A 72,089-nucleotide genomic window follows, 5' to 3' on the forward strand; every position below is an offset into this window, starting at 1 on the left:
CTGGCAACATTTCATGGAAGAACGCAATGTCGATGAATACTATCTTAGAGCTGGAACTACTTGACGTATGGGGGATTGATTTCATGGGACCATTCCCTCCTTCAAATAGTAAGCATTATATTCTATTAGCCGTAGAATATGTCTCCAAGTGGGTAGAGGCAATTGCATGCTCCGCAAGTGATGCGACAGTAGTCTCCTAGTTCCTGAAGAAAAATATTTTCACCCGTTTTTGCACCTCGTGCCATCATAAGTGATGAAGGATCACACTTTGTCGACCACAATATAAAAGAGCTACTGTGCAAGTACAACATCCTCCACAAAGTGGCCACTGCATACCATCCGCAAACAAATGGCCAAGACGATGTGTCCAATCGTGAAATTAAATTGATACTTGAGAAGGTAGTCAAACCTTCGTGGAAGGATTGGGCAATGAAGCTTGATGATGCGTTATGGGCATACCGGACCGCATTCAAAACACCTATAGGTATGTCCCCCTATGCGTTGGTATTCAGCAAAGCGTGTTACTTGCCTTTGGAGCTGGAATATAAAGCATTGTGGGCGGTCAAGAAACTAAATTTCGATTTAAAGAAAACAGGGGAAGCGCAGAAAATGCAATTGGTCGAGCTGGAAGAATAGAGGAACAATGCATATGAAAACGTGAAAATTTATAAAGAGCGTACCAAGCGCTGGCATGATCAACGCATATGCAATAAGAACCTCCAAGTTGGGTAGAAAGTCTTGCTTTTAAATTCACGTCTACGACTCTTCCCGGGAAAGCTAAAGTCTCGTTGGTCCGAACCGTTCATAATTCGACAAGTGCTTCCGCATGGCGCGGTGGAATTATCAAATGACGACGGAACCAACATATTCAAAGTCAATGGGCAGCAAGTAAAGGCATATCATGGAAAAAACTGCCATCACCAAGTCAACTGCATGGAACTAAGAAACTTTGAATGAAGAAGGAAGTGGGTGGTCCCTTCATTATCAAATGATCGCAATTTATCAAGGATGCAAGTTTTAGGGAACTTCAAGTCTTCAACTCTTTTATCTACTACTCAGAATTTTCACTATATCTTCAGCTATCTTTTCACTTTTCAGTCCTAATTCTACAAAAAAAAAAAAAAAAAAAAAAAAAAAAAAATCCTTTTATTTTGTTTAAAATAATTTGACCCTCTCTTTGCTTTCCTTACAACAATCGAGGCGCTGGATTGCGGAACGTACGCGAAGCAACACTTATCTTATTCCATCACCGTAACCCAACAAAGAATGATCACTGCAAGATGGCAATGAAAACATTGTCATATACTAGAGTCAACGTAAATCTTAGGATACTCACCTCATAAAATATTTCTCGAAGTTAGGGGTTTTACTAGCTTTCTTTCAAACTCTCTTTACAATGCATTCTATGATCATCACATGACTTATTTTACTCTTTTGGCAATGAAAACATTGCCAGATTTTAAATTTGGGGTGGGGTATTTGTTTCCGACCTTGCTACAAAAAAAAAAGAAAGTGAGAATAACAACTCCACTGTCAACGCAACGGGAAACCCATGTTGATAAGAATTAAGTTGTGAAAACCCGTAGTTGGATGTCCGCATGACACACGTGGGGGCAAGCCAAAACGAAAGTAAGTCACCAGGATCAATGCATAAATAAATTACCGCAACTCCACTACCAAATTGGTATGAGTTTAGTCTGAGGAAGAGTGCATTGCCCATAGTTGGATGTCTGCATGACACCCGTCAAGGCAAGCCAAAATGAAGGCAAAGCACTCGAATCAGTGCAAGGTCAGAAAAAATAGCAATGAAGAAAATTTTTGTGCAAGGATAAATCATTTGACACCCCGGTGGAAAATTTTCTTTTTGAAATAAACCATGCGATGCTCCGGAATTCAGTAAAGTCCTTTTGAAAGTTAAGCTTGAAATCCCTAAGTCCTAGAAATATTTTAAGAAGAGATTTGAATAAGATTTAAGGAAATTCTATCATATAGGACTTGAAGGAAGTATTCTTGAGAAATCTAGGGAAAGAACTTTGCGGTTAACTTGCTAAAAGAATATTTAGCTTATGCTTGAGGACAAGTATTGTTTAAATTTAGGGGTATGATAACGGGCAAAAATTCACGTTATCATAGTGCTAAGTTCTTAAACAAAGTTGGATTGCGTTGATAGAATATGTTAAATTGCGTCCATTAAGCATAAATTCTATAATATTGCGGTCACATGCATCCAGCGCATTAAAGCAGTTGATCTTTATATTTTTGTGCAGAATAATGCGTTAACGCAATGCAAAGAATGCGATCATAGGAATACATCGGTCGAGCGCAATTTCACCGCAAGACTTTGCATTGATTGTGCTTGCAAACATCCACCCAAGAAGAATCACCGCAACATGGTGGGCACATCCAGACGAAAGGACAATTAAAATCGATGGGACAAAAAGCTGACAGCAGTCGGATCCAAATTAAGTTGACAGCCGATAACGATCATAAAGTACATCCAGCTTTATCGGTGACAATTATCCGGCACGTCAATCAGGAATTAAAGTTGTCCCACCTGTACAATCAGGAGAGAGAAGCTGCCTTTCACCTTTGATGCCCTATAAATACTAAGTGCATTCTTCAGAGAAGGGGTTAAGCAGTCGATTACTTCAACTCTTTACAAGTTCACACCTCTGTGCATAGTTTTCTTTTCCATTTTATGGCAGAGCTAGAGAAGCGTGGTGACGCACAAGATCGTCCAAGACAGCTCGAGAGAGAACCTTGGGGTGTAAGAGCAGAGAGCGGGCCGACTCTCATGAAAGTAAGAATATCTTTAGAGCACGAGTAGAAACAGTTTAACGCCTGGTGGCAAGAAATTACTCCAGGCTCTTTACTATACTTGCATTGTATTTTTGTACTTCACATCTGCTCACTCTCTTAATACGCGTGAGTAGCTAAACTAGTTGAATGGATTGAGAGGAACTAAGCTAATATGATCTAGGAAGTTCATTGCTTGCGATTGTCCTGTTTTATGTTGTGCAAAATACCCCTTTAGAGTTATCGAGAGGGAATCTAAAGAAAGAACCTAATATCTCGAGAGAGCTAGGTTAGAATCTAGACTCGAAAGAGCAAGATTAGGCATGCATAAACAAGAGATGGGGACTTAGAGATAAGCTCTATTTGTCAACTTGCATCGCATGCATTCTAGAAATAGGAATGATATTATGTGGTCGCATATTTGTGTGAATGTCATCCCATAAATAGAGATAGATGTTTATGTGTAAACCTTGTAGACTTATCATATATTTATCGCATGCGTTCTAGCTTTAGAAGCCGTAGCATTCACGCCGAGAGGTGGTTTATTATTGTATGCATGTTGCATGATCGCAAAGCATTAATGCATCCTAGGGAGTGTTAGCCGAATCGCTTCTCAACCCGTTCACCGCATATTCATCGTATTTCCCGTTTACCAACTCTTTTCAAACTCTGCCGCATTTATTATTAATTTTCATCAATGCAACAACCACCCAACACTTGTTTATTTAACTGGTTACCGCAAGTTTTCATAAAAATCTCCAACGCAACTATTTTCACAAGTCCCTGTGTTCGACCCTGGCCTTACCAGAAAACTCAGAGGAATTTACACTTGGATTCCGCTGAGGAAACTTGAGTGCACAACGTTATCCATCAACACATATCATCCATAATTTCCACACTTCATAAATCCAAGCATCATTGATGCATTTAGAGCCTTGTATGAGATGCATATTTCCAATGCCACTGAGGTAAGGAGGTCAGTTATTGTAGATTCTAATGATGAGGATGAAATGGAAACATTAAAGTCATACAAAGAGTCGGTTTGTGAGATTGAGAGAGAAGATGTACCTAATTTAGATAAGGAGGTTGAAGTGATTAAGGTTGAGGTTGAGAAGCCTTAAGTTCCATCACTTGAGAGTCCTTTTGCCATTGATCTTTCTCTCCCATATTCTTATCAGTCGCATCAATTTGAGTCTATTTTTAATTTTCAGTTATTTTGTTTTCCAAAAATTAAAAATACCAAAAATAATTTTCTTCTTTCAGGTACCCGAGAGAAAATGGACAGCCTACAAGACTTTGTAGGTTATATTCATTCAAGCAAGAAGGGACCTGAAAAATGGGAGAATTTTTATGTACCTTGATGGATAATCTCCCATGTCATCTGGCTTGGACGTTAAAATCAGCACTTCTTGGGAGGCAACCTAAGTTTTTATTTTCTTTTTGCTGTGCTAGTTTATTTTATTATTTTAATTTTTAGTTCAACACTCATGGTTTGGACTCTTACCTTTTTCTGGTCTAGGTTTTACAGGAGCACTCAAATTAAAGCATGGTTTGCAAGCCTGACATACGTGGATTACTTCATTAATCAGGTTGGCTTTGCTCACTCCCTATGTTCATTTTATTGCATTAAGAACAATGCATGTTTCTAAGTCTGGGGTGGGGGTCGTATTGCATATTTTTACTTGTCTAGTTGTTTTTATCCTGTTATGCATGTTATTTAGAAAAAAACAATTTTCTTATGCATGTTTATTGATTGATTGTTTTGACTGGCTGAATTTTGAGGAAAATTTTATTTTATTTTTTTGAATTAAAAAAAGGATCTTGTGTTTAAATTGTGAAATTTTCTGAGGATGTAGTGATTATGATTGGCTATGAGTTATTCTAAATTTTCATGATAGATTATCTACTGTGGAAGTAGGATGAAATACTCTTGAATTAAATTATCTTTAAGTCCCTCTTTCAGTTTCTCATAGCATGAGCACGTAGTCACTTTAATTTAAAAACTTTAAATAAAAAGAGGATTAAGTGTAGTTTATATGGTTGTCACCTCGAAAGGTCCCACCAGGTAGAGGGTTGATGTGCACAATAGTTTGTAATGTTAGACTAAGAGGAAAACAAAAGATATTATTGTTGCCTTTGAGAAAAAACAAATAGAGTATATACTCATGTGCTTAAAAGAAATATCTTTTTATTATTTTAAACTTGTAATGTGTATGCATGGATGGGGGTAAAAAGACTCGCCGTTGCTGTGATTAGTTAGGACACCTAAGAATTGACTACGTATGGTTCCCTACAGTGGATTTGTGAAAGTTAGTGCCCCTTGGTAAAATGATGCAAGTTTAGGGCCCTTTTTATTGTTAAAAAAAATAAATAAAATAAAATAAAAAAACACCTTGATGGATATATTACTTTCTTGAGTGTGTGGATGCTCGATGATTGGTGCATGAGCCAGAGTAGGGGGAAAACTGGAGAAGCTCTCTTGAACATAATTTTAGCTCTTGTGTTTTGAATTAAATGTGACTTGCACATACACACATGGGAGATGATGAGATTTGGCCTTGAAATCTTTTAATGTTGGGATGTGCTTGAAAGTTTCTACTAATGGATCTAATATGCTTATTCTGAATGATGAGGTTTTGAGTCATTTCCATGCTTGTCTAAAATTTATTATCGTCTTCTTCTTTTTTTTGACCGAGACTAGCAAAGTTCTAAGTTTGGGGTGGTGAAATGCATCCAAAAATTACGTTTTCTGGGCTTAGAATTTAGTTAGTTTTATGCTTAATTTGAGATCTTTGATGCTTTTATTGTTTCATTGTAGGAAATTGAGCAATTGGATGAGAACAAGCAATTTTGGAAGATTGAAGACCAAATTACCCTCAAGAAGATCGAAGTTTTGACCTAGAGTGATGATCAAAGGAGAAAAAGAAAAGAAAATGCGGAAATCGAAGGCAGGGCAGCGTTGAACAAAGCATTGCAACACTGCCCCACGGTGCTGCAAGGCAGAGAACTCATGGAAATAGGGTAATGTCATAAAGTTGCTTGCAGCGTTGCGACACTATGACAAGAAAAGGCGTGGATTCATCGTCAACGTTTCAACATTGGTTTGAGCCTAACTCTTTCTATTATTCTTGTTTGTAGGATTTTTGGAAGAGAAAAAAAAGAGCTAAGCAGAGTGCCCTACATCCTTCCTTCACTTTACTGTTCAAGGAAGTATTCTGATCCCTCGTGCTTTATTTATGATCACGTTAGGACATTGTGTATTTTGAAAGTTGGGGGTGGGGTGTTTGGATTTTTTAGCTTTTTTTTTTATTTTTGGGCTGAATTTTTTATCAATGATAATATTTGGAGTCCTTGAGCACTGTGCTCGGACAATGCTTACTTGTTTAAGTTTGTCTTGTGGTTGTGTTCCTTATGATGACTAGCCTATGACGCACTCGTAGGAATTGTTCTCACATAAGAATAGGTCGAATGAAAGGGTTCATAATTTTCATGATATTTTTTAAAATTTTGCTTAAAATTTTTATTACAACTCCAAGCCCTTTGTATATCTATCTTCACCCTGTATGCTTGCTTAGAATTATATTATGAGACCATAAGTTTGTTGTCACTCCGATAGGCCTTGGTGATAGATATTAGTCTTTTTGTGGTTCAATTTAGTAATGCATGCTTGAGATGTAGTCAATTGATATCATTATCGCCTACTAAAAAAAAGAAAAAAAAATAATAGTAATAAAACAAAATATTTATTTCATTTATGCATGTTTAAGGGTCTACTCCTCTTCTTCAAAGGGTATGATTAACCTGGGGTGGCCATGACACCTGTGGTTTCCATCTAAGCTAAAGTATCCTAGAGAAATGAGTAAGCTCAAGAAAAACTGGTAAACGCATTTCTATCACATTACGCCCGTCAATCAACAATGAAGAGACGATTAACGCAATGACGGCGCAATGCGACAATCGATCCAGAGCTGACTTTCAACCGCATGCAAACACTCGATCAAGAGATGCAGCTGAGCAACGCCAAAGTGGAGGATGGAGACACGTGTACAACTAACGGTTGTACAGAATTGACGGTCTGATTGCATAACAGAAGGAATAATATCCCTCCGTCTTCAGAATTTTCATAACAACAAGTAGGGACCACAAGACCGGATCCTCACCTATAAATACCCCATAGATTTCAAAGGAAACTTATGCTACTGGATAAAGGCTAATTGCTACTAAAGTGTTGAGAGAAAAGGGTGAGTTGGGTGCTTAACTGAAGAAATCCGGGAAGAAGATGAGACAAGGCCGAGAGGTGAGTCTCAGTTCTATTCTGCCGAATACCTGCCGAGAAGCTCTATGCTGAGAACCATGTTACCAGTTCAGCAAGCCTGAGAGGGAAGCTCATCCATCCATCTGATCCATCCAATCCGGCAAGCAGATCTCCACCCGAATCGGTGCCAAGACGTTGGTGCTTGTTTGTATCTGTTCTATCTCTTTTCATCATTGTATTTCACTTTCTTTATCTGTTCATTCACACACCATGTATCAAACGCTTAATAGACATATTAAATGTTTCGATTGTTTTCATATTCCATTTTCTGTCTACTTCCGTTCCTCCGTGAATCACTTTCTCCATGATGTCTTCTTAATCCCCTGGTAGTTAATATGAATTAAACGAGCACTTAACTTATGTTAAAGAGATAATTATGTTTAGCTAAAGCATGCTAAACGGCATCTTCACCTGTGAGAGCAGAAGTGAAGATGCCATTCTGATCTATCGAGAGAAGGTTAGAAGAATGCATTAACTAAAGCGAGTAGTACTTCTAGACATTTAAGCAACCTTGTGTTCATTACGTTGGTCTTTGATTCACCACATACATGTGGGAGCGCGGTCAATCATTGAAAGGTGTACACCAAGAGAAAAGTGAAACCGTACTTATAACTTCGACGCAATTAAGAAACTTGCGTTGTTTATATTAGTTATCTTTCTCTTTCTGTTTGTACATAAGACTTGCCGCCGCATTCCATGTTAGTTTCATAACCTTCACAGCCAGCTTGGACCCTAACATCTTGTATCATGAAGCCTGTATCTTCTATCATCTAGCTTAGGTTTATTGCACTTATTTTATTATCGTATTTTACTGCTTTCCTTTACTTTACCGCAATTTTATATACTTGTACAAAACATTCTTTAAAGATTGAAAAACCTGGTCGCATATACCACAAACATATCACAATAACCTCAAATAGTCCCTGTGTTCGACCTAGGATCACACCGAAAAACTTGCGGTGGAATTACACTTGGTTCCAATGTAAGGAAACTTGTGACAACGCATGACATACTACAAAAACATTCATAATTAACGCATATCTATAATTAGTATCGCATATTTGTATCAGCGCATTGTTTAAAGATATAAATTTGTGTTAATAGAGATCTTTAAACTCTTGGATGCATGTATTATCTATCTTATCCTGACAGCGAGTGGGTCAGTCTTATTCATGTAATGCCTAAGAAAATGGGTATTACTGTGGTTCAAAAATGGAGGGTAGTTTGATTCCTATTAGGGTCCAGAATGGGTGGAGGATTTGTATAGATTTTAGGAAATTAAATGTTGTAACAAGAAAAGACCACTTCCCCATTCCCTTTATTAATCAGATGCTCAAAAGGCTTGCTAGAAAGCCCTTCTTCTGTTTTTTCAATGATTTTTCGTGTTTTTATCAGATCTCGATAAATCAAGAGGACCAACAGAAGACGATATTTATTATCCTTATGGCACCTTTTCTTTCAGAAGAATTCCATTTGGACTACGTAAGGCTCTCGATACCTTTCATTGTTGTATGATGTCCATATTTTCTGAGTATATTGAAAAATGCATGGAGGTTTTTAAGGATGACTTTACTGTATATAGAGACTCATTTGCTTATTGTCTTTCTAATTTGTCTAGGGTGCTAGAAAGATGCATTGAGTCTAACCTTGTTCTGAATTTTGAAAAGTGTCATTTCATGGCCCGCGTTGCATAGTTTTAGGACATATAGTACCTGAGCATGGCATAGAGGTAGATCCTGCTAAAATTGATGTTATTGCTAAGCTCCCTTACCCCACAAATTTGAGGCAGGTTCGTTCCTTTCTTGGTCATACAGGTTTCTATCGCAGGTTCATTATAGATTTCAGTAAGATTGCTCAGCCGAGGTCCTCCCTTCTCCAAAAGAACATGGCCTTTGAATTTAATGACGAATGTAGGAAAAGTAATAATGTGCTAAAGAACGCCTTGTCGTGCACTCTGGTTATTCAGGCTCCTTGTTGGGACCTTCCCTTTGAGATCATGTGCGATACGAGTGACCATTTTGTGGGAGCAGTGTTGGGACGGAAGATCAATAAGAAACATCACATCATCTACTATGCTTCGAAGACCCTCAACCCAGCTCAGTGCAGCTACACCACGATGGAAAAGGAGTTTCTAGCTGTTATTTTACTTTAGAAAAATTTCGTTCTTATATTTTGGGATCTAAAATTACTGTTTTTTCTGACCATGCAGCTCTACGCTACCTGATGTGAAATAAGGAGTCCAAGCCTAGATTGTTGTGGTGGGGTCTTCTCCTTCAAGAGTTCAACCTAAAAATCCAAGACAAAAAAGGATGTGAGAATGCCGTTGTCGATCATCTAAGTAGGATTGTAGCAGAGGGAGGTTGCCTCGGTTCTGATGGAGACTTCCCTGACCACACTTTGATGCAAGTAAATGATATTTCTATGACTCCCTGGTATGCTGACATTGTGAATTACTTGACCACTTGTAAGTTCCCGCATGAGATCAACAAACTTAGTCAAGATAAAATTAAAAGTGAGTCAAAATATTATGTTTGGGAGGATCCTATTTTGTGGAAGTTTTGTTCAGATCAGGTAGTTAGGAGGTGTGTCCCTAATGATGAGTTCTTTTCTGTTCTTGAGTTTTGTCATAAGCATGCATGTGCAGGGCACTTTAGTACCAATAGAACCACCAAAAAAGTCTTAGATTCTGGTTTACATTGGGACACACAATTTAGGGACGCATATTTTGTTTGCAAAACTTGTGAGCAGTGTCAGAAATATGGAGGGTTGTCCTATAGGAATGAGATGCCACAATTCCCTATACTTTTTTGTGAGATATTTGACGTTTGGGGGATTGACTTTATGGGACCTTTTCCTTCTTCTTGTGGGTACAAATATATTTTATTGGCAGTGGACTATGTTTCCAAATGGTTGGAAGCAAAGGCCACAGTTACTAATGATGCTAAAGTGGTTGCAGATTTTTTTAAGACTAACATTCTTAGCAAGTTTGGCTTCCCTAAAGCAATCATCAGTGATCAGGGATTACATTTTTGCAATAGAAACATTGCAACCCTGTTGAAGAAGTATAGTGTCCAACATCGTATTGCGACCCCATACTACCCTCAGACCATGGGCAGACGGAGGTGTCCAACAGGGAAGTAAAGAATATTTTGGAAAAGGTGGTCAACCTAGGAAGAAAGGATTGGAGCCTCCGGCTCGGTGACACTCTATGGGCCTACAAGACAACTTTCGAAACTCCTATTGGAATGTCCCCTTACCGAATAGTTTATGGTAAGGCTTGTCATCTTCCAGTTGAAATCCAACACAGGGCTTATTGGGCTATGAAAAAGTGCAATTGGGACTTAGTGGCAGCTAAGGAGGCCAGACTTTTATAGCTTCGAGAGTTGGAAGAGGTGAAGTGAGAATGTTTTGATAATTCCTTGATTTATAAGCAAAAAAGTGAAGGACCTTCATGACAAGATGCTTGCACCCAAGGAGTTTCAAATAGGGAAAAAGGTACTCCTTTATAACTCCCGATCGGAATTTATGCCTGCTAAACTCCGATCCAAGTGGATTGGACCCTTTGGTGTTTCCCACGTTTATCTTTATGGTACCATAGACATTGTTAATCTTAAGATAGGAAAAGTCATCAAAGTTAATTGGCACAGGCTAAAGGTCTTCCAAGATGGTGAGTCCTTGGATGGCTAAAACATCGCCTACCGGTTGGACTCGCCGGTCTACATCGAAACGAACCATCATGGTCGAGCAACCGACCATAAAAATTTGCGCTACCTGGAGGCAACAAGGATTTAAATTTACTTGGTTTTTAGGATAGATTTCAATTCAGTATTTTTCTTTTTTTATGTATTGAGCATAATTCTTTCTATTATTCTTGTTTGTAGGATTTTTGGGGAAAAAAAAGAGCTGAGCAGAGTGCCCTATATCCTATTACGATTGGTGTCCTAATTATCTCGAAGTCTAGTAGTTTGTACACTGTACACATTGTTATGAAAAAAAAAATAATGATTTTATTTTGCATTTACTCATATCCAATAAAAAAAAAAAAGCAACATGGTTATTGTATGTAAACTTAAGCATGTATATGAGATATACAAGTGGATCATGCCTTGTGATAACCTAAATAGGTCTGTAGTACAAGGATTAAGGAGGGATATCTAATCCTTGTGACACTACGGATAAGACCCGCTTTGTAGAGGTTTTCAAGTGTTGTGAACAACTACAGATGGTAGATCTTGGTCATTCATGTGGAGACATGCAAGCAAGGGTATCCTATAGAAATAGCTTGTATAAGACCAGACCACGAGATGACTAGCTTTTTATATAACACCGTTGATACTTGATACTTACATCTCACCAAAACGACCATAGGTGACATGACCTCAATTCTAAGTGTTTTGGGAAATCCTACCTTTGAGGGCGGTCCTTTGATTAGTATGGGAGAGAGTGGCCAAATTGTCAACTCAATAGTCCTACCTTTTTGGGATTTGACTATTTTGGGAGTTGGGAACTCAGTTACACAAGATGGAATTTACTCCTTCCCCGAAGCAGGGGTAAGTAGATAGATTGCTCCCTTAAGGGCTGATTCCGGATCTTGAACATAGTGGCCACAACTTCTCTTTAGAAGAGAGAACTTAGTCATAGTAGGACTATGACTTATGTTCATTAGAGGGATAAGTGGTACTTAAGAAGTTAGATGTAATTACAGGGGCATAACAGTTATTGGCCCAGTTATACTTACGAGCTAGCTGTGAAGGGTTATCGCACTGTTGATTGATTGATATGGACACAATATATTTGTAGTAAGGAGAGTTCAACTGTCGGTCTTTAGTGGAGTGTCCGACAGTTAACGGGTGGTGGATCCCTTGACTAAAGAGTGTAGTCAGTTATTCACGTGTCGTTGGAGCTTCAAGCTACATGTCCATAAGGTCCCCTTGCTAGCTCAACGGATTCAAGTTGAGAATCAGTTCTTGGTGTTGATTTGAAAATTTCAAATTGGCAAGAGAAAATTCAATTATATATGATATCATCGGTGTGATGTATGAGATACATCAAGTGGAGGATTAATGTAAATAAAATTTACATTCAGTACCATGAAATAGAAAAAGAACTATGGCTTATATGTTTCATGAGATGAAATATTAAAACTATAGGTTATATATATAATATGGTAAGTTGGTTATCATATATATTTATAATAATATTAATTATTGGATAATTATATCTTTTTCTCTAATAACAAATTGAGTGGGAGGTTATTGGTAGTTTCATGGTAACCGTGACATAAAAGGAAAAATGTTTTCCAAAATTAGTATGATTGAGATTTGAGATTTTCTATTCTCGGAATTACTCACGATTGGTTGTCAAGTGAATAGGATTCCCTATACGATACCTGAAGAGAGACTACACGATCATGAATTGACATTACACGATAGTTCACTCAACTAGCTATTAGCTAAACAATCGCGGAGCATTTTCTATACGATGGTGGAGCATATGCTAAATGGTTGGGCATTCGTCTATACGATAGACTTGTCATCTCTCACTTGCTCAATCATTTACATGATTGTTATTCCTCCGATCTCGTCCTCTCACCAAATCCACAAAGAGCCCACACTTTGAATTCTCACACCGAGAATACCAAGGTAGTCATTGTGGTGGTGTCTTACTCAATTCGACTGAGTCGAGGTTTTTGGAGGTCGTTCGTTGGGTTCGTGTTCTTGGAGTTTGTTGTGTTCGAGTTTGCCGTTGATTGTTCTGTGTTGTGATCGCTATGTTCGAGCGTTCGTATGTTGCGGTCTTGGAGATTGAACGAGCGTTCATGATCAAGGGAGTTTGAAGATGAGTCTTCAAAGGTATGATACTTTATCCCTTGATCTCTTTTGTAAGCATGCTGTAATTTTGTTTTGTGCATGACCTGTAAGTTTCTGTTTCTTGATTGTAATTATGTATGTTCAAATACGAATGGAATTTGGAACGATCATTCTACTGCTCGTGGAAATCCTCATGTATGAATTCCTTCACGTCCTTCCTTCACTTCGCTGTTCAGGAAAGTATTCTGATCCCTCGTGCTTTATTTCTGATCACATTGGGTACAATGTGTATTTTTAAAAATTGGGGGTAGGATGTTTGTATTTTTGGGCCCTTTATTTTCAAATTTTTGGGTTGAATTTTTTATTGATAATATTATTTGGGATCTTTGAGCGCTATGTTTGGACAATGCTAGTTTGTTTAAGTTTGTCTTGTTGTGTTCCTTATGATGACAAGCCTATGATGCACTCGTAGGAATTGTTTTCGCATAAGAATAGGTCGGATGAAAGATTCATAATTTTCGTGATATTTTTGAAAATTTTGCTTAAAATTTTTATTACATCTCCAAGCCCTTTGCATATTTATTTTGATCCTATATGCTTGCTTAGAATTGTATTATGAGACCATAAGTTTGTTGTCACTCCAATAGACCTTGGTGATAGATATTAGTCTTTTTGCAGTTCAATTTAGTAATGCATGATTAATTTCTGAATCATCCCAAATGTTCAACTAATTGGGTTCATCAGTCTCCATATCAATTACGCACCCGCATTAAGATAGGTAATCTAACTAAGTCGACTTAATAATCCGTTTGGCATAAGTTACCAATCGATTTGTTCATGAAATTAGTTAATCATGCAATATTTGTGAAAAGATTATTCTAAACCACCTAAATCACACCTAAGCATACTTTAACCCTTGCTCCTTTGAGATTAAAAACACATTAGTTGCATTCTCATTCTCTAGTAAACAAAGAATAAATGAGAATTGGCCAAAAGCCCATAAATTCAAAACATAGAAATTGATATAGCATTTCAAAAACAGAAAAATATCAAGCATACATCATAGAATTGAAATTCAAGTCCCCCAACTAAGACTAAATGTTTCTCAATCCTACCCTAAGATAGAAGCACTTAGAAGTTGAAATAAATATGTCTTTGGAAATGAAGGTTGGAAGTGGAACTACCAAATTCGGGGATAGAATGACCTAAAACGACTAAAAATGTATATATATAAAATGCCTAACGCTGCAACACTCTCATTTTGCCCCCAACCCCAGAGTCGTGCCACAATGCCCCGACACTGGGGTGCGTGCATCTTCGTCCTTCCATGTTTGAAGTGCCTCCACTCTCCATACTAAATTTGAACGTTTAAGTATAAGGTCTAATACATATTAGAATGGATCAAAATGGTATTAATCGATTTGAATATTTAATGGTATTTAATCCATTTGAATATTTTACATTCTTATCCTAACAAATTGAAAAGTCTGTAACCATCAATTGCAAATAAAACAACTTTTACTTCTATAAAGGTACCATCTCCTATACATTACATGTGTATAACCTAAACTAAAACTAGTTGCCATTAGTGATGTCACATCTATCTGAAATTGGACAAACTAACACTTTAGATAGCTCTATTGTTTCGTGCCCCAATAATGTTACCACCTCAAGGAGCAGCTACGACGATAATGAACCTAACTTTTGAACATGAATGGCTACCAAGCATAGAGAACAAGAGTTTTGCCTTCGGCTACGTCAAGACAAAGATAGTCATCAGTAACAAAATCTCTAACCAAGAAGAATTGCTGATAATATCTGCCCCATGGTCTTCTCCGATGACTCGTCCTCATTATCCATCTCGATACCCGACTCCAGAACTGCAGCATCAAGGACTAACTTCCTTTTTGCTATCTCATAGATATTTTCATCCACTGTCCCCTTCGTGACCAACCTGCAGAAGACTCAAGTATATGAAGTCGAACATCTGCCCTCCAGGTGCTGAGAATTCAAAATTTGTAGCATCGAAAAGTAAAGCAGAATTCGATTGGAAGGTGGTAAGGGAATACCTGTATATAGTGACAGGTTTGGTTTGGCCAATTCGATGACAACGATCTTCCGCTTGACGGTCTATCTGTGGATTGAAATCCATGTCATGAATGACAACGGTATCGGCTCCAGTTAAGTTCAAGCCCTGTCCCCCCGCTCTAGTAGAAAGCAAGCATGCAAATATAGAAGTGTCGTTATTGAAAGTGTCAACTATTGTCTGTCGTTCTGCTACCTGCGTGCTGTCATAAAGAAAGAACTCAAAATGGAAGTCCAATATAATATGATCTTAGATGCTTGAAATTTTTCATAAAATTCAATATCTCTATGCGCAAGCAAAGAATGGTACTCCATAAAAAGTACAAATGATGTCGGTCTAAATTTTTACATAGAATAATTATAATGTTACAATGTTACAATTTATAATGCATATTTCCGGAATGAAAATTGAGCAAAAGTTTCTTCACTGCCATGTTCCAATGATAGCTTTCACACACACACACACACAAAGACCAGTTGAATATATATATGTATACGAGTGAATCACAAAACGATCACTTCTTAATATGCGGCTGAGTTTGGGACTTTTCTACGAGGAAAACTGCATTAAAGAAGATAAAATATTGAAGTAAAGAATTTTAGCATAATAAGGGTCGTTGACTGATGTAATTGAAAATAAATCAAATATATATATGGGCAAGCACGTAATTTTATGCAAGATTATTTTATGAGGTAATATATTTGTTGGTTGTAAATGTGTTGATGCATTGTAAAATCATTAACGATGTTATTTTATTCTTATCAGGGTACTTTCCTTTTATGTATAGTCTTTCTCGTCTATAAGAAGGCTTTGTATCTCAGGATTATTCGTTGGAATACAAAATATTTGATTTCATTCGACATTAACGCTAGGAGGGGAACAGAGAGGAAAAAAAACAAACAAAAAACAAAAACCTAGCTTTTTCAACATCACTCCTTCCAAAGCTCATTAGGGTTTTAGTGTAGTTATCCCACGCCACTCCAGCTACCGCCACTGCTGCCCAACTTCGTTGCACCATTTGCCGTTCGCTGTCCAGCACTCCAGATCCATGCAGCGTCGACCACATCAGAGTCGTCTATCCATGCGCTCCCAGATCCACGCATCTCAGGTTCGTCCGTTGACCTGGAACCCACATCTATCCATCAACCTGGAACTCACATCTGTCTGTCAGCAAGTACCTAACACACTCCCAGATCCAGCCGTCTGCATATCTCCAATCGCTTGTTCATGTTGGGTGTTTCGTTCTTGACAGGTTCCTTGTTTGTGTTCATGGGTTGGGTGTTTATCGTAGGTTTCTTGTCACAAACCAAATTTTTATCGAGGTTTCACAATAACTTGCCTCAGATTTGGTCAGTCCACAAAACTTGGTTCAGTTAGGTCTGCAAAAACCAGTTCGGTCAGACAGTACCTTGACCAGTTCGGCCTACCTAAATCAGTTGAGTTCAGCTCACAAAAACCTGCTCCGTTCAAAGAAACTAAATTGTGTTTTTTTATTCCTATTTTCTGTTTGAATCTCAAAGTTTATTATTTGCTATTACTTATCATCTGTGTTACCGTGTCAAAGGAGCAAATTCATCAAACTATTGCACTGCTATCAACCAATTTCTTATTTAATAATTCTTGTGTTTAGTTAACGCAATCCGGTATTTATCCTTAGGTTTTCTCTTCCCATAAATCTTCTCCATGGATTATTGATTCTAGAACTTCTAATCATATGACTAGTTCATCCATCTCTAACTTTTATTCTCTCTCGTATTGCAATAAAAAAGTTAGAATTGCAGATAGCAGTTGCTCATTGATTGCAGGAAAATGAATCATTATATTAACTAAAGATATAACCCTAAACTCTATTCTACATGTTCCTATATTAGTCTACAACCTCTTATCTGTTATTAAACTTTCGAAAGAGTTTGTCGTGTTGTTTTCTTTGAATCTCATTGCATTTTTCATGACCAAACCTTGGAGAGAATGTTTGGACGTGCTAGGATACTTGCCAGTCTTTACTATTTTGATGAACCTTCTAAACTCGAGTATTTAGTAGTATTAGTTCTCTTTTTGTAAAAGAACAAATTGTGCTCTAGCATTTCAGACTAAGACATCCAAGTTTTCTCTATCTCAAATATCTGTTTCTCAATCTCTTTAAAGAGATTGATTGTTCTCAATTTCATTATGAAAATTGTACTTTTACAAAAAGTCGTCGCTCCCCTTTTTTAACAAAACCATACTTGCCTTCAAAACCATTTTACTTAATTCACAGCAATATTTGGGGTCCCAACAAAATTTTAACTCAATGGAAAATGGTTCTTGACTTTTATTGATGATCACACTTGTTTGTCATGGATTTATTTATTAACAAAAAAGTCAGAAATGAAGGATGTTTCCCAATATTTTCCCAATATGATTGAAACTCAATTTTCAACAAAAATAGGCATCTTTCATCTGATAAAGGGACTGAATATTTCAATGAACATTTGTGTGAGTTTTTTAAAAGTAAAGGCATTGTTCACCAATCCACTTATCCGAATATCCCTCAACAAAATGGGATTGCAGAACATAAAAATAGACATTTACTCAATATTACTTACTTTAAAAGATTTTTATTCAACTACTCGTTTGTACTCTGATTTACCTATCAAAGTTTTTGGGTGTACTAGTTATGTGCATCTTCCTATTTCTTTTCAATCAAAATTAGATTGTCGGATTATTAAATGTATTTTTTTTAGGCAATGCCTCTAGCCAAAAGGGATATAAATGTTTTACCAAAAAAATTTATGTGAGTGGACGTGTCGTTTTAGGAAAACCAACCTTTTTTCACCAAAAATTATCTTCAGGGAGAGAAATTAAACTTAGATGATGTTAATTTTTGGGATGTATCTATCCCACTCCCAAATGTTGTTTGTCCTAATCTTACTAGCTCTTCAATGCCAAGTACAGAAAGTTCTAATTCGGTGGAGAATTACTACAAAAGGATCCTATTGATCTGAATTTTGAGTTCAAGTTTTATATTAGAAGAAGCTTCAATGAAATGAGAGACCAAATAGCTGATCACAAATCCAATCTCATACTCCAGGGGATGATTCTCAAACTCCAAGTAACAAACCTTCTACTCTTATTTCATCTTCTCTCAAAAATGTCGTCTGATGTCCCACCAACCATTGAAAATGTCTTGCCTGATATCCCTTCAATCATTGAAAATGTCTTACTTGTTGCCTCTGATCTTGAAAATCTTTGTTTCCCGTTGCTCTAAGATCTTTGGTTCTGTTTGTTTTGTTCGGGATATTCATCCAAATCGTACTAAATTAGATCCAAAATCTTTGAAATACATTTTTTTAGGCTATTCACGTGTTCAAAAGGGTTATCGTTGTTATTGTCCTACTCTGAACAGGTATCTTGTAGCCCCGGATGTTACATTCTTCGAAGATATACCCTTTAGTCCATCACCGTTGAGTCCATGTTCGAGGGAAGATGACGATCTTTTTATCTACGAGGTTACCTCTTCTCCATCATCCTCTCCTTCACCTTCCTCTGTATCTCTTCCTCCTGATCCCCCATTTAATCGAGTCTACTCCAGGCGTCCTCCACAGCCACCTTCAGATCCATGTCCTCCACCACCGGCCTCTTCGACATCTGATCCAGGACCGAGTGATGATCTTCCCATTGCCCTTCGAAAAGGTAAACGCACCTGTACTTGTCCTATTTCTTCGTTTGTTTTGTATAACAGTTGTCTTCCCCCACTTATTCTTTTCTTACATCACTTAATTCCACCTCTATCCCTAAATCTATCAATGAAGCTTTATCTCATCCTAGGTGGCGTAGTGCAATGATTGAGGAGATGACTGCTTTAGATGATAATGGTACTTGGGATCTAATTTTACGCCCGATGGAAAGAATGTTATTGGGTGTAAATGGGTGTTTGCTATCAAGGTTAATCCTGATGGGACAGTGGCTCGGTTGAAAGCTCGTTTGGTTGCCAAAGATTATACTCAGATTTATGGGACTGATTATTATGTCACATTTTCTCCCATTGCTAAATTAACTTCCATTCGACTGTTTATCTCGATGGTTGCTTCTTACAATTGGCCTTTGCATCAACTTGACATTAAGAATGCTTTTATACAAGGTGATCTTCAAGAGGAAGTCTATATGGAGCAACCACCTAGGTTTGTTGCTCAAGGGGAGACTAATAAGATATGTCGCCTTCGAAAATCCTTGTATGGACTAAAACAAAGTCCTCGTGCATGGTTTGGTAAGTTTAGTCAAGCACTCGAATGCTTTGGTATGAAGAAGAGCACGTCTGATCATTCTGTATTCTATCAACAATCTAATAATGGTATTACTTTGCTTGTTGTATATGTTGACGATATCGTTATCACTAGAAATGATGTATCAGGTATATCCTCCCTCAAGACTTTTCTCCAGGGTCAATTTCATACCAAAGATTTGGGATTATTAAAGTATTTCTTGGGTATTGAAGTGATGAGAAGCAAGAAAGGTATTTACCTATCTCAACGGAAATACATACTTGATTTATTGTCTAAGACAGGTAAACTAGGAGTCAAACCATGTAGTACTTCGATGATACCAAATTTGCAACTTACAAAGTGCTTAAAGATCCTGAGAGATATAGGAGATTGGTTGGGAAGTTGAACTATTTAACAGTGACACGACCTGACATTGCTTATTCTGTGAGTATTGTTAGCCAATTTATGTCTTCCCCTATTGTGGACCATTGGGCTACAGTTGAACAAATCCTATGTTATCTGAAAGTTGCATCTGGACATGGGATCTTATATAGAGATCATGGTCATACAATAGTTGAATGTTTCTCAGATGCTGATTGGGTTGGATCTCGAGAAGATAAGGAGATCAACTTCTGGATATTATGTTTTTGTAGGAGGGAATTTGGTGTCGTGGACAAGTAAGAAACAGAATGTAGTTTTCCGTTCGAGTGCTGAGTCAGAATATAGAGCGATGGCACAATCTGTGTGTGAAATAGTATAGATACATCACCTTTTGTCTGAGATGGGTTTGGCTTCAGTGTTACTGTGCCAGCTAAATTATGGTGTGATAATCAAGCATCTCTTCATATTGCATCCAATCATGTGTTTCATGAACGAACTAAACATATTGAAGTGGATTGTCATTTTATTCGCGAGAAAATACAAGAAGGGTTGATATCTACAGGATATGTGAAGACTGGTGATCAGTTGGGAGATCTACTTACTAAAGCGGTAAACGAAACAAGAATAAGTTATCTGTGCAACAAGCTGGACATGATTGACATATTTGCTCCAGCTTGAGGGGGAGTGTTATGATATGTATTTATTAATATGTATTTATATTGTAAATTTAATTAGGTGTCCTTTATTGTAATTCCATATCTCCTAGATTAGGGTTTCTTAATTACCTATATATATGTATCTTCAACCTCATTAAGTGAATAAGAATTATCATTCTCTCTAAACTTCTGAGTACACGTCCCACTTATTGCTTCTGAACTTGAAGTCTCACAAGATTCTGAATTTGAACCTTTGGTCTCACAAAGTCAAACTCCTACTCGAGAAGGAAAGAGTCTACCTTACAAGACTCTAAATGTCAACGACCTGAATCAGACAAATCTTCTTTGAATTCCACTTATGAGAACATCAATTCTATGGTGCCTTTGATTGATGATACATCACTACTAGTTGCTCAACGGAAAGGTGTTAGAAGTTATACTAGCCATCCAATTGAAAAAATATGTGGCATATGGAAAATTAAATTCGTTGTATAAAGTCTTCATAACTCAATTGGACAATATTCAAATTCCACACAGTATCCAAGATGCACTTAAGGATCCTAAGTGGAAAAAGGTTGTAAGTGAGGAAATTAAAGCTCTTGAAAGTAATGAAACGTGGACTCACACTTCCTCCTAGAAAGAACCCGGTTGGCTGCAAATGGATTTTCATAGCTAAATACAAGTTAGATGGCAATGTTGAAAGATTCAAAGCAAGATTTGTGGCTAAAGGCTTCACTCAATCATATGGTATCGATTATCAGGAGACTTTTGCTCCTGTTGCTAAATTAAACACTATTCGTGTCCTTTTATCTTTAGCAGTAAATCAAAATTGGCCCCTTCATCAACTTGATGTCAAAAATGCCTTTTTGAATGGTGATCTTGAAAAAGAAGTTTATATGCAAGTTCCTCCTGGAATGGAAAATGAGTCTAACAAAGACTTGGTATGCAAGTTGAGAAAGTCTTTATATGGATTAAAACAATCTCCTTGTGCTTGGTCTAATAGATTTGCCAAAGTTATGATTAAAAGTGGTTATCATCAATATCAAACTAATCATACTCTATTTGTGAAATCTACAAACAACAAAACTGCAATCCTGATTGTATATGTAGATAGCATCATCATCACCGAAAATGATCCATCAAATATCCTTAATTTGAAAAAGATGCTTGCAACTAAGTTTGAAATCAAAGACTTGAAAAGTTTGAGATATTTTTTAGGAATGGAGGTGGCGAGATCTAAAGATGGTATTGTCATCTCTCAACGAAAATATATTCTAGACTTGCTAAAGGAGACTGAAAATCTGTTGTAAACCTGCTGAAACACCTATAGATCCAAATTTAGGCCAAGACCAGATTGAAGGGATTAGCCCAGTTGACAAGGGCATGTATCAAAGGCTTGTGGAAAAGTTAATTTATTTGTCACATATCAGACCAGACATCATATTCTGTGAGCATTGTTAGTCAGCACATGAACAGTTTAAATGAACATCATCTGAAGGCTATTAACAAGATTTTTTGAAAGGTACTCCAGGTCATGGACTATTATTTAAAAAATCATCAAACAGAATGGTAGAACTTTATATTGATGCTAGTTGGGCTGGAGAGCTAACTGATCGAAGATCTACATCTGGATATTGCTCTTATGTATAGGGCAACTTAGTCACCTGGAGAAGCAAAAAATAATTAGTTGAAGCTAGAAGTAGTGCAGAGGCTGAATATCGAGCTTCAGCATTAGGAATTTGTAAAGGGATGTGGATTCTGAAGCTTTTGGAAGAACTAAGGATAGAAACTCAAAGTTTGTTCAAAATACTTTGTGACAATCAAGCAGCAATCAGCATAGCGAAGAATCCAGTCCATCATGACAGAACAAAACACATAGAGATAGATCGACATTTCATAGCTGTGAAGGTCAACAAGAACATAGTGGAACTAAACTATGTTCCATCTCACCATCAAATTACTAACATTCTCACCAAAGAGAAATTTTGATGAATTCAATTCCAAGCTTGGATTGTATTCGATATACAACCCAACTTGAGGGGGAGTGTAGATTTGTGTTTAGTATATATTTGTCTTAATTATTATTTTTAATTATGATTTTTTGTGCTTTCCTTTTTAATTAATTTGCTTAGTTGGAATTTCTCTTGTAGTATAATTACCCATTATTGGGTCCTTTTGAATATAAGAAAAACCAATATCATCCAAAAAAAACTTCAGCTAGCTTTTGGGGTGTGGTTCTCCAAGGTGCTTAAGTATCTAACAATGATATTAGAGCCAAGTTGTTGACGTTTCGGAGTGGAACCGGTGGAGGGTCTTGACCAAGTGTGGCCGAGTGAAGTACTGGAGTAGTCATCGGGACGTCGACTTTCCGGATGATGGGGTATTGTTAGGAACCAAGGTAATATGGGATGCCTTTGTCCCATATTGGTTAGAATGGGATGACCACTGTGGTACTTGAGTGACTTGGCTCCCACCCCAATATAGCTAGCTTTGAGATGTGGTTCTCCAAGGTGCTTGAGTACCTAATAGTTTCACAAGCATTCTGCAAATAATAGGGTTGTGATTTTGATTGTCTATGCAGATGGTGAAGGATAGGGAACGATAAAATACTTCACATTATTCTTAAAGGTGGTGATGAAGCAAAATTGACCATGTTTGAGAAAAAGCTTACTGGCGCATTTTAGTTCAAGGACCTAGGAACGTTAAAATACTTCCTAGGGATGGAATTTTCGAGATCTAAAAAGGACATCTTTGTGAATCAAAGGATGAAGAAACAAATTTACTTGGGTGCAAGGTAGTCGAGACACCTATCGAACCAAATTTGGAACTGAAAGTTGCAGAAAATGAGAAAGTAAAGGATAGGGAACGATACCAGAGACTTGTGGGAATATTTATTCATTTGTCTTACACACGTCCAGATATTGCTTTTGCATTAAGCATGGTAAGTCAGTTCATACACTCGCCAAGACACGTCCACTTTGAAATGCATATAGAATCTTGAGATATTTAAAGGGAACTCCAAGAAAGGGCATATTGTTTAAGAAACACAACCATCTCCAGATAAGTTTATACTGATGCTGATTGGGCAGGAAGTACAATAGATAGAAGATCTACTTCTGGCTATTCTTCATTTCTTCGAGGTAATCTAGTCACTTAGCATAGCAAAAAACAAAACGCAGTTGCCAAAAGTAGTGCTAAAGAAGAATTTAGAGCTCTAGCTCATAGTGTATATGAAGGAATATGGATAAAAAGAGTATTGGAAGAATTGAAGGTCTTTCAAAAGACTTCTATACGGGTGTATTGTGACAACAAGGCTACCATCTTTATAGCATGTAATCCAATTTTACATGATAGGACAAAGCATTTAGAAGTCGATAAACACTTCATTAAGGAGAAAATTGAAACTGTATGATGTGTATTTCGTATCTCCCTAGTACAGAAGGAATTGCTTATGTGTTGACTAAAGGGCTACTAAAAGTATAATTTGAAAGAATGATTGACAAGCTTACAATGGAAGATATATTTAAACCAGTTTGAGAGAAAGTGTTGGTTGTAAATATGTTGATGTGTTGTAAAATCATTAAGGAATTCATTTTATTCTTATTAGGATACTTTCCTTTTAGGTATATAGCCTTTCTAAGAGTATTCATCGGAATAAAAAATATCTGATTCAATTCATGCTAAGAGGATTATCTCCAAATGAAACATCAGCCTTGAAGCGCTTAAAGAGTTTAAGGGATGGCTGGAGTTGATAAACTATTTTCCGACCTCTCACAAAGGTAGATTGAAATATACAAATGGTAGAGGCAAGTTATTTCAATCCTTTCTGTTACAACTAAGAAAGGTCAACCAAAGAAATATACAGCTGAGGTGATACCTTCCATCAAGTCGTCTATAAGTTAACCCGATCACATCCAATGTCCATTCCAAGATGTCGAGCATTGATGTCCATTGACTGAAAATAAGAACTCGATGTCCATCTTGCTTCAGTGAAGGAAGTAGTTGCGCTAATTCCTATATTTTGACAAAAGTAAATGTGGATCAATTCAAAAAAAAAAAAAAAAAAAAAAAAAAGAAAACGAAGTTCAAAAACAATTTAGCAAAGCACAAAATCTAAAGCCAAATAACTCAAGCATCAGATGTGGCAAATTGATACCTGACACTTTGCCGAAAGTAGCACCTCGTTATCTGATAGAACTCCCTTTCTGTCAGTGATGCCATAAGAAAGTAATAACTGCAAATAGAAGAATGGAAGACACATCACAACCAAAGAGAAACATAAGGCTCTATCATTGATGTCCACTTGTAAGGAAGAATGAAAAGAACCATTAAGTTCCGTGATTCAAAGAAACTTGAAAAGAAAAATAATCGCAAACTAAAGAAAAATGATTAGTGAATGCGATTTCACCATACAGCCATTAATCGTTGGAAATTTATCCAATACTACCTTTTTGTTAAACGCTTGATAGTCCACACAGAACTGCCAACTACAATATTTCTTGCAAACTAGTCAAACAGAACTAAAAAATTAGTAGTGGGCGAGTTGGAATGTCCGTCACTAACATCTCCTGAGCTAACTCCTAATGCTTCAATCTCATACTTTTCTTTTTTTTTCTTTCTTTCTTTCTTTCTTTTTTTTTTTTTTTTTTTTTTTTTTTTTTTTTTTTTTTGTTTGATGAAACATAAAATCATTGAAATAATGAAAAGAAACTACTGCTCCAAAATACAAAATCTCCAAATATAAGACAAATAATGGAGATAAACATTAACACAGGCCAAAAAGAAGAAAACCTTCAAATAGGAAGCACAAAAACTTAGAGGGAGAGCCCCATAAGAAACTAAGAGACTAACCAAACGAAAGCAACTCAGGCCAAACAAAAAGAAACATCGAAACCAAAAAACTAACAAGATTGCATCATAAAAGACCAAAACAACTCCAAAAAAGCCCTTGGAGGAACAAGACTAAAGGCAAATAGGACTTGTAAATCTCTTTCTTTTTTTTACAACATTCGCAGAGATGGGGGATCAAACTTTCCAAGGTCAAGGGAAGGAATAGGACTAGGACTGCATGCCAATTACTACTAAGCTAAACTCATTTTGGTTTTAATCTCATCCTTTTTAGCTTGTGGCTATCACTATGGTCTTATATTCACAGGGTAGCTTTTCTCTTTCAACACAATAGCAAGGATGTGCTCCCTTCTAGGAGGAAACCCTAAACCCAACCCAAGAAAGTGGAGAAGCCATTCTGATCCACCCTCCCCCGAGGTCATCCTTACCTCCAAAGTTTTTGGACCACACTTATCAAGTTTAAGCAGGCTACAGAGGGTTTACATAACATCTTTAAATTGTCCCCTAACGGTGGATCCGTTATTTGGCTTGATGGAGCTTTTGTGGAATTCATCTACACTTTTGAATGTTGTTGGTCCTAGATTGGGTTTAGCTCACTTGTTGTTCACTGACCTTTTGCCGACGAGGGTTAGACCTTTATCTTCAAAGAATTGGGTATCTCGTTATATTTTCTGAGTAGAATGGACAATTGTTGATGGAAGCTTTGATCGGTATCAGACTCAAAAGGAAAAGCAAAAACCCTTTGGATGTGTGCTGTGAGAGCTACCCTTTGGTTAACTTGGACGGAGTGAAACCTTAGAATTATTTTAGGAGAAGATGCCAAAAGGAGATTCAATTTGTATTGGTGTGCAACATTTTGCTTCTTGGTGGAGTTCAAATCACACAGATTCTTTTGTTATTATAGTCTTTGCATGATTATTACAGGGATTCCTTCACCCCTTCCCTTGGGGTGTCTTTCCTTTGTGTTCAAATGAAATTTTCACAAAGTTCTCGAAAAAGGAAAACTAAATAAGTTGGGATTGGTGTGCTGTGAACCGTGATAAAGCTTCTTCTAAGTCCCTTGTTCTGTGATTTCAATGCTTCTCTTTGAATTGTTGGAACTAAGTTCTTTTCCCTCATCTTTTTCCACTTGTACCTGATTTTTGGCAATTGGGCCTTGGCAATTTTTGTATTCTCTCTCTGAAGGATAGAATTCCTAAAATGTACTTCTCTAATCTCTACTTGGCAGATGTTGCATGGGAGAGTGAGAACACCTTGGATCGTATCAAGAGACATTCTTCTTTGGTGATGTCTTCCAATGGTGTGTTCTTTGTAGGAGATCGGGGAGGACATTGACCATTTGTTGAGGAAATGAAGTTTGCTTACTCCTTTTGGAACTAAAACTTGAGCTCTTTTGGTCTTTGTTTAGCTTGAAGCAGATGTTGTGCTTCTAGTAACAGAGTGCTTTTGAATTACCCCTTTACGCAATAAGGGAATAATTATGGGGCAAGATCTTTTTTTTTCCCCTTTCTGCAACTTAATAGGGCGTTTGATTAAAGAGAAACAGTAAGATTTTTAGGGGGGAGAGATGTAACAACCTAAATTTGTACGCATACACTACAAGAAATTAAATGTTGAAATTTTATTTAAGTGGATAATAAATGTAATACCCTAACCCTAATTTAGAAAGCAGGAAAATAAAATATAAATAAATAAATAAAAAGATAAAGATAAAGAAAAAGAGAGAAGTGGAGTCCACGTGTCACAAGCGGTGAAGGCAACCCACGCGCGAAAACTAGCGAGATTGGAAAGAGCGAGGTTGGAGAGAAAATTGGAGAGAGCGAGACTGGAGAGAAAATTGGAGAGAGCAAGAGTGGAGAGAGCGAGACTCTCAACGAGAAAGATAGAGAGAGCGAGATTGGAGAGAAAATTGGAAAGAGCGAGAGTAGAGAGAGCGAGACTCTCAGCGAGAAAGCTGGACAGAGCGAGATTGAAGAGAAAATTGGAGAGCGAGAGTGGAGAGAGCGAGATTTCTCAGCGAGAAAGCTGGAGAGAGTGAGATTCTGAGAACAGAGGGAGCGAGATTGAAGAGAAAATTGGAGAGCGAGAGTGGAGAGAGCGAGATTCCCAGCGAGAAAGCTGGAGAGAGCGAGATTCTGAGAACAGAGAGAGATTGAAGAGAAAATTGGAGAGCGAGTTTCCCAGCGACAAAGCTGGAGAGAGCGAGATTGAAGAGAAAATTGGAGAGCGAGAGTGGAGAGAGCGAGATTTCTCAGCGAGAAAGTTGGAGAGCGCGAGATTCTGAGAACAGAGAGAGCGAGATTGAAGAGAAAATTGGAGAGCGAGATTTCTTAGCGAGAAAGCTGGAGAGAGCGAGATTCTGAGAACAGAGAGAGCGAGATTGAAGAGAAAATTGGAGAGCGAGATTCTGAGAACAGAGAGAGAGAGATTGAAGAGAAAATTGGAGAGCAAGTTTCCCAACGAGAAAGCTGGAGAGAGCGAGATTCTGAGAACAGAGACAGCGAGATTTGGACAGAAGCGTGGATTATGTGTTGAATTTGGCCACGATCTTATAGATTATACATGGAGAACCCTAAAATTGAATACAAACAAAGGTTGATGACGTAAGGGCAAACGTAAGCCAAAAATTAGGTGTCTTATTAAGAGAAATTCTTAAACCCTAGTAATTTTAAAGAAGACATTTATAGGATGAGTTGTCACACTGAGAAGAGCTGAAAACCACTGTAAATATGACCCTTTGTCTGAAAATTTAACCCATTCTCAAACAAATCTTAGTAACAAAGAATCGTGTGAGTGAGGAAGTTCTGTGAGGTTAGAAGAGATAAAGCTCCGGTGAGGTGCTGCCCAAATTTCCTTCTAGTTTAAGAGGGAAAGCTCTACTGATCAAACCATAAGGAATAATAAGGAATAATTAGGATCGCAGTCAAGGTAAGTAGTTATCTCACCAGTGTTTCATGGTAGTGTACCTTTAATATGTTGCATAATTATGTGATTGTTATGTTGCATTACATGTTTAAAATACGTTTATCAACAAGGGACCCCATGCATTATGTTTGTTCATAAGATTAAATTTTAATTAGATAAAGGTTATGCTTCTAGGGCTAGCAGGACATGTATGGTTGCACCCCTCTAGACCCAATTCTATGTCAAGATTATGCTAGGGACTAACAAGGTATGTATGGTTGTACCCCTCTAGTCCAATCTTACGTTATGTTAACGGTTGGTGTTGGATGCGACTCTGGCCCTACTGACTGCATAACCCGCTAATCATCAGATGGGCTAGTTTCTGCCTAAGTCCTCATCTTCCTATCAAAGCGGAGAAATTTACGTTAGTGATGTTGGATGCGACTCTGGCCCTACTGACTGCATGACCCGCTAATCATCAGATGGGTTAGTTTCCGCCTAAGTCCTCATCTTCCTATCAGGGCGGAGAAATTTACATTAGAAGCATAACCGACCACCACATGTTATTATATGTTTTCGGTCCCAATCATATGTTTTCAGAACATGTTACATGTGATTGTGCATTTGGTCACTACCTTCTGTGAGAACTACTTACTGGGTATATTATATACTCATCCTATTTTTACAGACTTTGTAGGTAAGGACACAGCGTAGGTGGCAGAACTAGACGTCGCTCAAATGGCCAACCATCAAACTCACTATTATAGGCATATGCATTTTTGTATCACTACGCTAATATTTTATGGATCCTGGTGTTTTGTAAAATAAACTTTTTATATAGTTTTCTACCTAATTAATAAAATCTTAGATATATTCTTTTGAGATTTTTACCAAAACTCATCTCATAATAGAAAAGTCTAAGCATGCATGTCGTAGCGGTCGGACCATAATATGTAAGGATTCGGTCGTTACAAGAGACCTTGAGAGGTTGTTAATTTTATCAATATCTCCTTGTGGATGTTTGTTCATCAGATATTTTGTAACTATCAACTTGGTTTTATTCTTTTAGATTGGAATTCCTCTTTTGTGGACTTGTTTTGTATGCCCTAGTTTATGTTTTCATATTTCTGGTTTCTTTGAAGAAAAAATATTGTACGATCTCCACGTTTTTAGTATTTGTTCTTTAATGGCCTTGCTCACTTGTAGGACGCAATCTTTTCATCCAACAAAAAAAAGATAAAAATAAATAAATAAATAAAGGTATGGACCATCATAGTACTGTTCCAAGTAAAATTAGTCTTTCGGGTAGACTAAATTTGGAAAGAAACAAAAAAAAATACTGCTTGACCATTATTATGTGTAGTTATGCCGGCTATATAGTCCAATACAATATATCATGCATAATGTCCTCGTGAAAGAGAAAGAAAGCAACAAATAACATATCAATTCAGTCATCATAATAACTTCAAATAGAAAAGAAGATATGGATTTAGACAGTAGATATCTAAAAGCAAATTATATAAAAGTAATTAGAGCTAATAAAATAAGTACCCGGTGAATGGAAAAATCACTATAACTTTTAAGTTCCTCAGCTACCCTTTCCACGGTACATTCAAAGCCAAATGCACCTAAAGGGTGTAACTTTTTAGCAAAACGAACAACATCCTCGTCTTTGTAAATGCGCCGTACTAGTAAAGGATGATTAGCAATCTGAAACAAGAAATAGAAGATAAAGGAAAAGTCACGGAAATATAAATAAACATTTGTACAGATTACACATCAAAAGATTACACTGGGGATACTTATATGACCAAAAGACCATATCAACAGTAACATGTAATTAAAGAAGTAAAGTTTCACTTCCCATTGAGACAGAAGATCCTAATCAGTTAGCATTTTCACCCTATTTCATTATCTACAAAAAGATGTAATTTGTCAAAGCTCAAGGTTTGCAGTCCTCAAATCCACCCTCTCCTTATTTCATTATATGCAATAAGCAAACTTTCAAATCCTTTCCAAGAACAAATTGAATTTTTTTATTAGGATAAAAAAAGGTCAAGTGATGAGCCGATGATGAACAAATGATCTTAATTTTCTGTGATAGCAACATAAATCACATTTCTGAGTTTGTAGACACAAGGCATGATAATCGTGCATGTCTTGACAGAAAGTTGCAATGAGATTCTGTCTGCTAAAGCAAATATTTTCCTTCCATTACTCTCTCTCGGGGAACAAAATGATAACATTAGCCTAATAATAAAGGTTTGTGATAGAACTCGAATATATTGAAAAATAAATGGTAACAAAATTATAAGATAAACTAGGTGTTCGAGGTACTTGGAACCTCCCAATCGTGATGATACTGATCCCTAATTCATAATCCAAAATATTGCCCCCTTCCCTATTCTCCTTATCTCTATTTATAACTAAATTCCATAACCAACTCCCCCCACTAATTACTAATATACCTTTAACATCCCTCTAACACTTCAATACCATTCCTATCAGTTTGGCCCATCTTAACTTTTGTATAGGTTGGTATTTTATCGTTCTGTACAAAATTCTTATGATCATTGAACTTATTACCAAAATAGAAATATTCGTTATAGGAGTTCATATTTGGAAATGATACATTTCAATTATGTACATGCAAGGTCTACAATCATAGTAATATTTTTTGCTTAAAAAAACCACTTACAAAAGACTGTAAGTTCTACTATAAAAGTTGACAGTCAAATTATGTGGTTGGGTTTAAATTCGTAAATATGCTAAATGAATATCTTCCTTTCTTTCTTCTTAATCAGAGGTCGTCAATTTGATTAGTAAATACTTATTATCCTGCAATTTTCTAAATATAATTCATCGCCATGTTACTACAAAGGACCAAATATGTAACAAAACTGTTTCTCCTGGAGTCAATTGAGTCAACACAGCACAAGCTTATGCATACTTAAATAAAAGCAGAAAATGTCTCACACACCTTGCGAAACTGAACAAAATAATTTGATATCTGACGACGGGGAAGAACACTGCATATATTATCTGAATTGGTATTGGCATTTCCACCAATGCGACCACGTGAAGCATTTCGATAATCTTCAATGGCATCCTTGTAGGCATCTTCTTGTTGCTTTTCCATTGCAACATATCGAACCTGCAGCAAACTTTCAGTGTTAAGGAAATATAAAATATCATTAAAAAATTGTAAGGAAGAATATTAAAACTTAAAAGTACCAACAAAAAAAGAAGTGCAGCAAAGTTGAAAGGAGACAGCCATAATAATAGAAAAAGAAGTTCCGACCTACCTGCTGTATCTTTGGAACAAGTTGCTGCATAACATCAGATTTTAACCGTCTCAAAATAAACGGACCCAAAATGAATTTCATATGGTTAATCAAAGAATTATTCTCAGCTGTTAATAGTTTTTTCAAGTCCACATCCTCGGTAGCAAAAAGATTGGGCATCATAAACTCCAACAGTGACCACAGCTCCTGGACCAAAATTTTATCAGATGAGCAATAAAATAATCGTGCCGATTAAGACAGTAATCACTCAAAATTGCAGGCACACTATGAGATAGACCACAAATCATATACGTGATAATATTCTTTGGATAATAAAGAAAAGAAAAACAAAAAAAAACAAAGACACTTTACTAGCCCATAGCAACATAAATCCAAAAAAGAAAACGAACTCTGAACTAATCTAATTTCATCAGGTATTTTCTTCTTGAATCAAAAGAGTTCTCCTAATTAAGGATGTGTTGTCTGGTAACAAGCATAGCTTTAACTACCTCATACCATCGGCGTAACCAAGAGTTTTCTGGTTTTCCATCAACAACAATCAATGTTGGCTCAAGTGGGCGCCCTAATACCAAATTGGTGTATTCTAAGGGATTTAAGGAGTGAAATTTCCAAGAATCAAACAACTTTACTATCAATCAAAATGAGTGAAATACATGAGACGAACTCCCCATTTATAAGGGATAAATATACAAATGAAAAATTGTTTCTTGTTTAAAAAAATAAAATAAAATAATCCAAGAATCAAACAACTTTACCATTAATCAATATGAGTGGAATACATGAATAGGGAGTTCGTCTAAATTAAAAATTAAAAAAAATTAAAAAAAAAAAAAAAAAAACAATTTCTCATTTCAGTATTTATCCCTTATAAATAGGGAGTTCGTCTAAATTACTATAATCCTACCTGAATCAGGTTTCAAATTCTAGATCCACCATATTGTTTGAAGAAAGATAACTTGATCATGAAATGATTAAGCTTGGAGATAAGGTACTACAACTAGAATGATTACACTTTTTTTTTTTTAACAAATGGAGGTATTCCTACCAAAAATGATTCAAGCCATAATTGGTACTTATGATGAATGCTGCAGCTAATACTTCTAATACATTTTTTTATTTTGCATGGCATAGAAATGTTTGTAAATATCTGTAAAAACATTTAGCAAACCACAGAGTTTCAACATTATCAAAGCCATTTAAGACCTCAAAAGACAATTGATAAATGCTTACCACACTTCAACATATTTCTAGCTTTTTTATGTTCAACATACTAGAAAACAGAAAGAAAAAGAAAATCATAGAATGAATAAAATTATTAGTTGATCTTCTGTTGCATGATTAAAAAAATGGTCATGTAATAACAAAATTGATAAGGATTAGTACATGCAAGTCATTTTGAAGTGGCGTTCCTGTCAACATTAATCGTTGCTTCGCATTACGTGCAAGAGACATTAAATTTTTCCACCGATAGCTGTTTCTATCTTTCAAGGCATGAGCCTCATCCATAAGAACACAGCTCCACTGCCAGCGTTTCAGAATTTTACGTTCATCTTTCTGCTGGGAACTGCAGAAGACCATTCATGATAAGGACTAATACAAACCCACATAACAAAAATTAAATTAAATAAATAGGGGAAAAAAATACCAACCTGTGTCTCTCAAATACAGAATAACAAACAAGAAGAACATTAAATGGAGGAGGAAACCCTGACTTGGCCAGAGAATTCAATTCCTTTGCATATGCCGACCGGGCAGCCCCATGATAGAGGAGTATAGAAAAGGATGGGCACCACTTTTTGAGTTCTCTTTCCCAATTCTCCAGAACAGATGCAGGGCATACAATTAGATGAGGCCCCGAATCATTGTTCAAATATTTCAACATCACGAGATATGTAATAGCCTGTCATCAGAAGGATTTAAGAAGAAGTAATGGCATTAAAATGACAACTGCTAACAGAAATATTCAGTACTGACTTGTATTGTCTTCCCCAGACCCATCTCATCTGCAAGTATAGCTGCAATATTGAGGAAATTACATGATATTAGAGCTAATCCATGTAACAAACTCAGCAATCGTAAAATACAACTGTAGGAGTTATTTCCTAAACTCATTATGACAACATGAATGGACTTTTAAAATTACAGCAAGCTCAGTTTCCAGTACCAGGAATAAAAAAAAATGTGAAGTTATACTACAGAAATTAACAGGTCATGCTGTTCAATGTTCATTAAAAGGTTTAGTTCAGCTATAATTTTGTATGCCCATTTGTCATCTTTCATTTTTGCTTGATGAGGTTAGCCACTAATCTTCTATAAATAGAGGGTTTAACCCCTGTCAAATTGTGTATTGCCCAACAGGCACAAAGCATGTACCATTGACCAAGAGGTTAAACGTTTGAATCCCCCAACCTATATATTGTTGAACTCAAAAGAAAATTGAGGGTTAGCCCCTTGTGTTTGCATACTTATTGAATCATATCCCCATGTTTGCATACGTAGTCAATCATAATAAAATACTCTCCTGCTGGTTCTGGGAGAGTTTTTACTTGATGTGGTTGCATCAAGATTGATATTGGAATAATAGAAAATGATGAACACGTCTACAATTCTGCTAACAGGCGAAGTTAAGGCCTAAACCAGTAAGCATTTTGCAACACTTAATAACAAGCACCGTATTCTTCTCTTAGAAGACTGAAAAATTAGCAAGAGATTAAAATTTGAATATTCTTCCAAAGAATTAGAGTCAGATCCAAAAAGAGCGATAATTCATCCACATACTCTATGCATTTTGATTTAGCGAGTGAAAAAATGGTTAGAAAACAATATCAATGAATTATCATGGTAACAGTCCGTATTTTTGTAACTTTTTATTTAAATTTAGGATAATGAATTAAGTTTTTTCGTTGTTGAATTTGCCATAAATAAAGTAGTAATTTCAAAGTTAAATAATTAGTTTAAGTTTAGCATTATTTATTAAATTATTAAAATAATTAACAAATAAATAATAATAAGAAGAAGAAGAAGAATGATATCAAATTTTAACATAAAATAATTAAAAATAGGAAAGATAAATAGGGAATCCATATGGAATTCAAATTATAAAATTGTAGGCCCGACAATCTCCATAAACCTCTAGGTTAGTCCCAAACCATCTCATTCTCAATTACAAGTAAGGTTTCTCCCTAAATTTCCTCTTCTATTTTACCATTCAAACTCTTTACTCTCAGTTGTTCATACAAGAGATATTTTTGGATTCACTATCAGATGTCTGTAGTTCTGCTCTCAGTTAGGTTAAAAAATTGTATGATGCTTGATTGTATGTTTAACTGTATACGAATAAATTGATACCTTTTAAGGAATAGAGGCTTTTCATTGCTGAAAAGAAAAGAGACTAATATTCAAAATACAAAGAAACAAAATGAAGCAAAAATAAAGCAAATACAACCAAGTATAACCCATAACATTGCTAATCAAGTAAAATAAAGCAAATACAACCAAATACAACCCATAGCAGAACAAATTGACTTTGAACAAACACCAGACACCTACTAGATTTTTTATCTAAAAAGGAAACAAGACCTTTCATTGATAAAATGAAAAGAGGCAGTGGGGAGGACAAATATTGGAGAACAAACAACCATGCAAAGAGGACAAACATAGGAAGACATGCATTCGGAGAGAAGCTTTCACTAAAGATTGGAGTAGCAATTAAGCGACCATAAGCCAAAATCATATAGAGAAACCAACTCGACTAGTGCACTTGGAAGTACACAATGCCTTATAAACAAACATATCCATAAAAACAAAGGCAGCCAAGAACTTGGAGAGGGAGCTAACAGAAAATTTTCAGAAGAATCCAAACTCCAACTTCAACAAACAGATTGCAAAGTCACTCTATTACCCGATAAAATCAGAAAAACCAGACCTTTCCCATCTTTCAGCATTTGTTTAAAAGAGGCAATCCATGATAGAGTTTTTACAAACAAGTGCTCCGTTATTTATCCTTGATACTTCAAATTCTGCATACCAAGCCTTTATAGTTTAATCTTTCTGAGTTTGGAGATGCATACAAAGTCAGCCCAACCTTGAAACCTATCCTTTGCAATGAAAAATACAACCGCAGTACCAAGATACACTAGCCCAATGAGTAATAATAAAATCACCTTCAATGCACCAAAGTTTAACACTATAATCAGGCCACAAAAATCTTCTCCCCTTATAATCATTCAGAACAGAGACATAAGAAACCCAACAAATCTTCTTGCGATAAGTCAGAAACTTCTATGAAAAGAAGAAACCTTTTTTAAAAGTTTCTAATACCGACAACTTAAATTCAACCCTCATAAACAAAATGTCTCATGGATTACCAAAATATTCCACAAAAGACCAACCAATTCCTTGGACTCCACAAGTAATTAATGAAAATTAGATTAAGAAAACTCTCCCTTTTTGACTTCTGAAATAGATTATGACTCTGAAGAAAGATAGGATGATATTGAAGGAGATAGAGAAGGCCATACAGAAGGAATTTGGACATCCTTCCTCTCTTCTATCCTTTGAAACAAATTTGCAAAGGCTTCACCATAATGTACAACAGAAAAAGTCTCCTCGGAAGTTGGAACCACCGAACAGCTTGCTCATAGTACAGGTTCCACTTATATATTGTATTTGGCCGAAGAAGCATCGAACAGGTTGGAATTTTTACGTTCTTGGGACTTTATGGACCAAGAGCTGTTTTCATTATATGGGCAATACCGATCGACTTTAGTAGATCATATGGATGTAGAAAAAGCTTCGGATTTGAATGAATTGGAAACATCTCTTTTCCATTTATATTTACTCAGTTCATATCTTTCTTTCGTGTGTTCCCGAGAGGAATTCGATCTCCGGATACCACCTAAATAACAGCAGCTAGATGATCAAATGGGTCTGGAAGAAGAGTTTGTATGTCGTTGTGGTAACTTTTAGAATATGCTGCTAGACTTTGCCTGCCATCTTACTATAAAAAAGATTCCTAGTTTCATAGGCACCCAAGAGTTAAGAATAACAAGTTCTTCATTACCAAGAATAGAATAACCACTTAGAATAACAAAACAGATTATATTTGTCGAGAAGTGCAAAATCATATGGAGCCTAGTTCGGTTAGGACAGCAAGGGAGTATCCAACTATCAATAAATAGGGAAAAAAGCCCCGGAAGGTTTATCAAAAATGAGATCCACAACTATTTATTAAAGTTGGCAAGGCTTTATCAGGGACTAGCCCGCTTCCCATTACTTGACGAAGGCTTCCCATTGTCCGGTTCTTTCTATAAAGCACACCGCTTGCCTATTCCGACAAAAGCCCGGTGTGCTTCTTAAAGAGAAGCAAAACCAAAACGCCTAATAGCATTCTAGAAGAGAGGAGGAGTCACCAATTAAAAGAGAATATTTTCTCAATTTTTGTTATAGCTATTGCAGCCACTGTAGCTGCTATTGGCCCAGCTATTGTTTCATCCTCATTCTTCGATTGCTAGCTATCTGATGTCACAGACCCAGGCCACATTCCAAAGCAGCACCTTTCCCATTTTCCTAATTATCATAATAATAAGGTAAGCTTTCAAGCCCCTTGACTTTCGAAACTATTAGTAAAGCCCTGGAGTACCCTTTGTATATAAAGGTAAGGCCTTAGTTTTCCCTATTAAGCACTGTGTTCTGTTTTTTGTTTGTGTGTGCAGTAAGGAGATGTTTGGGATAAAAGCCCCATCTCCCCTCTAAAACGTCGAGAAAGCTCTACGAACTTCCCCTTTGCTCTATAGAAATGGATGGAAATGCCCGCCTATTCTTCCAAACGTGTCTAAATATTTTTTGTGCACGCAGAAACATACCAGCCTTTTGTATACCTATCTGAATACAATTTCAAAAATTGGATTGCTAAATTTTATTAGAAAAAGAAGAATACAAATCTTAATCAAAGTAAGATTATTGTGTATATCAAATTAAAATAAGTAACATTATTATTATTGATCAATAATAATTTATAAAAAAAAATATAAAAAAGGAGACTAAGGAGATTTCATTTTATGGTAAAAAATTCATTCAACTCAGTTATTTCGAAAGTAGGAAAAAAAAAAATGGAAGATTTGTTGAATTTCAAGTGGTGTATCAACCTTTTCTACTCACACTAAATACTGAATCATCATCATCACCAGAGTCATTATAAATAAAGGGACTTTTTGGAGAACAACAAGGAACACCCCTAATAAACTGGATCTTTGAATGTGGAAGAGAGAATTTTGAATGCTTAAACTTCTGTGAGGAACGAAGAGGCCTCAAAGAATTGTGAGCTATCTTTGACGAAACTAAGGTTCAGTAAGGAGGCGGGTCGAAAGGATCGAGGGAGAACGAAGGTGACAGGGTAAGGACGGAATGCAGCGGAATGCAAAAGGGAATGAAGATTGGAAGGGTTGAAGGTGTGGCGGGGGTTGATAAAAGTAGAAGTAGAACAATGTCTGTCAATTGTGCTTCTCCATGGATGTATTAATCAATCGAAATAAATTATCCTTTGATCTTCCTTTGATGCTTGATTGCATCAAACTATCAAATACATGTTGTCCTCTATGTCTGGACTAGCATTTGGTAGGATACCGGACATCAATCCTAAAAGAATTGCCCTAAGAATTAGAAATTGGAAACCAATAATAGAGTAGTCACCAAAAAAGCAAACTTGTTTGATTGAACACTTATGTCCTTAATTTTGGATGAAAAATAAAACAAACTTACAAGCAGAATTTGAATAATACTACAAATATTATTGTTGAGCTAAAGGCTAGCAAAAGAACAGTAGTTATAAAAAGAAACTCTGCCCGTAACTCAAAGTAGTAAAAAGAAGCAATATTGATAGGTAAACAGTTCCAGTCCAATAGTAAAAAATCTAGTCTTCATTCCAATTCCAAACACGATATCGTCTCGGATAATCAATGAAAACCCACAAACCAGAAAGCAACAAAATGGTTGAGAATTCACACGTCCAGAAAGTCAACTACTTTTCAGAATCACAAAAAATATCCCAAGGAAAGTGAGTCCATTAGTCTCACTTCATTTTCTTAATGAATAAAGAGACTTGTTTCCTTTTCAAAAAAAAATTATAGATCAAAAAAAGTTAGAATACTATTTTTTCTACCAACCAATATCAAAAGAACTTCAACATCGAAGTCGATTTCCTTTTTTATTGTTTTATTCTTTGTATTTATTTTGTTTTTGCTGATTGTGTTTTTCCTTCCTGGAAATGGGTGTTTCTTTTATTTAAGAAACTTTTTCCTTTTCAAAGAAATAAGAAAGCAATTATCATTTTCAGCAAAACTCATGAAAAATTTTCCCAACTATTAGAAGCAAATATTTCTCTCAAAATAAGTACATAGGCACAGATAAAAATGACCATCTTTCAAATCACCTATGACATTGAAAAAGATAGTTAAACATTTGCCATAACTAAAAGTGCTTAAACCTTCTTTTGACGATGTACCTATGGTGGGTAAACTAAAACTTGTTTTTACTACTGTGTAATTTGTCAGGTAAAAACATATGGAGATTATATAGACAATATACCTTAAGATAATTGCACCTGATGGCTTCAATATATAACTGACACAAGAGACTTTCATTCTTCAAACTTCAGCAAGCTAGTAGCTTGTCAGGAAAGAGAACTAGAAGCAAATAAATCCTATCTTTTCTGCCAGTCCATGGCTCCTTGCAAAACTATGTTGCATGATCTGCAAACCCTACCTTTCTGTTCAGCTCACTACAGAATCCAGACTCCTATACGAGAGATGAATGAAATATCCCACTATTGATGCAGGGCAAGGCATGAAACTGTCTCAAAATGTATTTCACACCAATCTTCAAAGCAAATCTATTGCAACAACAGATCAATTGACACTAAGTCAATTGGTTATTACTTGAAAAGTTGAATTGAGCTGAAAATTCACTACTTGAATTCAAAATATTTAATAACCTCAACTACCATTTCAAGTCAAATCTTACATCCACATGTAAAATCCAGCAAATACATGCAGATAGCATGACGTCATGTGTATGTGTGTCTTTTTCATTTACAGGAATCTAGAAAAGGTATATGCAAATCTCAATTGGTGCTACTATAATTTGTTTTTACTTTAACCTATTCAAGATACTGATATCCCGAAGAGTTCATGTTAACTTCATAACTAATTTCTATCAAACGGATTCCCATTAGAAACTTCATTGGAATTTGGATCAATAATGTTTGATATCACTGTAGATAATTGCAAATTTGCAAGAATGAGCTGAAAGTATACGTTGAGAATATAGTAACACAAAAGTTTTACATATAGCAATGCTGAAAGCAACCAAAAACTGAAACAGCACATCGACCTCCCTATGACAGGTTCGCTCCACCTTATATATAATAAAAAGATCAGTTGACTATCATGTGCCAAGACCATTGTAGTAAAGTAACCTATATTTGCAGATTAAAAGACTATTAGAGTTAACTAATTGAAGTTCCTTTTCTTAACTCCATGATTCTAGCTGGAAAAGAATAAAATCTTAGAAACAACTGTTTAATTGACAAGGAAAAAATGGGGGATTTTCAAAAATAGAAAAACACGGGAAACTATTTACATAAAATAGCAAAATTTAATCATTTTAGACTTCTATCAGTTTCTATCACTGATAGACACGGATAGACTTCTACCAACCTCTATCAATGATAGACTTCCATCAGTTTCTATCACTGATAGATGCTAAAAGTCTATCAATGTCTATCAGTGTTTTTTTTACTATTTCTATAAATAATTTAACATTTTTTCTATCTGTGAAAATTTCTACAAAAAAAATTGTACAAAAGAGCAAGCTAGTGGAGTTTTTTTTTCTTTTACCTTTTTTTAACAAGAAACTTCTCAGTGATATAATGAAAAGAAAATGTTCAAAAGATACAAATTCCCAAAGGATGTGAAAGAAAAAGAAATAACAAGATCTTAAAACAAATACAATAAAACGAGAACAGCCAAGAAACAAGAAAGACCAAATAAACCAAAGCCCAACTCCCAGAGAACCCTTGAAAAGAAACCACAACAGCCGACTTGTACCACAACTAGAAAAACCTGGCCAGAAATCCTTCTCCGAAAAAGAACTTACAAACCAATTGAAATCCACAAAGGCAACGACAAGAAGCACAAAAAAATATTTGAAGCGGATGAACCAAAGAAATCATCTCACTGAAGACCACACAAAGCCAGAAAAAGGATGTTCTGTAGATGAATCATTATAGATACAAGGACCGGAAATTCAAGGCCTTGGTGGAGCTATTGTAGAAAAGTTCGAACCACCCACTTGTCTCACAAAAGAGACCAAGAGGCATGCACAAGTTTCTTCAATCAAATTATTTGTGATATCCTTGACATAGATGCGAGCCATGTTTTTTTGGGCCGACCGTGGAAATATAATGTTCAAGCCCAACATGAGAGGCGAGAGAATAACTGAGTTACTTTGGATGGGCAAGAAAACAGTACTCATGCCACTCACCACCACCACAAAGAAACCCAAAACTGAAGATTCTTCTAACCTATTCACTGTAATGGTACCCAAGGAATTTAGCCAAAACATTGGCAACGAAATTTGGGCTATTTTGCTGACTAATGACAGACCTTGAGGAACAACTTGACCCCTTTGCTGGGGAAATGTTGCAGAGTTTTCCATGTTTAACAAGAAATCTGAGCACACCCTTCTCTAAGAGATATACAGCAACAATTTGACTTCATACCAACCTCCACTTTACCAATTTACCTCATTACAAAATGAGCCCAAAGAAGTATGAAGTCCTTCAACAACACATCCAGAAGTCCTAGAAAAAGGGCACATACAATTGAGTGTTAGCCCATGTGTTGTACCGGTTTATTATCTTCCAAAAAGGATGGCACGTGGAGAAAGTGAGTGGACAGCAAATCTATCAACGAAATTACATTAAAATATACTCCTATTCCTTGTTTATCTTATTTAATTGATCGATTGGGTGGTACTAGGATATTTTCTAAGGTGAATCTTCAGAGTGGTTACCATCGTATCCAAATTCAACCCAGAGATGAGTGGAAAATTGCCTTTAAGGCAAAAGTAATGATTATTAATACTGCAACTCTTGACGTCCATTAAAGCAGTAATAAAACAAGAATGCAGAATGTAAAAATATTGATCAGGAAAGGTAACAAAACAGCCAGAGCTACTGTCGAAGGAGAGAGAGGAGAGAGGAGAGAGGAGAGAGCATACTTACCTTTTCCTATGTTAGCTTTTTCCAACCATCACGGATTGGTCTAGTGGTAAATAGGGAAAAATGAACTTGATAAAGGGCTCTATGGTGACCGCCTACCTAGAATTTGATATCCTACGAGATTCCTTGACACTCAAATGTTGTAAGGTCAAGCAGAAAACAGGTTATCTCGTAAGATTGGTCAATGTGCGCATAAGCTAGCCCAAACATTTATAGGTACCAAAAAAAAAAAGTTAGCTTTTTCTTTACATAAAGATTACTCCCTAGAGGATTTGACTTGTTGCAATGCAATCTCAACAGCCTTGCTTGATTTTATCAGTTTCTTCCAGTTTGATGTTTCCATTTGGCCCGTATCTTCTGGAGATACTACACCATGAAAATGTGCTTTATGGAGACAAGTAAATGATGCAAATATGGAAATCCCCAATCAATTTTACGCCGAATAACAGAAACTTTGCCTCTACATGCAAGCCATGGAAATCTGTATTGAATGGTGTAAACCAATCCTTGAGAGTTCTTGATTTGATCACAATCTTTTATTGAAAGAAAATAACGCCTCAATACAACCTAGGGACCCCTGTTTAGAGGCTACAAACCAGCCTTGTAAACTCTTTTTTTTTTATAAGAAACAACCAGCCTTATAAACTCATGGTAAATAAGAATTAACATGAGGTAAACTTTTAAATTATATTAAAGGAAAAAAATAAAAAAGAGCTAAAGCTTACAAACAAGGAAAGCTAGCTGAAAAAAGGTCTAACAAAATCAAAATAAAAGCCAAGCCTGAAAAGGCTAAAACCCTACATCATTGAAGCAACAGAGAGTCATCCAAGATAGAGTTATCCTAGAGTTGGCAATGGGGGAAAATACATCATTTTGGCTTCATTGCTGACTGTTGGAGGAAACCTTCGGCAGTAAAACTCCCCCTCCTTTTCTCTTTATTATCTTCGGAAAAAATGTCTCCACAAAATACACAGGTGTCCAATATGGTGGTTGGAATCTAAACATGAGAAACTTAAACAAGGAGGAAATAGAGGAATGGACTAGACACTCTAGCATATTGGCAACTATGCAATTAATACATTCTAGAGTCAAATGGTACTGAAAAATTGATTCGAAAGGAAATGTCTCTACAAAATCATTCCTGCTTGACATTGGCAGCAGTCTCAAATCTTCAATCACATGGTAGATGAAGCAATATGGAAGGATCGTTACCCTAAGAACATTAAAGTTCTTCTATGGAAGTAAAGCCACAAAGCCACCAACACATTTGACAAATTACAGCCTACCCCACATTTCCTTGACCCCACAGCTGTCTGATTTGCAAATCAACCACAGGAAAACCTTTTTCTTGCTTGCACCTATAAAGGTTTTAGAAAGAGATTCTCTCCACATTTTGCTGGTCTTCAGCTCCCTAATATATTTTTTTATGATTTTTTTTTAATAAGAATAACGACTTTCATTGAGAAAAATGAAAGATTTTTTTTTTATAATGATTAATTGAACTTTCATTAAATCACTTCTTTGTAATTTTGGGCTCCTTAATTTTCTCTATCAATGTTCTCCCGGTGTTCTTTTTCTTACCCTCCTTCGGGATTTATGTACTTTGAAACATTAGATTCTTTTCATCTCATCATGCAAAGTTTTGTTATCTTCCCCCCCACCCAACCCAAAAAAGAACCCTCAAACTTCCATTAAAAATGAAAGAATGTGAGCATCCAAACTTCCATTCAGGCCACCCTAATGATTCAACAACCTTCTTAACTGCACCCTTACTGGCCATTCATTCACAGCCAGGAAGAAAGTTCTCATGGATGCACCTAATTTGGTATTTCTTGTAGACTACATAGATCAAACAAAACCATCGACTTTTCATTGAGGAAGGGAGCTCCTTTGACAGCATTTTTAAACAAATTGTCTTCTTAGCTGTCTTGCTGCAGATGAACCCCCTTTATAACCCCTATAGTTTCTCTCCTTTTTTGTCCAATTGGAGAAATCTTTTGCAACAAATTTGGCTTGGGCTTTTGCCCTTCTTTTGTAACTTCCATACATCAATAAAATTTATTTCTTGTCAAATAATAAAAAATAAAAGAGTCCAGCGCTGAGAATTGGTTATCAGAACAAAAGGTGGAGCTTTCTGGTTTACCAAAGAACTCACTTTATGTGAAATAATGTAAAATTATAAAAGAAGTGAAACAAACAGAACAATGGACAAGAAGTGCAAGAACAAACCAAAAACATACAAAAAAGTACCCCTGGAGACGTACATACATTGCATTTATTCCCATGCATTAAAGAAAGAAGAGAATACTTTTGAAACCTCTCCTCGTCGTCCAAGCCTGAAAACTTTCATAAACTAAGCCCTTCATATTACCGCAATTATAGTTCTTTGCTACAGTTTCAACTTATTTTGATATCATAAGAAAAACCCAATGATTACATAAGACAGTTTCTCTAATCAGCAATCCATCCAAAAGTCCCAAATAAAAGTGTTTGATTAATTACCCGTTTGTTAACTTAACAATACTTTTTGTATTAATTGAACAGTTGAATCCAGTGGTAACAAACCAAAATCTACAAGAAATAGAACAGCAAAATTTGATAGTCATTTAAGCTGTAAATAAATCAGAGAACAGTAATTCACTTTCACAAAGATCCCACAGTTGGACGATGACGGCTTCTAATGAGCATGGTCAAATTAGAATCAGATAAACAAGTAAACATGATGTTGTTACCCATGGCAATTACTAGAAATTTATGTGTGACGCAAAATGATGATAAGAGTAGTATTCACCTCCACCAACTCCCTTCTGATACAAAAGAAGAAGAAAGTTCACGCCAACCAGCTGATATGGCTTGAGAACAGGCTCAAAATCAGAATCTTCAGCCTTACAAGCCGCATTAATATCATCCTATATTAGGATATTAAAATTCATTAAATTGCATTTTTATCTCAAAGGATAAACAAATTGTGCAATAAAATTCCTCTTTTTAATTTTAGGATAATAAATCAATAGAAAAGGAAAACAATAAAAATTAATAATGACCAAGATTATTGATAGTAAGAACAGAAAACACAGTACAAATTGTAACTATACCTTTTTTAAATGGAAACAATACTTTCCATTCATATAATGAAAAGAGTCTAATGCTCAAAAATACAATATACCAAAATCAACAAAGTCACCAAAGATATAATGCAAGTAATACAAAGTCATAAGTTAAACCAAAGAAATGAAAGCATTCAAATTCAAACAAATGTGCTAAATGGAATAATTAGCAAAAGCTATAGACTGGGAACAACATGATGAGGCAAGAAGACATGCTGAGCCCAACTGGTCTGACCAATCTAGCGATTTCTCATGAAAACCCCTCTAATTACATTGTTAGGAACCAAGGTAGTATGGGATGCCTTTGTCCCACATTGGTTAGAATGGGATGACCAATGTGGTACTTAACTGGCTTGGCTCTCCCACCCCAATAGCTAGCTTTTGGGGTGTGGTTCTCCAAGGTGCTTAAGTACCTAACAATGGTATCAGAGCCAGTTGTCGACGTTCCAGAGTGGAACCGGCAGAGGGTTCTGACCGGGTGTGGCCGAGTGAAGTACCGCTGGAGTAGCCGCCAGAACGTCGGCTTCCGAGGATGGGGTATTGTTAGGAACCAAGGTAGTATGGGATGCCTTTGTCCCACATTGGTTAGAATGGGATGACCAATGTGGTATTTAAGTGGTTTGGCTCTCCCACACCAATAGTTAGCTTTTGGGGTGTGGTTCTTCAAGGTGCTTAAGTACCTAACATATATTCAAGCCAAATCTCAGATACCAGAGCCTTGACTACGTTGGACCAGTCCATAATATTTGAGATTTAGAGGATAATATAGGGCCAACCAAGATCTGAGTGAAATTCCCCCAAAAAGTGCTTCCAAAGTCCCAATGGAGATTAAGATATTATGGTTAGAGTCCCTTCTTGGAGAGGGATTCCCCTTTTTTGTGGGCTTCGTTTTTGTATGCCCGTGTATTCTTTCATTTTTTTCTCAATGGAAGTCGTTGTTCTCATTAAAAAAACAAAAAGATATGATAATAAACGCCACCAACACAAACTAGAGAACTAGCAACCAAAAAACAAATGTCATAAATCTTCACTGTTTACCTTACATAATGGACAAATAGAAGGAGAAAGGTAGTGCGCCAGGAGCTTATGTTGCAGAGTAGTAGAACAATTCAAGGTTCCAAAAGTAATTATCCACACCAGAATATTGATATGCTTAAGGCTCTCAGATTTCCATGGAGCCTGATAAACCTCCTTGTCTTGAGGGGATTAGGCAATCAAGTGTTTGGATAAGGAGCTGGAGCTAACAGTAAATTTCCCTAAAGAATCCAATGACCATCGCCTAGAATTAGGTGATTGAGATAAATGCTTGTCAGCCAAACTACTCAATAACGGTTGTAAAATTTGAAATTTCTTCATAGCTTAGCTGTCTTCGAAAAAGAAAGTCCCATGAACAAGTTTTTATATCCCAATGATCAAATATATTACCACTTGGGAGTGAAGCTATATGAAATAGCTTAGGGAAACGCAATTTGAATGAAGAATCAAGACACCAGAACATCAAGCCAAAAGTGAATATTCCTCCCATTTTCTAACTTGTGTGCAGCAAGTGATTCAAACTTACCCCAAATCTTTGAATGCTAATCCATGGGCTTCCAAAACTCAAACCATACCTTCCTGATGTATGTCATTGAAAGGTGCTAACACCATGAATGCTCTATGGTACTTTCCACAAAAGAGCATCAGGTTCCTTGATAAATCTCCAACTCCATTTGAATAATAAAGCCAAGCTCCTGTTTTCCAAGTTTCCCAAGCCGAGACCTCCACCATGCAAAGACTTTGAAGTGGAATTCCAATTTAAAAAATGATTCAGTTTACTCCCTTTTGGCCTTCCTAGAAGAATGAGCAAATAATTCTTCCAATTCTGAAATCACCGAACAGGTCATTAGGAACATTGACATATAATGGGTAGGTAACTTTGCCAAGACTGCATTACACAAAGATGGTTGTTTTGAATATCCATCTGTCTAGCATTACACAAAGATTATACCGCTCCCATTTGTCTAGCTTTTATGAACTTTAACTATAATTGGCTGCCGAAAAGATAGTCGTTTTGGATATCCACCAAGAGGCAAACCAAAATACATAAACGATAGCTTTTCAGCTTTACATTTCAGCTTGAAGGAGGTAGAAAGCATAATTTTATCATCAACATTAACACCACATGAGGCTGATTTATCCCAACTTACCTTTAGTCCGGAGCATCATTCAAAGAACCCAATATTTGGATGAGAATATCCAACATAGCTTCATCATACTTGCAAAATAAAAGTGTACCATCTGCAAATTGCAAAATTTGAAACATGAACTTTATCTTTTCCCACCATGAAACCTTCAAAGACTCCATTCTCATGGGTACAAGAAACAAAAGCACAAAGGACTTCTCTTATAATTGAAAAGAAAGGGCAATAAAGGGTGATTTGTCCCAACATTAACACCCTCTGCTCTACATTTCATCTTTATCATTTGTCTTCCCTTAAAAATCATCTAGACTCTGATCTTTTGGTCTGGTCAGGAAGCTTTGTGTCCTTTTTCTTTGGTTAACGTCGTCATTTATCCAATAGGGAGACAATGGAGGTTCTCTCTCTTCTTTCTTTGCTAGAAGTGCGTTTTTAGGGGGGAGGAGGGATGTTCATGTCTGGAAGCCCAATCCTACTGAGGGCTTTTCATGTAAGTCTTTCTTCAAGTTGCTTTTGGATCCCTCTCCTAGTAGTGAGTCACTCTTTGAAGTGGTTTGGAGGATTAATATACTAAAGAAAATCAAGTTCTTTACATGGTAAGTTTTGTAAGGTCGAATGAACACCTTGGATAGGCTTGCTAGGAAGATGGTCATGTTAATGGATCCTCTCTGAGGAAGGCAAAGGTCTCCAAAGGAAGACCTGGATTACCTGTTTTGGGGTTGTCAGCTAGCAAGGTCTATGTGGAAATGCTTTTTGCAGGAGTTTGATATTCAGATTGTCAGCCAGAGGGATATTCGTGCGACGATCGAGGGGCTCCTCCTCCATCCACCTTTCAAAGAGAGACTAGTTTTTGTGGTTTGTTGGAGTGTGTGTTGTCTTATGGGATATTTGAGGTGAGAGAAACAATAGATTATTCAAAGGTTTGGAGGACCCTAGTGAAGTTTGGTCCTTAGTGAGGTTTCGTGTCTCACTTTAGGCTTCGGAGTTTTTTTTGTAATTATTCCCTAGGTAACATATTACTTAGTTGAACCTTTTTTGTAGAGGATTTGTTGTTGTGGGCTTTTTCTTTGTCTACCTTTGTATTCTTTAATTCTTTCTCAATGAAAGTAGTTAATTCTGTCGGGGGGGAAAGCAATAAAGGATCACTCAAAAGAGGATAGCGCAAATTGACTCACGATAACCTTATGCCACAAGAAACTAGACTTCTGATGCATAACCATATGGCCAAAAGGGCCTTGTTGATCTCTCGCACATTACCAATCCCTCGACCCCCCAAAGTCATAGGTTTCATCACAAACAATCTCCAACTTTACTAAGTGCACCCCTTTCCTCTCCTCCACCCCCATCCTGAAGGAAATCCCTCATGAGCTTCTCCAAAGTTTTACAACTGGCACCGAGATCCTAAAGAGGGATAGAAAGTAGGTTGGAATCCAGACTATCACGATAAGTCTGCCTCCTTCCAAGAAAAAAAAATCCTCATCAAAGACGCCAACGTCTTTCTAATCTTACTCACCACAAGATCCCAAAATGCTAGACATTTGGAGTTATGACCTAAGGGAAGGCCAAGATAAGATGAAGGAAACGACCCCACCTCACATCCAACCATATCACTACTCACCTTTTTCGTATTACAATTTACCCCAGAGTTGGCACTTACCGCTATTAATCTTCAAACCAGAAAATCTGGAGTAAAATGTCGAAGATCTTTTATAGGTTTGGCCAGTGTTTTTAAATACCCAAGGCTCATTAAGGCGCAATGGCCCTCTGAAGCCTAAGCGCAAGGCGCATAAAAAAGCGCGGGCTTTTTTTTGTGAGCAGCACTATATATAAAAATATTACATTAAAAAAAGAGAATATAATTGAAGTGAAAATATGGAAAAATGGACTCAAAACACAAGAAATTTGACAATTAGGTTTGGTAAACTTGATCCTTTTAGTTAATAAAGAAGGAAAATCCTTAATTATTACTATTTTTTAAAAATAATTGAAAAGCCCCAAGGTGCAGGGCTTTGATCCTTGGGGCTTCACAAAAGGCGTGCGCCTAAGGCGTGCCTTATTTTGTGAGCCTCGCTTTTCCAAGGGGTCTAGGCGTCACAAAAGGCGTGCGCCTAAGACCTACACCTTGGGCCTAGGCGCACGCCCAAGAGGGCTTTTTAAAACATTGGGTTTGGCCCTCCCCCTTGACATGAAGACCCTTCTCTCCACCATTCTCTTCGGCCACCCTTTTAAGAAGGATACAGCTTTGTTGTGGTTGCACATTTTTAGGTCTTTCTTTTGGGTCCTTCTGGGTGGAAAGAAATAAAAGAATGCTGTCTATAAGAAACATACTTTCAAGACGTGTTACAATCAGGTTATTTACCTTGTTGTATCCTGGTGTACATTGTCAACCTCCTTCAATTTCTATAGCTTCCCTTTAAACAAATTGGAAACCTCTTCCCATCTCCAAGGGGCTTTTCTCTATTTTGTAAATTTCACACATGACACATCAATAAAATTATTTATTACCAAACCAAAAAAACTGGCAACAATTGAAGCTCTATCCTGCAAAGTCTTCGGCCCAATTGTATGGACTTTGTTCTTGTTCTATTTCTTTCATTTCTTCTCCTCGTGAAGTTCTTTTGACAAAAAGGACAAACAATATACACATTTAACAGATATTTAAAAAGGTTTGATATTGATTACATCCACTTATCAGATATCAGAGTTGTGCTTTATGATTAGTTTCGACAAAGCTAAACGTGTAGGACAATCAATTTTGTGACTTGTAGTTCATCTTATTAGATGTCAGAAAAGGAAAGCCAGGCCAGAGGAAGAAAATATTACCAAATCACTTAATTGTTTAATGACAGAAAACAGCAGAAAATCAGTATAAAGATTAAATTTCACTCATAATATTTTGAAGAAGAAATGTGGACAGCATAACACATAATCCAAGAAATGTACAAAAACGATTGAGTCCTAAAACTGCAAGTAATAATTTTTAGTCCACTGCAGATATTGTATGAACAGGAGGATGAAGTCCAAGTCCACATTCCTAATTGTTGAATAAAACTTAACCCTAGACTTCATAACCACTTGTACACATGGAGTTGTTCAATCTATCTCGTTTCCTACCATGCTAAGAAGACGGGATACACAGAAATGCAAATTCATAAAAACGAACCTTCATAACACTTATAAATTGAGAAGTACCTGGGTAACTATCCTAACAGAAGAAGACTCCACTTCTGAATATCGTTCGCAGGCAGAGACGGAAGAGCCGTACAGCTCTCTCTTCAACTCATCAGATAATTTAGCACACTTCTGAAGAGCCTTACCGACGACATCATCGTCATCCTCCCTGTCCTCCTCCTGCTCCTCCTCACTCGTCGACTTTACATCACAAACCTCGGTCAATTCCCTCTCACTGTCTTCATCTTCATCATCGATCACAAACCGACGGCCACGACTCACCGTCGTGGTGGACTTCACTCCCTCGACCTCGACATCCTCGTCCTCCAAATTTTCCTCGAAATTCTTGGAACTTTCCATGACTACGCAACAATCGTCACTGCTCTCGTCGGAAATATAGAGCTGCTGCGGTCGGTATGCGAAAGATTCAATCGGAGGAGGGATCGAAGGTTCAGTCTGTGGTTTGCTGAAGACGCGAGAGGGCTTGAAGGAGTGGTTCGACCACTCTTCGTCGGAAATTTCTTCGAAGACGCGCTTCATGCTGTGAGGGGAGAACCTTCTAGAATTTTCCGGCGAGGAAGACAGTGAGAAATGGAAAAGACAAGACGAAAGGAACGACTGATGTTCGGCGTTCACTGTTCAAAAGAGTTCACAAACAAGCTTTTTCTTTTTCTTTTTTTAACCACGTTTATAGAGCTCCAATTTTCATTTAAGGGAGGTTTGTTTCACATATTTGAAACACCCGTTTAGAATGAGTTTTTTTTTCTTCTTTTTGAAACTCGTTCAGAATGAGTTGAATGAGCTATATTTGGTGCAAGTGGTAAGCAAATGGGAGTAAGTTTTATTTTAATCATATTTGGTTAATATAGTACTATTTAGAATTTGTGGGTGTTTAGGGATCCAACTCTTTCAACAACCAACTCTGACAATCACCTTGGTGACCAATTCATAGTGTTCTAATAATTTTTGTTGGGCAATGGAGTAAACAGTCCTTAGGTGCAAGTATACATCGTTGACAAGTAATATAAAATGGGCAAGTTCAACTATTGAATCTCAAAAGAATGAAGCACAAGTAATCAGTTTTCAATAAAGAAAGGCATCTTCTAAATTTGCAACCAATAGTGACAAAGAAAATTGATTCGATTGTAGTGTGCTTTGAAAGTAAAGAAATGTAGGAAAACAATGATAAAACAATATAAAACAGTAAAGAAAATTGTGGTATATAAAGATATAAGAGAAAGATCGGATTCAAAAGAAAGTTTCAACCTGTAGAATGGGCATTGCATCCACTATGCGCACGTAATTACTTTGCTCAACTAGATCTAAACACAATCAGACATGCGACCCAGATGCGCCTGCATCTTTACTCTTTTCAAGTCGAGATGGGTTAAGTTGTACGGGATGAGACTGTGCAATCTACCTTAATCGATACTTAGCCATATTAATCGAGTTCTTCGACTCCCTTAGAGAATCACCTTTAGGAGACTATGCAAGTAAACATATCTTTTTATAACTAATTCAAACTTAGGTATTTAAGCATCCAATCCAATAATTCTATAGGCATTACCCTATTTCTAAGAGTTAAACGAAATCTTATGTCTAGACTTTTCTTCCTATATTGTTGTTATGAAAACTATTTATTATCTAACTTTTTCAATATTATACTCAATATTATAATTTAGCCTAGGTGATCTATCTGAGTTAACAATAGGCATAAAATCAATAAAAGCAAATAGAAACTAAGTGTTCAACAAGGTAAAGATGACAGATAAAGAGCTTTCATTTCATCTTTAAAGTATCCATACCTTTGAATCCCAAAGGGATATTTAGCTCATGATGAAAAGTAAAGATTTGATAACTTGTAGAAATACAAGTTATTATTCTTTCAAAGTTGGAATAATAGGATCTTTATTGATATAAACGCACTCATTATGAGAGAAAATACATGAAAATCCATACATGTGATAAACACATACAAAAGTGTCCTTTTTTATTAAAAAGTTGCTTCACTAATGCATTTCAACGTAGGAATCAAAGAAATTTACTAAGTGTTGCAGCCAAGGCCAAGGCAAGGGGTATGTGTCTAAGAATATTCAAGGCATGAAGGATACATTAGCTCGTGCATTTCATGTCAAATCACCACATGCAGGCATGGGCATCTGACTGGTGGCGTCTAAACATTTCAGAAGTGGCAGGCATTTGTTCCAAGGTATGGAATTTAATGCAAGTCCAATCACCAAGTTGTTGAGATTTGCCTATAAAAGGAAAAGCCACCACCTTCAGAATCATAGAAGACACCTTAGAGCCCAGACAGTTAGAAACTTTCTTCAGCACCAGTAGATAAACTTTGTCATTTGCAAGCAAGAAGTAGGAGGGAAGACACCATTTCACCGTTGATCAAAAGGTGTTGTTGCAGAGAAGCTTGAGAGAGATATGTTCCTCAACTCCTCTACCACGTTGGTTGTAGCAAGCATTAAAAACAAGCCAAAGAGGACAAGAGATTAAACTATGCGCCTTGATTTCTTCTTTTTACACTTCATTTTCATTCACCATTTCATTTCATTGAGCTGTGATTGTTTGTATAAACACTTGTTATCTTTAACTCAATCTCATCTTTGGCCATTTATCACTTTTCCATCTGTTTACCTTTGAAATTGTGTGTGTTTGTAAATTTTCTGACTTAATGAGAGCATGAAATCTATAGCTCAAATCTCCATGGTCAGTTGATTAAAGTGATTAAGTAATTAAGTCACAAGAGAGAGTAACTTAACTATTGAATGCATTAAGGCAGTGCATGAAGTAAGTCTAGAGATAAAGTTGCTCGTGTCTTTTGCCTGCTCTTTATAACCAATGCATGCACCCTAGAGATAGGATTACATGTGCCTTTCTATTGAGGGATGCTAAATTTAGCATGACTAAAGAATAGAACTTCCAACGCATAGCACATACATTTAAATTGTAAACAAGCATCTGTATCATCTTCATCTCATCTTCATTGTGCTCACATAGGCTTGTTAAACTTGCTAGGAAATCAATGCATACCACTTACACTTAAAACCATTCATCCATAAATCCCTTTCTCCCTCCGAACTTCTATTTCTTCTGGCATGCATGTAGTTAGTTTAGTGTGAATAACCAACATTTCTCAAGTTAATTAGGAAACATCTGCATTAGATCCAAAAACAAGGTATACGTTAGAACATTCTAGAATCCTTGTATTCGACCTTGGACCTACCAGAAAACTTAGGTTGGATTTATACTTGGTCTAACTTAAGAGAATTTGTATGCATTCACAAGGTGCACATGCATCCACTACCAACGCATCGCCAGATTTTCTTGCCAAGAGAGAAATCAATCCATCAACCAACTCCATCCATTATAATAATTTATCGCCATTCTCCTTCATCATTTTAAGCACTTTTAGAATCAAAATCACGAGGCGAACTAATAAAACGTGTAAAGATTAGAAGAACTTATATTACTAATGGATAGAAACAAATACAAAGCTTGTTCAATCTATAAGAGAATGAAAAACGAGTAGCTAAAGGACTTAATAGTAAACTACTGCAAATAGACCTAAAGGTACAATAAGATGGAAAAGAAGTATAAGAAAACTCCTCAACTTATCTCTCATTCTAGCTAAGTTCTCTCTTTCGAGATGGAAAATAACATTTGTGCTTGTTCTTTTGAAACAATAAGGATGAAGAGGATCTAAACATCCATTTATTAATAACAAATTCCGCCCCAAAAATCCCCTTAATGATTAAAATAACCAACTTTCACTCCCTCTAATATTTCCAATGACTCCACCCACCGATAACCTATTAGGATTGATGCCCTAAATCTCGTAGTTTCATAGTTTGTAATATATTTGTACAAACAAATTATTTATTCAATAAAACAAAGTGTTATTTTTATTTGACATTTAATGTGCATTAACCCAAAACCAATAAGCTAAGATCCTAGGTTATTTAGCATAGCTTAAATATGTATATGGTGACATACAAGCGGATCGTATTTAAGTAATAACCTAAAAAGTTGTAGTAGATAGATAAGGTTGGGTACCTTATCTTGGTGACATTAAAGATACAACCCACATTGTAATTGTTACAATTGTTGTAAAGTGTTACAAATGATTTGATCCTCATCATTTATGTGGATAGATGTGAGTAGGGGTATCCTATACAAAGAGTTTGTGTAAAATTGGACCACAAAATTATTAGTCTTTCTTTATAATGTCGTTACTTGAAGAAAGTTACATTTTACTAAGATGACCATAAGTGACTTGACCTTAATCCTGAGTGATTACCCTTTAAAGGATTAACCTTTTAAAGGTAATCACTCAGGATTAAGTCTAGGGTTAAGTTTTATTTAACCGAACCATTAAGCAAACAGGATTACCCTTTAAAGGATCAACTTAGTTCATAGCATTAACCTTCCCCCTTACCCCGTGAAGATTAGCAACTCATGGTAAAGGAGAAACCAAAGGTAAAGATAGAGAAAATGATGAAAGTAGATATGGTGATATATATATGGATAGAAATAGAGTAGTTGATTACAAAATGAATAATCTCTTAATCAAAATGCAATACAACAATAAGCAAAAGTAAAGAAGTAAAGGGAATGTCAGTTGTCAGCAATTTCTTGTTTCCAACGAATGTATGTCAAGGCTTCTGGTGAAAAGATGGTAGTGTGGAGTGGAGAAGGCCCTCTCAAACTCTTGCTCAAGTGAAGCTCCGATAATGAATTTTTTGGGTTTTATGTCCTAAAACTCATGGTTTGTAAACAATAAACTTATTCTATTATCAATAAAGATGTTATTGGGGTTCTATTCAATAAAGTTGTTATTGAATGTATGAATTGCTCATTTCATTTTAGAAAGAACCTAAATCCAATAAACTAAGATCCATGGCTATTAAATGAATACTTGGACTTTATGTAGTGACATAAAAGTGGATAAAGTTCGAGTAGATAGTCAAGATGGTCTATAGTATACAGATAAGGTTGGGTACCTTATCTTGGGGACACTATCTGTAAGACCCGCACCTTACTTTTCCCTTTCTAACGATGTTTACTACTAAGTTAAGCAAAATGTTGGGTTACGTATCTAAGTTAGTTTGGATTTGTACATTCCGAAGTAAAAGATGAATTTGAAACCGGATAAAATGGTTAAGTAAGGAAGCTTAGCTCTCATTCATACCATCCTGGCTCGACAAAGGAAATTTTGGCTAAGTGTTGATTGTACTGAAGGATGCTTGAACGTCGAGTAAGCGTCAGGCGAACATTGAGTAGACATTGTCGAGCATCGAGTATAAGGGAGCGAGGAAGGAGGCGAGTGTCGAGTATAAGTGATCAAGAAGGGTTGAGCATCGAGTAGATGCTGTCGAGTGTCGAGTATATGTGAGCGAGGAAGAAGGTGAATGTCAAGGGTGAGCGAGAAAGGCTTGTGTGTCAAGTTCGAGCATCAAGTAAGGGCGCGTGTCGAGTAAGCTCCCAACGTCGAGTTCCCCATCGAGTAGCGAGTCCTCCCATCGAGTATTTGACAGTGAGTCCTAAAATTGTATGTCGAGTAAGGACATCTCCCCATCGAGTTTCCTTAGCGAGAAACGAGTTGCTCGAAACACCCAAATTTAAAATGCTCAGTTTTAGACTCCTCTTTTAGTTAGCTGGACAAATTGATTAATCTCGACCCTTAATCTCTACTAATGGGTGAGGTGGTTTAAGGAGATTTCAGGTGAAGGGCTGGACAGTAGTATAAAAAGGAAGAGAACTTCAAGGGCTCGTCTTGGATGTTCTTCTTGAGCAAACCAAGAAAACTTGGTATATTAGAAAGCTCTTCGAGTCTAGTTGCTGAAATTAAGCCTTTGAAAGGGAGATCTCACCAGAAAAAGGTCGGAGAAGGAAGGAAGAGTCGAAGGTTCATTTTCGAGCATTTTTGGGCACTCGACGAAAAAACATAGATCTCCACCGAACTACTTGGATTTTTTAGCTGAAACTTTAAGGTGTTCTTATGGACACCTTTCCAAGTAAGTTTGTAGAAGGAACCTTGCAAGAAAAAGGCCTATGATTCGAGTTATATATATTTTGGGAAGTAACCCTAGAATCTTTACTCAAGTAGAAAGTTGCAGTTAGGGCTGTCAGGAAAGATTTTAGGGTCCAGTTTAAACCACAAGAAGTTTCATGCTGAAACTTTGAGGTAACATTGGTAACGAAATTCCAAACATTTTTGGAGAAGGAACTTTCATGAAATGGGTTCTAGTTTTCAAGTTATTTATGTTAGAAGTTGAATCTGAAAAATTGTTAGATGTTTGAGCAATCCATTGCCAAGTATGAGCTTAGTTAAAAGAGTAGTTTCAAAAGGGAGGCTAAGTAGCAACTAAACTCTTATTCTTTTATGTATAGGAACTACGTCCATTGGAGAGGCCTACAAAGCTTAGGAAGAACCAAGACCAAGGATCTGTGAGTGACTAAATATTTTCAAATATGTCCATAAAAGGGACATGCGGTTCAAATGAATTTCATGCTAATGTTCATGGTTTTCCAAGCAACTAAAGTCATAATTGTACTTTAAATGAGTTTTGTTAATCCTAGCGTATGTTAAGAAAGTATGAAAAGAAATATAACTACATGTTATTAAATGTGAAACATGCATGTGATTGATAATGATGTTAGAATTTCCCATGGATGTTATGTTTCTAATGTACCAGGTACCGAAGGTATAGAAGGTATCTGAGGAAGTACCTAAGGTGTTGACGGTACTTAGTATACTCTACATGTACATAGGTAGTTCTTTATGAGAGACCGAAGTATGGGTTTCCTGACCATAGTCTCCATTAAGGGACCGAAGTATGGTCTCACGGCCTTAAATGGACGTTGGGAGCTTGAGCTAAGAATGCTCGTTATCAACTAAGGTTTGTTAATATGATTGATTATAACACTATGATTAATGTATGATACTATGCAAGTTGCTTGAGGTTATTTTCCAGCATGTTATTTATTTTACATTAGAGCATTTGAAGGGTTTAAGAAGAAATGTATTTCTATGTGTCACTCACTGGGCAACTAGCTCACAGTTTTCAAATGTTTTTCCCTTTTCCAGGTAGCGGTCAGTTCCCTCACGGTTGAATCCACTGTAGCTTGCCACCCAAAGTTTGGAGACCTTAGAGAGAAGCTTAGGTTAAACTTATTTTGATGTACACACTTTTAAAAAGAAGTCGGGGACTTGTGCAACTTATTCTATCTTTGGGACACATGTTATTCTGGTCATCTTATTTTAGTTGGACATATGTTTGTTTGTTTGGAATTATGGTTGAGACTTACACTGTTTAGTTGCATGGATATGTTTGTACCAAGTGGTTGCATATTTAGGTTTAAGCAGGTTCATTTAAGTTAGGCAGTACGTGCTGGCACCTAGGTTGGTAACTGTTGCCATCATACCCTCTTCTAGTTTTAGAGGGTAAACTGGGAGGGGGTGTGACACTATCGGATACGACCTACTTTGTATTTCGTACAAACGATGTGATCCTGAATCGTTCATGTGGAGACATGCGAGTAGGGGTGTTGAAAAGCATCTAAAAAGTGCTTTTATTTCCTTCAAATTTAGAACTAATATTGCTAGTTTTATTTAGTTTGATGTGGTTTACTGAGTAATTTTAGGAAACTAAGCTGTTGGGATTGGTTTCCTAATTCTCCAGGAGTTTCATAGTTTGTAAACTGTGCATATTGTTATGAATAAAATACGAGTTATTTTATTCTACATTTACTCATATCCAATAAACAAAGCTCCATGGTTATTATATGTAAGCTTAAGCATGTATATGAGATATACAAGTGGATCATGCCTTAAGTGATAACCTAAAAAGGTCTGTAGTATAAGGATTAAGGAGGAATACCTGATCCTTGTGATACTACGGATACGACCCACTTTGTAGAGGTTTACAAGTGTTGTGAACTACTACAGATGGTTGATTCTGACCACTCATGTGGAGACATGCGAGCGGGGGTGTCCTATACAAAGAGTTTGTATAAGACCGGACCACGAGATGATTTATCTCTTTATATAACATCGTTGATACTTGAGACTTACATCTCACTTAAACGACCATAGGTGACATAACCTTAATCCTGAGTGTTTTGGGAACTCCTCCTTTGAGGGCGGTTCTTTGACTAATATGGGTGAGAGTGGCCAAATTGCCGACTCAACAAGCCTGCCTTTTTGGGGATTTGTCTGATTTGGGAGTTGGGAACTCAATTACACAAGATGGAATTCACTCCTTCCTCGAAGAAGGGGTAAATAGATGGATTGCTCCCTTAAGGGCTAGTTTCGGGTCTTGAAAATAGTGGCCACAACTTCTCTTTGGAAGAGAAGACTCGGTCATAGTAGGACTATGACTTATGTTCATTAGAGGGATCAATGGTACTTAAGAAGTTAGATATAACTACAGGGGCATAACAGTAAATTGGCCCAATTGTACTTACGAGTGATATGTGAAGGGTTATCACACTGTTGATTGATTGATATGGACACAAAATATATCTGTAGTAAGAAGAGGGCAACTGTCGGTTTTTAGTGGAGTGTCCGGTAGTTAATGGATGGTTCCCTTGACTAAAGAGTTTAGTCAGTTATTCACGTACCGTTGGAGCTTCAAGCTACAGATCCATAAGGTCCCCTTGTTAGCTCAATGGATTAAAGTTGAGAATTAATTCTTGGTGTTGATTTGAAATGTTTAAATTGACAAGAGGAAATTCGATTATATATGATATAATCGGTGTGATGTATGAGATACATCAAGTGGAGGGTTAATGTAAATATGATTTACATTAAGTACCATAAAATAGAAAAAGAACTATGGTTTATATGTTTCATGAGATGAAATATTAAAACTATAGGTTATAAATATAATATGACAAGTTGGTTATCATATATATTTATAATAATATTAATTATTGGATAATTATTTTTTTTTCTCTAATAACCAATTGAATGGGAGGTTATTGGTGGTTTAATGGTAATCGTGAGATAAAAGGAAAAAAGTTTTCCTAACTTAGAAGAGTTGCTACTTTCGGAAAGGAACTCATGAAATGCTATCAAGTGAAATGGTTTCACTAAACGATAGCTAGTAGAGAGACTAAACGATCGTGGAGTGTCACTATACGGTAGCTAAACGATCGTAGGGCATTGTCTATACAATAGGCTTCCTTCTCCTACACGATTGAGCATTCGTTTATACGATAAACACTTCTTATCTCCCACCTGCTCAATCATTTACACAATTGTTGTTCTTCTAGTCTCTTTCTCTAACCAAGTCCATACACAGTCCACAACTCCTGGATTCTCACATCGAGAATACCAAGGTAACCATTGTGGTGGTGTCCTTACTCAATTGATTGAGTTCGAGGTTTTAGAGGTCGTTCGTTGTGTGTTTGCGTTGTTTGTGTGGTAGTTACTGTTGATCGTGCTGTGTTGCGGTGTTCGAGCGTTCGTGTATTGCTATCTTGGAGACTGAACGAGCGTTCATGATTGAGGGAATTTGAAGAATGAGTCTTCAAAGGTATGTATACTTTATCCCTTGATCTCATCTGTAAGCATGTTTTAATTTCATGTTGTGCATGACCCGTTAGTTTCCATTTCTTGACTGTAATTGTGTATGTTCAATATCGAATGGAATTTGGAACAATCATTCCGCTGCTCATAGAAATCTTCATATTTGATTTCCTTCATAAGAATCAAGAGCAATTTGTGCAAAAATGATAAAAAAACCGAGGCAAACCTCCAATTTTGAGCAATTACAGGTTGGCGATGGAATTAGGAAGAAACCAAGGACCCAAGATTAAGAAAGAAATGAAAATTTAGAAGGCAATTCGGGGGAGCCAACATTAGAAGAACGTTGCAACGCTATTCTCCGACGTTGCAGACCCAAGAGCAATTTGGAACAGGGCAGCGTTGCAATGCTACGACTTCTACACCCAGCTGGCATGACGCTAGTGTTGCAACACTGGTTTGCAGCGTTGCAACACTGCGACCATATTATAAATAGCAGTGTTGCACTGCTAGGTCGGAGGAGGAAAAAAGAGTGATCCGATTTTGATAGATTTTACCTAAATTCTAGTCCGTACAAGAGTCAAAATAGAGCAATTTTGATCGTTTTTGGTTGAAGACTCGAGGTTTCGTATTGAGATTTTATCTGAGAGCATTTCTGGATTGATCGTGTAGTTTTGTTGAAGAATAATTCGGTATTCGTGGCGAGAATCAAGAAGATTGTGATTGGGATTCGAACCTATTGAGGGAAGATCATTCTTCTTTGTTAATTTATTTTCTACCATAATCATCGTTTGTTTGTTGAATATTATTATCGGAATTATGTGTGGCTAAACTCTTTTATTCTAGGGGTGTTTGTGGATTTTAGGGATTTTACTTTGGATATTGAATTTACAATTGATTGATTTTGCATGGATTTCTAATTTATTTGTGCTTAATACGTTTGATTAACTGGTCACTAATTAAATAAACCTAAGTTAATTAGATGTCTCGAGAGAGAATTTAATTTATTGGCACCAACAATTTAGATTGTTATTCGAAATTACACGAGAATGAATTTAGAATAATAAGGTGTGCGATTGAAGGGTCTTAATGCTATAACTATTCAAGCGATAGAAGAGATTCAGGTTGATGGGTAGTTATTAAGATGGTTTGAGCTTGAGAGAGGATTTCCTGATTTTAGAACTTCTAGCCTCAATCTATCAATTTCAATCAATTGCATGTCATATTCATTGTATTCCCTAAATGAAACAACACCCTAAAATTGTTTTGCTCTGAATTGTTCTTGTGTGTGACTAAATTTTTGTTATCCATAGTTATAGATAAAAATCATCTTTTGATTGCCTCGATAAAATTGACGAAGAATTGTGATAGCTAAGTTAGGAAAATTTTGCTCATGCCGGTCCTTGAGAACGATACCCTATTTGGGATTTATTACTTCGATTTTGTGTGCTTGTGTATATCGTCAAGTTTGGCGCCTCGGAGACGAGCACAAAATTTTTTCCCAAACTTAATATTGCTAAAGACTGAGTTGATCTTAATTTGGGCTTTTTGTTTTTGTTCTGTTTTGTAGCTTTTGTAACTTAAGTTTGCCACCATGGGAGATCAAGGGGGAGCTGACCGAACCATTAAAGAATATTTCCAACTAGCTGTCCCCACGATCCAAACGAGCATTTTAGAGACCCCAATTAACGTCAATAATTTTGAATTAACCTGGTTTAATTCAAATGACACGGGACATTACATTTAGAGGAACTCCACATAAAGACCCACATTATCACATCCACTCTTTCCTAGAAATTAGCAAAATGGTAAAAATAAATGGAGTCTCTTCTGATGCTATTCGCTTGAGATTGTTTCCTTTTTCTGTGTAGGACAAGGCATGGGATTAGTTGGAGTCACTTGCAACGGGGAGCATAACTACGTGGGAAGAGTTGGCCCAAGCCTTTATGAACAAATTCTTCCCTCTTGCGAAAACCAGTAGATCAAGGACAGAAATTGGGACATTCAAGTAGAAAGAGGATGAGCAACTATTTGAGGCATAGGAATGGTATAAGGAGCTGCTGCGGAAGTGCCCCCAGCTTGGGTATCCTGACTGGTTGCAAATTCATTTGTTCTACAATGGATTGACCTGTACTATGAAATCCATCTTGGATGCCGCTGCAGGTGGCTCAATTTTTGCAAAGACTCCAACTGCTACTCAGGCACTATTAGAAGGCCTATACGAGCTCGATGAGATAGAGGCATTAAAGGAACAAGTTGCTGCTTTGACTAACGTAATTAGTCATCTGTTTACAGGTACCCAACCATCAGTTGCTTTGATAGCAGCATGCCATGCAACAGCATCATGGGAGGTGCCGATCACTGGGCAGGAAAATTTTATGCATAAATACAACCAGTTTCGAGGAGTACATTAGAACCCATATCAGACACATTGGCCGCCCCATAATCAGTCAGGTTTGCCTAATCATGAAAGCTTCTCTTATGCTAACACTAAAAATGTTTTGCAGGGCCATCCAAGTTTTTTAACTCCTCCACCACCTCCTGAGCAGAAGCCCTACATGGAGGAATTGATGAGAGAGTTCATCACAGAATCCAGAATTAGGCCGAACTACTTCGAAAGTAACATGACCAGCCATGGTAAGGCCATTCATAACCTTGAGGCCCAGTTTAACAAAATGGCGACCACAATGAATGCTATACAGTCAAGTAAGTTCACCGCTGTGCTGAGAAAAACCATAAGGAGGAGTGCAAGGCAATGAATTTGAGAAGCAGGAAAGTAGTAGCTGAGTCTGAATAGGTGGATGAGGATGCACAAAAGGTCGATGATCCTAAAGCAGTGATAAGGAATTTGAAGTGAATGCCGAGAAGGAGAAAATTGATGTGCCCGCTCATCGCATTTAGGGAGTTTTTCTAAACCTTTGCCTCCTATTTGTAACAACATCCCTTATCCTTAACGTTTTCAAAAGAAGAAGCTAAACGATCAATTTGCAAAATTTTTAGACATTTTTAAGAAGCTGCATATAAATATCCCTTTTGCAGATGCTTTGAAACAAATGCCTAACTATGCCAAGTTTATGAAGGATGTGTTATCAAAAAAGAAGAAAATTGAAAATTTTGAGACTGTGAGTTTGACAAAGGAATGTAGTGCAATTTTGCAGAAGAAGTTGCTGCAAAAGATGAAGGATCTTGAGAGTTTTACAATCCCCTACATCATTAGGAGCTTAACGGTAAGTTGAACTCTATGTGATTTAGGGGCCTCAATTAATCTGATGCCTTTATCTTTGTACAGGAACTTGGACATAGGAGATTTTCAACCGACAACCATACCTTTGCAACTAGCGGATCGCTCTCTTATGTATCCTCGAGGTGTAGTGGAGGATGTGCTAGTAAAGATTGGTAAGTTCATCTTCCTAGCAGATTTTGTAGTTCTGGACTGGAGGAAGATTCAGAGGTTCCCATCATCTTAGGCCGATCGTTCTTGCCATAGGTAGGGCATTGATCAACATCTACGATGGTAAGCTTACACTTTGAGTAAACGATGAGGAGGTAAAATTCAATATTTTCCATTCTCTGAAGCATGCTGAGTCTGATAATAGCTGCTATAGCATTAGTGTTGTGGATAGACATATTGTTGAGTTTCACAAACTAACCTTAAACACCGATCATTTGAGTCAGAGTTTGTTAAACTGTGAGATGGATATGATAGATGGGATAAATGAGGATATTTTGTTTTACACTGAATGCTTGAATTATCTACCTGTGTGTTATGCTAAGCATGTACCTGTACCTCTACTGTCTGTTAGTGAATCTAATGTTAATACGCCCACCCTTATTAGAACTGAAAGACCTACCTGCACATTTGAGGTATGTTTTTCTAGGAGAATCGTCTGCATACCCCATAATTATTTCATCTGAATTAAATCAAGTCGAACAGTTGTTGAGAGTCTTGTGAACCTATCGATCGACTTTGAGGTGGTCAATTAGTAACTTGAAAGGAATCAGTCCCTCGATTGTGATGCATAATATTTTAATGGTGGACCTATCGATCTACAATGACTGCCTCCGGTAGCCAACTTCAACAATCACTTCTATTTTTATCTTATACCACAATTCATTAACAACTTCAAATTCAAATTCATGCTCTTTAGCATGATGGTGAAACTGTCTAATCGAGATATTAAAGCAATTTTGGAAAATTTTATTAATCCTTCAAGAAAGGATTGATTGTTGCAACTAGATGATGCACTGTAGGCTCATAATACCACATACAAAGTTCCATTGGGAATGTCTTCCATACATGATTGGGTTATAGAAAGACGTCTCACTTACCTTTCGAACTTGAAAACAAAACACTATGTGTATTGAAACAATTGAACCGGGTCTTAAATCGCTCAAACCGAACCGCCCTTCAAAGACCACCTTGCAGCTAATTGTGTAGCAAATGCACCATGCATCAAGCAGCTATGCGATGAGCGTGAAAGACTATGTGATTACGTAGCTAATGACTATGTGATGAGCATGATAGTCTATGTGATCATGTAGCACACAAGCATACGTCAAGTATCAAAATATCGCGCGATCATTCAGTAAGCGAGTGCCTATGCGATCTTGTAGCAAACGCCACACGATCATGTAACAAAAACTACACAATTGCGTCGCATTAGGTATACGATCATTTAGCAAATGCTAGTGTAGAAAATTCTACACGATCACATAACAAAAGCTACCCGATCGTTTAGCTGTAGCTACACGATCTGGAACCTCTGTTTCGTCATCTCCATCAAAACAACGCTCTACAACCCTTCCTTGAAGCCTCCGAAACATCACGAGCGACTCAAACTTAACAAATTATAGACTCGATTGCAATAATGATGCCAAAAAATGCAAGGGTCCTTTACAAACCAACTTTGTAAATTTGAGAAAGCCTTAAATAGAGAGTTCTATCCCGAAACATCCATTAACAATTCATCCACAACCATTCATCACATAAACAAAATGCAGATTATAAAACCCACCATTACTGTAAACGATTCAATACAATAATGAAATTTGGAATCAGAAACCTATAATCTGGCTCTAATACCAATTGAAGGAACACGTATGAGGAGAAGCTTGAGTGGAAGCGGAACGATTGAATTCCATTAACTATTCAATACAAAGTTTACAGTAAACATACAAGAAGATATGCATTTACAATTAAATTACAACATGCTTTAAACGAAAATGGGTTTCAAGAAACCTCACCTTTGAAGAACCTTTCTTCGCGTTTCTCCCTCGAAAAAAATCACGAACTTCTTGAAGATCTTCTTCAAGATAACCTCGAACCAGAAAAAACTCAGACACTACCACAATGTTACCTTGGTATTCTTAGGGTGAGAACCCAGGAGTGGTGGGCTCTGACTATTTTGGTTTAGAGGGAAACTTTTAATGGGGAGGAAGAAGAAGTTCGAGAACTCTTACAACTTAAGACAAAGTACAGAACCCTTATGTCTTTCTCACTCAATCGTTCAACAGCAATCATGTAGAAGAAGAAGAAAAACAACTTTTGTTTTATTCTCCTATTGCCAAATTAAATAACCACCCCACTAATGTTGGTGGAGAGAAAAGATTGGCGAAGGGAGTTGTAACTCCCTTCCTTATTATCAAAATAATAAAAATAATAAAATAATAAAAATATAAATATGATAACTAACTTATTATATTATAAATATTATATTATATGATATAATATATAACTTATAGTTTTAATATTGTATCATATACAATATAAACTATAGTTTCTTTTCTCTATTATATGGCATTTAATATACATCATATTTATATTAAATTTAAAAACTATGAATCTCATTCATAGAAAATATATTTGAAACTCATTCAAATATTTATTTCCTCTCGTTAAGTTATAATGTATCAAATACATTATGACAATTATATCACATATGATTGAAATAATTTAATTATATTGTATATAATCAAATCCCTCTACTAATTTGAACAATTCAAATTATTCCAAAAACTGATTCTCAACTAAATCCTATTGAGCTACTAAGGGGACCTCATGGACCTGTAGCTTAAAGCTCCAACGATACATGAATAATTAATTAAACTCTTTAATTATATTATTCACTATCCAGAGACTGTTTGGCACTCCACTAAAGACCGACAACTGCTCTCTTCGCACTATAGACATATTTTTGTGTCCATTGGATATAACCAATCAACAGTATGATGACCCTTCATAAATTGCTCGTAAGTAAAGCTAGGCCAAAATACCATTTTACCCCTATAGTTACATATAACTCCTTAAGTACCACTGATTCCTCTAATGAACAATAGATCATAGTCCTACTATGACTAAACCCCTCTCGGGCCAAAAGAGGGTGTGGCGCCACATTGTTCAAGACCCGGAATCAGCCCTTAAGGGAGCAATTTATCTACTTACCCCTACTTTGGGGAAGGAGTGAATTCCATCTTGTGTAGTTGTGTTCCCAACTCCCCAATCAGACGAATCCTCAAAGTGGTAAGCTTGTTGAGTCGGCAATTTGGCCACTCTCGCCCATACAAATAAAAGGACCTCCCTCATGAGCAGGAGTTCACAACTCACTTAGGATTCAGGTCATGTTACCTACGGTTATCCTGGTGAAATGTAAATCTCTATTATGAACGACGTTATATAATGAGACTAAACATTTTGTGGTCTGGTCTTATACAAACTCCTTTGTATAGAATATCCCCGCTCGCATGTCTAATACATGAATGATCAGGATCAGATCATTTGTAATACTTTACAACAATTGTAACACCTACAAAGCAGGCCATACTCGTAGTGTCACCAAGATAAGGTACCCAGCCTTATCCATCTGCTACATACCATTTAGGTTATCACTTAAACATGATCCATCCGTATGTCTCTACATACATGTTTAAGTTACAAAGATAACCTCGGATGTTAATTTATTGGTTTGTGGTTAATGCACCTAAATATCACATGTTTTATAGACAATGAATAAAATATCAAATATTTTATTAAATACATAAACAGTTTGTTCAATAATGTTTACAAACTGTAAGACCCTATGAAATTTAGAGCATCAACCCCAACAATCTCCCACTTGACCTAAAGCTAGTGGGGGGTACAATATAATAAAAATACAAAGTACACAAATAATAAACTAGGGCATAACATGCGCCTAGTACAATATCTCCCACTTGCCGTAGTCCAAACGTGGCCTATCCCATAATCCCATACTCTGCAGGTTGCCCTCAAACACTGTAGCTGTGAGGGCCTTTGTAAACGGGTCAGCAACGTTATGCTCTGAATCTATCTGCGTGACAATTACGTCCCCTCGATGCACAATCTCTCAGATGAGATGATACTTTCACTCTATATGCTTTCCATGCTTATGACTTCTAGGCTTTTGAGAATTAGCCACAATACCACTACTATCACAATAAAGTGTGATGAGCTTTGACATGTCTGAAACTGATATGATATACTAGCATGCAACGGAAGCAAATAGAATCAATAAGCACTCTAATTATATTTAATTTGAGTTCTAAAGCATGCTTTGGTAGAAAATCACAAGAGGGTTTCAGTCTTTGATGAAATCTTCTTAATCCAAGCTGCTCTTCATGTTAATTCACCTCCAAATCGAGAGTGAACCACCGAGAGATCTTCTCTACTATTCTCAGCCTTGAATTTGAGTGGTGGAACTCAAATTTGAGTGAATTTGTGAAGTATATTTCTAGGTTTGAGAGCAAGAAGAAGATGAAGTTCAGAAAACCAATTTTCTTAAGCTCAAATCTACTAATCTCAGAAAATTGGAGGAGTTTTATATTTCAAGTACATGCAAGCACTCTCAAAATGCTCAAAGCCAACAGAAGCTTCAACCAATTTAGTGGGATTTATGTGTGTTTAATGTGGAAACACCTCCTCCTTCAATGAAGTGAGGTGTTTCTGTTGGGTTTTATGTTCTAAAACTTGTAGCTTGTAAAATGATAAACATTTTCTATAATCAATATACTTATTATTGATGTCATAAATTGGACTAAAATAGTCTGTTATATTAAAGATATAACCACTTGTAGCCTTTGAATCATTTGAGAGGGAGTTTACTCAGCATTGTTGAATCCTTTCAGGACAATGAAAAACTTATGATAATTTAATCCTAGGTTTTAGTTTTTCTTCAACTACCTCATAACCCTTTCTATAGCATTTCAATGCTCTATACTAAGTCTGCTTGTAAACCTACACAGTAATCCTACAACATAAGCTATATCAGGCCTAGTGTAGTCAACAGTGTATTTGATAACTGGCAGAAATGTCAGTTATTATAAGCCTTTTATTTAGAATTATGAGGGCTAACAAGTAGAAAATGCGGTGATAATACTCAGAATTTGTGAAAAATTGAGTTTTGCGTCGATTAGCACCTAAATCCTCACGGACCCCAATATTATGTGTTACTCTGTGCCAAAGTATCTATTTTTGTAGCTATCGCAGGAATCAAATGCATGCGTTAGAAATAAGCAATTGTAATCAAATGCATGCGCTGAAGCCAGACAAACGCAAAGACTAATGCATGCGCTGAAAAACCGAGCTATCGCATGGATGAATGCATGCGGTGATTGAATGCTTCCATCGCATGGAAGTTGCGGTGATCGAATGCGTCCATCGCATGGAAGTTGTGATGATCAAGCGAATGTGGTAATCATTTGGAGATTGCGGCCACGGAGTGATAACCATAATAGAAGGCCGATCGCAAGATGGGTAGAATGCGTTGATACTTCAGTTGAATTAAGCTCGGACGTATACCTTGGGAGTATCAACAAGATAAGATGATGTGACATTGCCCATACCGCAACAAAGGCAGTAGTGAGACATAACGCAATCATGATAGTTGTCGGCATTTAAACTCTATAAATAGCCTCCTTGGACCTTCATTTCAAGGCATTCGAACTTCTACCTCAAGGCAGAGGTTTACAATCACATATGAGAGCATGAGCAAAATTTTTCAGTGAGAATTCTTCATCTCCACAAACCAAACCGAGTGACGACTGAAGCTTTCGTCGGAGATAGAGCTCGAGAGAGACATCTCCACCATTCATCCATGGCACTACTAGCAACCTTGACGTAGAGTCTTTCATTTCTCCTCTAACCTCTATATTGTATTACATTTTAGCTTAAGATATTAAGACATTTTGTAATCAATGCATATATTGATTCCTTCAACGCCATCTTCTTCATCATCTTTATCTTTATCATCGTTTATCTTCATCGTTTATTTATCAAAGGTGGTCGCATACTTAATTGTGTAGCCTAGAGATAGGATGCATGTAGCAATCCACCGAAAGGTATGTGTTGTGCGAGTATAGTGAGTTAATCCTCTTTGCTTGGTGAAAGGCTGTAGCAACGCTTGTCAATGGGTTGTTACAATGCTTGTCTATAAGTTAATTAGTCTTGTCTAACTGCCTGAGAGGGTAAGAGATGGAACGCACTAAAGCAAAGTATGCATTGTTCCTAGAGATAGGCATAATCTTATGCTTGACGCAACCATGCACTATAGAGATATAGTTATGCAGCTGACCACCAAGAGGTGTGCGATGCGTTAGTGTGACGAGCTGGGATTACTCGAGCGATTTAAGATAATAAACATTACTAGGCGTTAACGGTTGTTGTGTTCTACCAATTCTCATCGCAAGTCTCCTATTGCTCAATCTGTTAAGTTAGGAGTAGGAGTAGTGTGTAAATCCATTAAACTTCTTGTTTTTAATTTTATTCATCGCCTCAAACGCATTGCTTCACAAGCATTATTGAGTGACAAGTCCCCGTGTTCAACCTTGGATTACCCGAGAAACTTGTGTTTTCGTTATACTTGTCGAGAAGGCAAGAAAACTTGTGATAGGAACGCATGATCATTGCATACTAGATTAATGAAATTCCAACGTATGACTTCTGACGCATGGGTGTAAACGCATAACTTAAGCCATATATAACGCATGATTGCGTTCAACCCCAATTTTCCTCAACAAGTTTTTGGCGCCGTTGTTGGGGACTTGGCAGCTAATGCTTTGTTAAGTTTTTGCAGGCACCCTTTCAGTCTTAAGCGTATTGTAGCTTGTGCGATCAAGCTGCAAACAATATTTGAAGTATAGGTGATGCGTCGAAAATGAATATTGACCCCGAGATAGAAAGGCTATCTTTGCATGAGCTGGAAGCAGTCTTAGGCGCATGTCAACCATGCGTCCAACAATTTCCGGAAGCTCCAATGGTCAGGGCGAGTCCCTTGACCTAAGCAGTTGAGAGCCTCTCTTGCATAGGAGACTCCTTGCGGTGACAACACTCTAATTTCTCCAAAGAAGTCTTCTACTCTATCTTTACCTTGCTTTCTTAGTTTAGTTTATTTTTATTGTTATTTTGGATATACGGCTGCTTCCTTGGTTGTGGTGCGTTTGCTCCTTATAGGTGTGATAATAACTCTCCTCGGTGCACAGTTACAACGGAAGAATCCTCCACATCCTTCAACGCATGGCTTCAATCGCATGAATTCCAACGCATTGTCGCATGTGTTATTCTACTTAAGGTTCTTTTCTTATTATCTTTTATGCATTATCCTTGTGAGATTCTCCTTGTCTGATTGCGGTCCTCTGCGATGCATCTATGATGGTACAAATAATTTACCACATCCGCTAACTAAGCATCGCAAATCTCTCCTTACTTTTAATAGCTTCTTCAAATTTTGAAAGTCTAAGTTTTATTGCGCACAAACCTTTGTTCAAACATTTGTTACCGCATTCCTGTGAGTTTGCTTTTAGCTTGCGGTGAGAACACTGTCAACCTCTAAGTTTAGGGGGTGACAGTGATCTCAGAGAATTGCGTTCATTACATTGCGGGAATTCTTGTAAAAAAAATTAATTCGGAATAATAACTCTGCTATCAACGCAATGGGGAAACCCATGGTGATAAGAGTTAAGTTATGAAAGGCACTTACCTGTAGTTGGATGTCCGCATGACACCCGTGGAGGCAAGCCAAAACGAAGTTAAGCCGCCAGGATCAACGTATAAGCGCAACTTCTCTATCAGACGCAAGCTAAATTAAGCAAGACATGAGTTGAGTTGAATATGGAACGCAACCGAAGTTGGATGCCCACATGACACACGTGGGGGTAAGCCAAAATGAAGAGCGTAACCAGGTTCAACGCTGCATTCGAATAAGTACTCGCGTAATCTTGAATTGTTTTGAACGAACGCATTTTCAAGAGCTGAACGCAAAGTTGTGGAGAATGATTAAAAAGTTTTTGAGTAAAGACTTGCCGAATTTAACTTAGAAAATATCTTTCTGAAGGAGCAGCTGAAGTGGAGGAGAGCATTGTGGCCATGGTTAGAGGTACAAGTAAAATTCTGAGAGGCTGGTCATCGCAAAGGAACGCCGGAAGGTGAGAAGAATTTCTTGAGTGTGACGCATGCTTGAGGACAAGCATGATTCTAAGTTTGGGGGTGTGATAACTGGCAGAAATGCCAGTTATTATAAGCCTTTTATTTAGAATTATAAGAGCTAACAAGTAGAAAATGCGGTAATAATACTTAGAATTTATGAAAAATTGAGTTTTGCATCGATTAGCACCTAAATCCTCACGGACCCCAATATTATGCGTTACTCCGTGCCAAAGTGTCTATTGTTGTAGCTACGCAGGAATCAAACGCATGCGTTGGAAATAAGCAATTGCAATCAAACACATGCGCTGAAGCCAGGCGACCGTAAAGACTAACGCATGCGCTGAAAATCGAGCTATCGCATGGACGGATGCATGCGGTGATCGAATGCTTCCATCGCATGGAAATTACGGTGATCAAATGCGTCCATCGCATGGAAGTAGCGGTGATCAAGTGAATGTAGTAATCACTTGGAGATTGCGGCCACGGAGTGATAACCATAATAGAAGGACGATCGCAAGACGGGTAGAATGTGTTGATACTTCAGTTGAATCAAGCTCGGACGCATACCTTGGGAGTATCAACAAGATAAAATGATGTGACATTGCCCATACCGCGAAAAAGGCAGCAGTGAGACATAACACAATCATGATAGTTGTCGGCGTTTAAACTCTATAAATAGCCCCCTTAGACCTTCATTTCAAGGCATCCGAACTTCTGCCTCAAGGAAGAGGTTTGGGATCACAGATGAGAGCATGAGCGAGATTTTCAGTGAGAATTCTTCATTTCCACAAACTAGATCGAGTGATGACCGGAGCTTTCACCAAAGATAGAGCTCGAGAGAGACATCTCCACCATTCATCCATGGCACCACCAGTAGCCTTGACGCAGAGTCTTTCATTTCTCCTCTAACCTCTGTATTGTATTACATTTTAGCTTAAGATATTAAAACATTTTGTAATCAATGCATATCTTCCGTCAACACCATCTTCTTCATCATCTTTATCTTTATCATCGTTTATTTATCAAAGGCGATCACAT

The 72,089-nt window shown here is 36.8% G+C and overlaps 1 protein-coding gene across 4 annotated transcripts; it reads right to left on the reverse strand.

Annotated features, from left to right (window-relative positions):
- Nucleotides 1–14,310: 14,310 nt before the first annotated feature.
- On the reverse strand, nucleotides 14,311–50,924 carry ETL1 (SNF2 domain-containing protein / helicase domain-containing protein). Of its 4 annotated transcripts, XM_039021266.2 has the most exons (13): nucleotides 50,098–50,820; nucleotides 44,413–44,530; nucleotides 34,691–34,717; nucleotides 33,317–33,357; nucleotides 32,992–33,242; nucleotides 32,726–32,906; nucleotides 31,343–31,528; nucleotides 31,018–31,191; nucleotides 29,589–29,747; nucleotides 24,442–24,519; nucleotides 24,163–24,299; nucleotides 14,991–15,209; nucleotides 14,311–14,875 (listed from the first exon to the last, which is right to left on the reverse strand). In XM_039021266.2, the coding sequence occupies exons 1-13, from the start codon at nucleotides 50,614–50,616 to the stop codon at nucleotides 14,713–14,715; spliced, it is 2,253 nt and encodes a 750-aa protein (XP_038877194.1). In that variant the 5' UTR covers nucleotides 50,617–50,820; the 3' UTR covers nucleotides 14,311–14,712. The 4 variants fall into 4 exon arrangements, 3 of the variants coding, with proteins under 3 accessions (XP_038877194.1, XP_038877196.1, XP_038877197.1); XR_016530673.1 differs by lacking the exon at nucleotides 34,691–34,717 and having other exon boundaries at nucleotides 14,991–16,386; nucleotides 50,098–50,924; XM_039021268.2 differs by lacking the exon at nucleotides 34,691–34,717 and having other exon boundaries at nucleotides 50,098–50,924.
- Nucleotides 50,925–72,089: the final 21,165 nt, after the last annotated feature.

Source organism: Benincasa hispida, chromosome 7 (genome assembly GCF_027475165.1).
Source record: "Benincasa hispida cultivar pf3 chromosome 7, pf3_genome.v1.1, whole genome shotgun sequence".
In the NCBI taxonomy this organism is placed as follows: domain Eukaryota; kingdom Viridiplantae; phylum Streptophyta; class Magnoliopsida; order Cucurbitales; family Cucurbitaceae; genus Benincasa; species Benincasa hispida.

Bases quoted from the DNA above. Each gene is read 5' to 3' on its own strand.
- ETL1 (XM_039021266.2), bottom strand. From the start codon at position 50,616: ATGAAGCGCGTCTTCGAAGAAATTTCCGACGAAGAGTGGTCGAACCAC. The intron at 31,529-32,725 runs GTACTAATCCTT...ATTTTGGTCCAG, and splicing joins CACTTCAAAATGACTTGCAT to GAGCTGTGGTCACTGTTGGA. The intron at 14,876-14,990 runs GTATTCCCTTAC...AGTCTTCTGCAG, and splicing joins AAACCTGTCACTATATACAG to GTTGGTCACGAAGGGGACAG.